The sequence below is a fragment of the Ipomoea triloba genome, chromosome 1 (assembly GCF_003576645.1).
Source record: "Ipomoea triloba cultivar NCNSP0323 chromosome 1, ASM357664v1".
Lineage (NCBI taxonomy): Eukaryota > Viridiplantae > Streptophyta > Magnoliopsida > Solanales > Convolvulaceae > Ipomoea > Ipomoea triloba.
The window spans coordinates 13,408,283-13,480,371 of record NC_044916.1 but is presented as its reverse complement, the minus strand read 5'-3'; the positions used below and the strand labels follow the sequence as shown (position 1 = coordinate 13,480,371).

The 72,089-nt window shown below is 36.1% G+C and overlaps 5 protein-coding genes across 5 annotated transcripts; 4 read left to right on the top strand and 1 right to left on the bottom strand.

Moving 5' to 3' along the window:
- Window positions 1-10,737: 10,737 nt before the first annotated feature.
- LOC115999945 (secoisolariciresinol dehydrogenase-like) lies at window positions 10,738-14,248 on the top strand. The gene is made up of 2 exons (XM_031239920.1): window positions 10,738-10,808; window positions 13,369-14,248. The coding sequence occupies exons 1-2, from the start codon at window positions 10,768-10,770 to the stop codon at window positions 14,165-14,167; spliced, it is 840 nt and encodes a 279-aa protein (XP_031095780.1). The 5' UTR covers window positions 10,738-10,767; the 3' UTR covers window positions 14,168-14,248.
- Window positions 14,249-17,701: 3,453 nt separating this feature from the next.
- Window positions 17,702-18,450, bottom strand: LOC116002153 (basic form of pathogenesis-related protein 1-like). Its single transcript, XM_031242211.1, has one exon. The coding sequence runs from the start codon at window positions 18,371-18,373 to the stop codon at window positions 17,876-17,878; it is 498 nt and encodes a 165-aa protein (XP_031098071.1). The 5' UTR covers window positions 18,374-18,450; the 3' UTR covers window positions 17,702-17,875.
- A 20,411-nt stretch (window positions 18,451-38,861) lies between these two features.
- LOC116019958 (40S ribosomal protein S17-4-like) lies at window positions 38,862-39,579 on the top strand. Its single transcript, XM_031260366.1, has one exon. It carries the CDS (start codon window positions 38,955-38,957, stop codon window positions 39,384-39,386), a length of 432 nt encoding a protein of 143 aa, XP_031116226.1. The 5' UTR covers window positions 38,862-38,954; the 3' UTR covers window positions 39,387-39,579.
- Window positions 39,580-52,833: 13,254 nt separating this feature from the next.
- On the top strand, window positions 52,834-54,702 carry LOC115996245. The gene has a single exon (XM_031235444.1). It carries the CDS (start codon window positions 52,834-52,836, stop codon window positions 54,700-54,702), a length of 1,869 nt encoding a protein of 622 aa, XP_031091304.1.
- A 1,778-nt stretch (window positions 54,703-56,480) lies between these two features.
- On the top strand, window positions 56,481-58,761 carry LOC115996154. Its single transcript, XM_031235324.1, has 6 exons — window positions 56,481-56,722; window positions 57,160-57,283; window positions 57,675-57,719; window positions 57,801-58,103; window positions 58,184-58,291; window positions 58,378-58,761. Exons 1-6 carry the CDS (start codon window positions 56,481-56,483, stop codon window positions 58,759-58,761), a joined length of 1,206 nt encoding a protein of 401 aa, XP_031091184.1.
- The last annotated feature ends 13,328 nt before the right edge of the window (window positions 58,762-72,089 follow it).

Below are 72,089 nucleotides of genomic sequence, written 5' to 3'. Positions count from 1 at the left end.
CTCGAGCATTGCCCAGCCTTGACGCGGCGAGAGAGGTATCCAATTTCCGGACTTCATGGGTGCAACATCAACAAATTCGCTCATGATCAAGCTACAACCTAAGATCTGGCATTTTCCAACCTAAGATCTATGACTCGCCGCTCATAATCAAGCTACAACCTAAGATCTATGACTCGCACTCTCGAGCATTGCCCAGCCTTGACGCGGCGAGAGAGGTATCCAATTTCCGGACTTCATGGGTGCAACATCAACAAATTCGCTCATGATCAAGCTACAACCTAAGATCTGGCATTTTCCAACCTAAGATCTATGACTCGCCGCTCATAATCAAGCTACAACCTAAGATCTATGACTCGCACTCTCGAGCATTGCCCAGCCTTGACGCGGCGAGAGAGGTATCCAATTTCCGGACTTCATGGGTGCAACATCAACAAATTCGCTCATGATCAAGCTACAACCTAAGATCTGGCATTTTCCAACCTAAGATCTATGACTCGCCGCTCATAATCAAGCTACAACCTAAGATCTATGACTCGCACTCTCGAGCATTGCCCAGCCTTGACGCGGCGAGAGAGGTATCCAATTTCCGGACTTCATGGGTGCAACATCAACAAATTCGCTCATGATCAAGCTACAACCTAAGATCTGGCATTTTCCAACCTAAGATCTATGACTCGCCGCTCATAATCAAGCTACAACCTAAGATCTATGACTCGCACTCTCGAGCATTGCCCAGCCTTGACGCGGCGAGAGAGGTATCCAATTTCCGGACTTCATGGGTGCAACATCAACAAATTCGCTCATGATCAAGCTACAACCTAAGATCTGGCATTTTCCAACCTAAGATCTATGACTCGCCGCTCATAATCAAGCTACAACCTAAGATCTATGACTCGCACTCTCGAGCATTGCCCAGCCTTGACGCGGCGAGAGAGGTATCCAATTTCCGGACTTCATGGGTGCAACATCAACAAATTCGCTCATGATCAAGCTACAACCTAAGATCTGGCATTTTCCAACCTAAGATCTATGACTCGCCGCTCATAATCAAGCTACAACCTAAGATCTATGACTCGCACTCTCGAGCATTGCCCAGCCTTGACGCGGCGAGAGAGGTATCCAATTTCCGGACTTCATGGGTGCAACATCAACAAATTCGCTCATGATCAAGCTACAACCTAAGCTCTGGCATTTTCCAACCTAAGATCTATGACTCGCCGCTCATAATCAAGCTACAACCTAAGATCTATGACTCGCACTCTCGAGCATTGCCCAGCCTTGACGCGGCGAGAGAGGTATCCAATTTCCGGACTTCATGGGTGCAACATCAACAAATTCGCTCATGATCAAGCTACAACCTCAGCTCTGGCATTTTCCAACCTAAGATCTATGACTCGCCGCTCATAATCAAGCTACAACCTAAGATCTATGACTCGCACTCTCGAGCATTGCCCAGCCTTGACGCGGCGAGAGAGGTATCCAATTTCCGGACTTCATGGGTGCAACATCAACAAATTCGCTCATGATCAAGCTACAACCTAAGATCTGGCATTTTCCAACCTAAGATCTATGACTCGCCGCTCATAATCAAGCTACAACCTAAGATCTATGACTCGCACTCTCGAGCATTGCCCAGCCTTGACGCGGCGAGAGAGGTATCCAATTTCCGGACGCCCAGCCTTGACGCGGCGAGAGAGGTATCCAATTTCCGGACTTCATGGGTGCAACATCAACAAATTCGCTCATGATCAAGCTACAACCTAAGATCTGGCATTTTCCAACCTAAGATCTATGACTCGCCGCTCATATCTGGCATTTTCCAACCTAAGATCTATGACTCGCCGCTCATAATCAAGCTACAACCTAAGATCTATGACTCGCACTCTCGAGCATTGCCCAGCCTTGACGCGGCGAGAGAGGTATCCAATTTCCGGACGCCCAGCCTTGACGCGGCGAGAGAGGTATCCAATTTCCGGACTTCATGGGTGCAACATCAACAAATTCGCTCATGATCAAGCTACAACCTAAGATCTATGACTCGCCCTCTCGATGATGTCTCGCCCAGCCTTGACGCGGCGAGAGAGGTATCCTATTTCCGAACAACATTCGTACCCGCAGGTGCCGGCGTACACGAGTAGTTTGGGATTTGATTTGCACCCCCCTACGCGCGAGAGAGCGCATCTGTGCTATACAAGTTAACAAGTCATAAAAAGACCCTTGTATATATAGTGGGTCAAATCTTCATTCCCAACCAATGTGGGACAAAAGGCTTACTTAAAGCTTTTTCCACACAAAATCCATCTCAAATGGGTCTACTTTGAGAATCAATTTCTCATTCACCCATTATCCATTTTGAGCGTATAATATATCTATCTCTTCGTCTCACTACGAAGAATTCGAATCCACTTTGACCCGACCCAAATCGGATGTGGACCCTACATATATTTATACCACAAAATGGCCACTTAAAATGCCATTTATTCCAACAATCCCCCACATGAATGAAAATTGTTTTCAGGGTATTTTAGAAAATGGAAACAACTGTGTTCATCTCTCACATAGGTGATTCTTTCTCGAGTTTCCCGCAACTCTGATTCCTGCATGAGTTTCGCGCAACTCATATGTCCTCGAGTTTTGCATACTTCTCTCTCACATAGGTGATTCTTTCTCGAGTTTCCCGCAACTCAACATATGTCCATTGACATTGCATACATTGACCCCCACAGTGACGCACTCATTCCATAATTTAGTTGTCCCATTGAACCTAGGTGCCAACTAGAGAGAGCATCTATGCTATACAAGTTAACAAGTCATAAAAAGACCCTTGTATATATAGTAGGTCAAATCTTTATTCCCAACCAATGTGGGACAAAAGTCTTACTTAAAGCTTTTTCCACACAAAATCCATTTCAAATGGGTCTACTTTGAGAATCAATTTCTCATTCACCCATTATCCATTTTGAGCGTATAATATATCTATCTCTTCATCTCACTACGAAGAATCTGAATCCACTTTGACCCGACACAAATCGGATGTGGACCCTACATATATTTATACCACAAAATGGCCACTTAAAATGCCATTTATGCCATTTATTCCAACACACAACAAATATCCGACATGGTTATGACTGGACCAAACAAAGATCACACAAGAAACAAATATAGATGTCATCAAAGAAAGACTAGCAAATAGAAGTAAACTTAGATCAAAAAACAAAGAAAACACAGAGCTAGCAATCACCACATATTCAAACACGGAAGAAATTTCAACAGCGGTAGATAACAAAATAATAGATGTTACCGACTTCCCTGATTTTAACGGTTTAAGTTCTGTGGCTTCCAAGACTCCAAGATTGTAGTTACTAGATCATCCATTAACTTTTTATTATGGGTAAGCATATCTAGAACCCTTTGTTCAACCATGTGTGTCATAGATAACATCGCTACTTTTGAAATAGTAACACATTTAATTAGATAATAACAAAATTTATTCAATTTTAGAGATACCTGTTATTCCAAATTTCGATACTTAATCAACAAATTTGCATATTTTCTAAGCTAATTTCTCTATCCTTCACTAGTTACCGAACACCATTTTGCCTCCCTTGAGACGCTTTAAATGAGGCATTACATACAAACTCGACTTTCTTGACCCATACTTTCTTTACAAATGGAGTAATTTGCTTATGAGTATATTTCTCTAGTCTTTGATCTTTGTAAAAATAGAAACATTCTGGCCTTGTATGTCCCCGTAACTTGCAATAATGACAAACAGATTATAAGTCTTACAATTAATTTTAGTTTTTCTTACTTTGAAATAATTTTGCTGAGTTGTGCTAGATTTTGGTACATTTGTGTCTGCAACAGTAGCTATGACAAAGATGGTGTTGCTGTGATTTTTGTCTCCAGTAAATCCCAAACCAAACTTTGTGGTACATTTCCTTCCAGAATCAAGTATTTGATCCAAAGTGGATGTATTGTCCATCATCTTTATTCGTCGGTTTAGCATTTCTAGCACATGTTTCACCTTGTCTTCACGATCTAATCTAGCTTTTATAAGAATGTCTCTATCATAGACTTGATTTTTGTACACTTTTTGAGCATTCTCTAAAAATTTAATTTGACTAGACAATGAACAATTAACTTTTAATAAAATCTCCCATTTTGAGTACAATTTCTTATACTCTTGTTCAGACGAGGGAGTTGGTAGCTCTTTGTCTTTGACTGATGTATACTCTACACCTTCTGATTTTGACTCAAAACCAGCCACAACTGTGAATGCAACAAAATTTCCTAAAATTTCTTCTGTGTCAGATTCAGAGGGGTCTGACTCAAGTTAGTAATCACTTCATGTTAATGCAGACATCGAGTTTTTCCTCCTTAAATACGTGGGACACTCGGCTTGAACAAGCCCGTATCCTTCATATTTGTCGCAGCGAATCCCTTTGCTATTAGACTTTTCTTTTGACTGAGAATATTGTGATGATGAGTCTCTGTTGTGATTTGAACAACCATTTTTTGTTGTGTTCTTTGATGAACTTGAGCTTGTTTCTTTTTGTTTTTGTGGTTTTCCTCCACGCGAGTTGTTCTTTTGTTTCACCTGCTTCAAAATTTTTAAAAATTGTTTGGTTAGTAAAACAACAGGATCGTCATTAGTCTCATCAATGTCTTGCTTAGAATTATTTTCTTCAGTAGCAAAGGCAATATTTTTATCCTTTTTGTTGTGATTTGACAACAACTCAATTTTGTAGGTATGTAAATTTCCCATCAGCTAAGCCACAAATTTATCTTCCCAACCAACATGTTCTTGAATGGTTGTTACTTTCATTCTGAATTGTTGAGGTAAGCACTTGAGAATTTTCTTTACCAGTTTAGGTTGAGGGAGTGGTTCACCAATGACTATGGCGCGACTTGCAAGTTCCTGAACTCATGAATGAAATCTACTAGGGATTCATCTTCCTTCATTCTAAGTTGCTCAAAATCATTCTGGACATGCTTCGATTTTGACCGTTTCACTGAACTTCTACCTTCAGAAGTGGTTTCAAATATTTTCCATGCCTCTTTTGCAGAGTCACACCCGACAATAAGTGTGAATTGATCCTCATGCATCAATGAGAAGATTGTATCTAGTGCTTTGTTTTTGTAGTTAGCCAATGTAATTTCAGCATTTGACCATTTAAACCCAGGGTTTGCCACAGGTGGATTACCTACAGTTGGATGCTCCCATCCATTCAATACAGACCTCCATACTCTTTCACCTTTGGCCTTGAGATGCACTTTAGTGCGAGCGTTCCAGTAGGCATAGTTTGCCCCTGTTAATTCTGGTGACTTGTGTTTATCCATCTTAAAACACTCAACAATAGGTAAGCACGAAAAAAACAAAATAAATAAAACCACTAAAAACACATGCATAAGATGAGTTCTTTAGTTCAAGAAACACGAAACATCTAGATGTCTAAACTAATAAATTAAGTCCCCCGGACTCTGATACCAATTGTTAAATAGTGAGTCTTGAATGCAAAGAAAATCCTAATCGGTTCCTACTTAGATTTTAATCAAATTAATTATCTGTGTTAAGCTCTATATATGTTAGACACAGAAAAAAGAAGAAAATACAGAATAAAATAAATGCAGAAAAATAAAGGAACCGGGATATGTTTACGCAGTTCGATGAACTTCTCCAACATCTGGAGGGCTACTCAACGTAATCAACTCCACTAGATGATCACCAAGATTACAAAAGGGATTGAACAAATTTATCCATACACACTATGGTCTAATCTTTCATATCAACTCGATATTCATCTTCTTCTTAAGTTGGTACGTTGTAAGCCATTCTCACTTCAAGGTTCAACGAATGCAGCCATTTCTTCAACAAGAATTTTTCATTCACTGGACAGCCTTTAAATACCTTTCAAAATAATAATGAGATAAACAATAATAGAATAAATTTTTTTGAATAATATTCGGACTTAAAGTACTGGAATTCCTTGTATTGCCAAGAACTTCACGCCATCTTTATATAGAGAAATATGTGGACCTTTCATATCTGTAAGATTTCCTCAAATCAAGGAGAAATACCTATCTTAAATTAATCTCCTGAAGACTTCATAATCTGTTAAAATTCAGGCCACATATAGTTGCTCCATTCATGCCATCTTGCAGTCTAAATTAAATTAAGCTTCTTAATTAATTAAACTAAGATAATTTTGACAAATAATTAGTAAAAAACATGTGTATCATTTGTACACTTACAAACAACAACAACAACAACAATAATAATAATAATCATAAGTATGGGCATTTTGGTTTTTATACTACTTATTCTCTTTCATTTCTCATGTATACCAAACACTAACGGGACGTTTGGTTGGAGGGAATTACAATTATACTCTCACTTAATTCCTATATAATTTCGAAGACAACTAAATTCCTTTGTTTGGTTGGAAGGAATTGCAATTCTACAAAATTGTAATTTTCTCATTTTCATGGAATTATAATCCCATGTCCCCCCATGGAATTAAGACAAAATTGCCCCTCCTTTTTTAACATAAAATTTGATATCTAGCATTCCCTTCTAGATTATAGCGTGTATTTACTTTTTGGGGATGTGAGCTTATGAAGCTTAACATTCGATGAAGTATTTGCATGAAAATTAATTACAGTATGTCTAGTTCAAGAGATATGGTAAATGAGTGGTATTTGAATTTAATATGTTACTCCCTTTGTCCCATTTTATCTGTCATACTTACTATTCATTTGTCAAACCAACTCTTTCTTCTTTGTTTATTTTCTTTAGTATTTTTTTACTCATTTTTAAATTTGATTTTTAGTGTTTAATACGGAGTAGTACTTTTAGTGTAGTTTCTAAATATATAAATTTTTTATACTAATACTAAACTTAATATTATGAAAAATCCAATTAAAAATAACTCCGTCAAGTCTCGTTAACCGAACCAAACACATAAAATGGGACGGGGGAGTATATTTTTTTGTGTTTGAATAAGCAAATGGATCCGAGAGATATTTGTTATTTAAGATTAATAATAATAACAATAATAATAGTAATAGTAATAGTAATAGTAATAGTAATAGTACTAATAACAACAACAACAAAAACAACAATGGACATTTTAGACTTTATACTATTTATTTCTTTTCAATTCCCATGTATACCAAACATTGGAATTGAAATTCACAATAATTTTATTCCTGAAAAACAAACACACTTGAAGTTAAAGTCTCACTTTATTCCACATTATTATTTTCACATGAAATTGCAATTTATTTCCCACCCAATTCTTTCTATCCAACCAAACACCCTGTAAAATTAAAATTCTCACTTTTTCTCACACTATTCATCTCACATGGAATTATAATTCTTTTTCCCTATTTTCTTCCTTGCAACTAAACACCCTGTTAGTTGTGTGTTTGCGATAAAATGCTGATAACGTTTTGATTTATAAAAATATCATCTATTCTTTGATTCATTGAAGAAAAATTTTGACTCACTAAACAGGGCTAGTACATAATAGTTCAGATGGCATTTGAAATAAACAAGGTTAAAGAATATATTGTCTCAGGGCGAAATATTTCGCTTTTTGTAGGCAAGGTTAGAATATATTATATCAACTGCGTGCCTTCCCCTAATCCGATCCCCTAGCATTGCAAGGTTAAAGAATATATCATATCAGTTGCCTTCCCCTAGCATGTTAAATATGATGATGCATATAGTACGTGGCATCACGGTTAAATTAATGACTGATTTTACGAACCCCTCAAATCAAGTGGTTGGAAACACGATTTGTGTCTACAAACCCCGATGTTAGTTCACCTAATGGATAAAAATAAGGGGATTTCCAACAATGATTAAGTATAAAATTTCAACTATTAAAAAGAATTAATTTTAAAAATGTAAAAACTTGTGTGAGACTGTCTCACCGTGAGACGGGTCGGATTAAGATGCAAATGTAATACTTATATGCTCAAATGTAATACTAACCATGAATAATTTTTTTTGTTACTTATAAGGGTAAATGTAATACTTTTAAGGAAAAAAATTCAATACTTTTACATTTCGATTTAAAAGTATTACATTTTACCTCAAAAGTGTTATATTTTCCCTTATAAGTAGGGGAAACTTGTCAACATCACATATTATGAAAAATATATTACTTTTTCTCTTATAAGTAACAAAAATTGTATTCTTGATTAGTATTATATTTGAGCATATAAGTATGACATTTGCATGTTACTTCGACCCGACCCGACCCGTCTCATGAATTAAGATCCGTGAGACGGTCTCACACAAATGTGTACATCGTTCCCACTATAGGGCTCAGCTAAAGGCCTTCACACAATGACCCGACCCATCTCATGAAATGAGTGAAATTTTAGATTGCATGCTTGGTATTGTGAAACAATATTTACCTATCCAAAATATGACCAACAGGGGTTTTTGCTTTGTTTGAATATTCATAGCAGTGTATGGCACATTTTTACCATTCCTTGTAGATATTGTGGAGAATTTCACGTCTCCTGGTAGATTGCATTTTAAAAAATTTTGACCATTAGGTTGTGTGTATAGCTTAGATACTTTTGGCATCTAAATGAGAAGGGCTTGACCAAGAAATTGCTCGTGGATGAGCAACCTAAAGTGTGGAAACTTTGATAGACGCCAAAAGTACCTAACTTTTTGGACTAATTAAGAAAGGTTATTGTCAAATAAATGCTTTAAAGGACTCAATCTATAGTATAATTAGTATTTTCACGTTAAGGTGCTAAGAAATGCAAAAGTGCTTTGCATAGTATGTTTTAAAGGATTTTAACAGGTTTGAGAGCTTGGATAACCAAGGAATGACATGCATGGCGAAAGAGGAACAAACCCGACCTTGGTGCACGCAAAGACCAAACCCGAGCTAGCAGAAGAAACGAAGACAAGGGAATTTCACCCGTCCACGCCTCATTCACGCGTGTAGCACGCGTGGATGAATTCCAGTAGCTCTCCACGCGTGCCTACACACGTGAAGGCTGCGTGAACACAGCATCAGAATCCTGCGCGAAGTTGAGTATAAAAGGATCATTTTCAGCTTGGAGGATAGACTTTCGCATAGTTTTTACTTCCAATTTTTAGATTAGGGTTAGAGAGAGAACTTGGAGGAGGAGGAAGGAGAGGATTTGGATTGCTATTGTTTACATCTCATTTTGGGTATACTCTTCCCTTGCTCTTGTTTATTGCTCTTCGAACCTCTTTATTGAATCTTTTCTTCCTTTGATTTCGTTTCCACTTTCTATCGCTTTTGTTATTGCATCTTGATCTTAAATAGCTATGATGATTATGAAGCGCATGAAGGGCTAGATTTTAAGATAAGGGCTAGGATGGATGGAGTTTTGTATTCATGATTTGAAATGCTTATATGAGATTGGATTTCCTTTGATTTGCTGAAATTGTGTGTATGTTTATGTGTGTTCTTGTTGGATCGAGGGCCCCTATCCCTTCAAGAGTCTAGGATCACCCATTTGGCGAGATATCGCAAATGGGTGAGAGCCCACTGCTCACATCTCCCGCCCTTAATTTGGAAAGATGAGGTCCGGAGGGAACTCATAGGCAAGGTGTTTGATAAAATTTCCCAACCGACTGAGGATTGGGAACTTGAGTGTGACACCACTCAGGAATGTGTTCCGAGTTCCTTTAGTCAAGTAAATAGGTAAAACCAAGCCTCTGTTGTACGAAATGAAGCAAACTCCAATAGATCCTAGCCCCATCCGTCCTTTCTTCTCAGTGATTACTTAATTTACCCAACATTGCACTCATGACACCATTTCACTTTCCACTCTGTTCTTTTTCCCCTTTGCGTTACCTAAACAATGATAGATAGGAAGCTTGTACTCTCCAATTTGTCATCCTCGTGAGACCGACACTCGGGGAGTTTAGACTCTTCGTTTTATCACATTCCATTGCACACCTCACCCTAAAAACTAACACCTTCACTTATGAAGCTTAACATTTGATGAAGTATTTGCATGAAAATTAATTACAATATGTCAAGTTCAAGAGATAGGGTGGATGAGTGGTATTTGAATTTAATATGTTATTACTCCGTATACTTTTTGGTGTTTGAATATGCAAATGGATCCAAGAGATAATTGTTATTTAATAATAATAATAATAATAATAATAATAATAATAATAATAATGCCACTGAGCACAAGATACTTGGCCAAGTTGACTAATTTAATAGTGCAAACTAATATAGTATTTAAATCATAACCTAAAACTATATTTTTTAAAATCACAACTGATTTATCTCATTGCAATCCGTAGATATTGGCTGCCGCGTTACTCTCATCACTCAACAAGATTACAGGGTGTTAATAAAATCTGATTAATTTATTGATACAAAATATAAAAGAGACTGTCATAAGTCGTAACATACATATACGTAGTAGTATGGATGTTGGTTGTTTGAATTGGTTTATCTACCAATGACCACCCTAACACTTTCACACTGTCCAGGCACTCAATTGTCAAATCACGAAATTTCTTTCACGTGTAACAGAAACGATGAAAAACAGTAATTGAAGTTCAAAATTGGCAGGCTGCTTTTATTGACTTCAAGTAAATATATACAATCTTTGAGATAAAAGTCATGTTAACAAGTTGCAATACACTTACCTTCTCTCCTCAATTATTATAAATGAGGGCACAGATAGCATTTCAATTACCAACAAAGCCGAGTAAGCCACAAAGGAGTTTTGGAGTTCATGGCTACCCGTGCTTCTTTCGTTGCACCACTCGCCAAGAGGTAATTAAACACATATTTAATTATATTATTAGAATTTAAGTTCCATGGATGTGATGTACGATTATTGGTGTGGATGTGATGTTTTTACATTAAAGATTATAGGATAACACTTGTGTGAGGCCGTCTCACAGATCTTTGTTTGTGAGACAAGTCGGGTCGGGTCAAAGCACCATGCAAATATCATACTTATATGTGCAAATGTCATACTTATATGTTCAAATATAACACTAATCAAGAATACAAATTTTTGTTACTTATAAGAGAAAAAGTAATACATTCTTCATAATAAGTAATGTTGACAAGTACCCTTTACTTATAAAGGCAAATATAATACTTTTGAGGAAAAATGTAATACTTTTAAATCGAAATGTAAAAGTATTGTATTTTCCCTTAAAAGTATTAAATTTACCCTTATAAGTAACAAAAATTTTATTCCTGATTAGTATTACATTTGAGCATATAAGTATGACATTTGTGCATATAAGTGTTACATTTGCATCTTGACTCGACCCGGCCGTCTCATGGTGAGACTGTCTCACACAAGTTTTTGCCAAGATTATATTCTCATTTAATCATGCCCCTATAATATTGAATGCTATGCTATATATATATACATAGAGAGAGAAAGAGAGAGAGGAGGAAGGAGCAATGCTTAGGTAAAAACACATCCCCTCTAAAAAGTATGGACAAATTACACCATTAATCTTGATAAATTAAATGCTATGATCTTATTATTATTTAATTTTTAAGTTTTCAATAATTATAAAATTGACCATACTAAAACTCTCAATCATTAATGAATCATGATGGACAATTGGAATTAGTAGTTTAGTATTCACTTTTTATATTTTGATCTGACTATATATATATATATATATATATATATATATATATATATATATATATATATTATTTTTAGAGTTAATACTTCCAATGGTCCTCCGAGTATTAACGATTTACCAGCGGTGGTCCCTCAGCTTTTAAATAACCTCCAATGGTCCTCCAAGTTTTAAAAAATAACCACCCATGGTCCTAATTTTTGAAATAGCCCGGGTGTAATGGACCACGAGACGTCCTAAAAGGACCACGGATGACTATATTTTAAAATTTAGAGGATCATTGAAGGTCATTTAAAAGTCGAGAAACTATAATTGGCAAATCACTAATACTCGGAGGATCATTGGAGGTATTAACTTTTAATTTTAAACGATATTGAGACCCCAAAATTGTATGCCTATATATAGTAATTGTTTTTAATGGGCTCTAAAATTTTGAGGACTTGAGCAGTGACCAGCTGGACATATCCTGAAATTTTCCATTTACCACAGAGTAAAACTGTGGCCATGTTTGATCCATTGTTATACCATGGATCGAGATTTATGTTACATTATTGACCTTGAATTAGTTTAAAAATTACTTATAAACAAATTGAGAACGAATAACATATTAATTACAACGCATAACATGTTAACTATAGACAAATAATATGTTAATTATACTGCAGTCTACAGACACATAATATGTTATATGCAAACACAAATATTTTAACAACGTATTATATATGCTTAATTTGCATATTATGTGTTTGAAGTTATTATGCTATGTGAGTATGTGTCATGTTAACTTCAATATATTTAGACGTCCATAAATTGTTAATTGTATGTACAAAATATGTCAACTGCAGAAACAAATATTATGTTGGACCAAACTCTACAATACAAGGTAGACCCTGATCCATTGTATAATTTGGACAAATTATTGGTCCACACATCTATGTGGACCACGGTCCAAAACGATATCACAGAATTTTATGAGTTATAATAATATACATTCGTTTTTTTAATTGAAACAGTCATTTTATATCATCTCAAACTCAAGTCAAATAGATTGGCACAAAAGTGACCCTAGCACAAATCGGCCACAACGCCTTACACTTCATTGGCATCAAAGCCTAACAAGCCAAGCCTACTACAATGCACACTTTACCTTCAAGATCAAACAAACTTACCAAATCATTCCATACCGCCGTTCCTTTTACACTTCTAATGGGTCCCTCCCCTTGCACAGTCCAATCACATGCATGATCCAAACAATTAATAGAACATTGCCCCATACTAGGTGTGGGACCGATGCCCCTTACCAAACCCATATTGTCCCTTCAGTGTCCTCACCCATAGGAAGCCCCCCAACTCCCCCGTGCAGAGCCTCACATTTTTGACCGAGGGGGAGCCACCCGGATGACTCTCTAAGCAATGAGACGCACCCTTAAATTGCGTACATTATGATTTAAAATAATGTATTTTATATGCGTGTTAGAATAATGGACATTATGAGTTAAAATAATGAAATTTCTGTGATAAGATAATTTATTTTATGTTTTAGAATAATTTACATTATTAGTTATAAAAATGTACAGTATAGCTGGTTATCTAAAAAAAAAAAAATTACACAAAATGAGGTTGTCATTTTTGGACCGTGATCTACACATGCAGTTGTGTGGCCCTGTATACACTAACTATTGATAATTTGCCAATGTTTGACGATCGGATATAATTTGCAGGCTAGGAGGCAAAGTAGCCGTGATAACTGGTGGTGCGAGCGGAATCGGTGAAAGCACGGCGAGGTTATTCCTTAAGCATGGCGCAAAAGTGATCATCGCCGACATCCAGGACAATTTAGGCCAATCAATCTGCGACGAAATCGGCGACACAGACGCCTTGAGCTACGTCCACTGCGACGTCACGCTCGAAAAGGACGTGGAAAACGCGGTCAACGCCGCAGTCTCCAAGCACGGCAAGCTGGACATAATGTTCAGCAACGCCGGCGTCGGGGGAAAGCAAGACCAACGCATCCAAGACTCCGACTACGACAACTTCCGCCGCGTGTTCGACGTCAACGTCTACGGCGCGTTGGCGTGCGCGAAGCACGCCGCCGGAGTGATGGCCCCGGCGAAGAGGGGGAGCGTGATATTCACGGCCAGCGCCGCCACGGTGACGAGCGGAGAAATGCCGTACGCGTACTTGGCGTCGAAGCACGCGGTGGTGGGGATGGCGAAGAACTTGGGGGTGGAGATGGGGAAGTATGGGGTCAGAGTGAATTGCATTTCTCCGTTCATGGTGGCGACGCCGTTGCTTATGGGTGGGCTTGGGATGGAGGATAAGGGAAAGGTTGAAGACTTGGCGTGTGAATTAGCCAACTTGAAAGGGGTGGTGATGGAGGCTACGGACGTGGCGGAGGCGGCGGTGTTTCTCGGCAGTGATGAGTCAAAGTATATAAGTGGGATTAATGTTGTGATTGATGGTGGATATAGCACAACTAATGTTGCTCCTAGAGAAACCTTTAAGAAAGTATTTTCTTGAGGAATTTTTTTTTTCTTCCCAATTTTTGTTTTGTAACCAACTTTTTGTTTAGTTCAAGAACATCTTGATCAATTATATAATGGGAAGATAATGTTATTATCTCTTTCTAAATTTAGTTTTATAAACTTCAAACTCTTTCAACCAAATATTAAAACTCTTTATATTCCTGGGATGCCAATATATGAGTGCCTTCGTCACAAGTTAAAAAAATTTACTTAGCAATAAATATTATATTTATCATACCTATTACATTTTTTTCTCATAAATATTATATATTTTTTCCATAAGTAATTCATCAACTAACCCCTAAATAGTTATTTTATTTTTTTCCTTTTCTTTTTTAATTTTCCAACCAATCATAATTAGGGAGCATGAAAATCAAATTAAACTTATTAGGATATGAGTTATTTTTCATTAATTAGTGTAATGTTAAACACATCTCCTAAATTTCCCTTTCTAATATTCACCTCTTGATGTGACAATATTGGATTTTGGATGATTTTTATGTGAGACTGTTTCATGGATGTTTATTTATAATACGGGATAGGTATTGATTAAAATGCAATACTTATGATGGAAATTAAAAAAATGTAATACTAATATTGTATAAATTGATTTTTACTTATGAGAAAATTGAAAGTGTAATACTTGTGGCCCTAGCAATAGAACCAATATCAATCAATTGAGAAATTATATCATGGACTAGCTAGGGTGCATGTTGCATACTTGCATCATGAATTCGGGTTGATAAAAACTAAATAGTGCAAACTCAAGTATACACCATGAATCATATTTCACGTGAATTGTAATGTGTTTAATAGCATTGATGAGATTTAACCATGATATAGGTATGGTAGGGAAAATTTATAATATTAATTTTATAGAATGTCATTTTGAAATGACAGTGTTATTTATATTTTAGATCATTGTTAAGTTGTTGTATTGCATGTTGATACCGATTTGTAACTATATATACAAATTTGATTATGATAGTGCACCTACCCATTTAAGTATAAAAGAGCGATGAGTAAAGAGTGTTGTATCCTCATGAACGATTACTAGTATTAATTGTGACTTTTTCAAGTTGTAAAAATATGATGAGGAATCTAAGTATGTAATTAAAATAAAAGAAAAGAATAATAAACACCAAGATAAAAAGAGAAAATCAATTCAAAAGCAAAATCAAGGAAATTAACCAATTAATAAAGGGTACTTGAATGTATAAATCCGCGATCTCATTGACCACAATAAAAAGATGTTCAAAACAATTGCTTACGCTTGAGACCGTGACTCCTAGTTTATGCTAATATCTTTCTAAATAGTATTAACTTCTAATCTCTAGGTTGATTAATAAAAAATCTCTTCTAAAGTAAGAGCGTTAAAGATTGGTTAGATTGCATTAAAAATTTTAAGAGTTCTACTAAAGAATTTGATTCGAACACAGAGATTGTTGTCATCCTATCTCTAGGGATCCAATCAACTCCTTTCAATCATGTGGAATTAACACAATCTCTAGGGATCCAATCAACTCCTTTCAATCATGTGGAATTAACACATACAAAGGATATATTTATTACAGAATATATGCATCAAGCATGAATTTAGTAATTAAGTAGTTGGCAATTATTAATCTAAGAATAATGAAAAACAAGATTGGATCAACATATAAGCATTTGTACAAAGTCGAGAAAACAATTAAGTACTGATAGGTGACAGCTTAGAGAGCGGAGTCCAACACCCTACCATCGTAACATGACGTTAACTGATACGCAAGTATAAAGAAATAAAATTGCGCTTTCGCTACGATCTGTAGTTTTTGGCATAGAGGGAAACTTTTGATCCTGACAAGAACAAAGTCTCATCTTAGGACTCATCATAATTTCAAGTACTACCTACAAGCTTAGCCTCTAAACATTGAGGCAAAAACTAAAATGATCAAATAATTAAAATGTCACTCTAGAGATGTAAAGATGTCTCCAAAAACATGGTTGAAGTCGCCAAAAATATTTTGGATCATCTCTTTGAATTCTTGGGTTGAAATGTCCCCAAAAATTGTTATAATGATGTTTATGTAAAGGTTTGTGACCATTGACAAGCCCCTAACACGACTGTTATCGAAATCTTCCTATTTTCACCTCCCAAGTGTTTCAAGGAGACGTTGCCAGGCAACACAATCGACCGTAACACAACCGTTTCCTAGGTGTGTCAATTTCTTCCCGAGTTTTTCTTTATATTTAATTATAGTCCATGCATCTCAAAACCTTGAATATAAAAGTTGAAGAGGATTTCTAATTTCTATAAATTGAATAACTTCAAATGGTCTTCGTAGAAAGAGAATTTTCTAAGATATTATCAATATGTTCCAAGGTTGTGTCCTTGGGCATGTGAAAATCTTTATTGCTTTTTCACCCTGAGATGTAATCAATCTCTAAAAACTATGAACAATGAAGTTGCAAAGGATTGTCTAACCTTTCCATGGATACTTAAATCACTTCAATTTGAGTTCATATGACAGAGATGTGGTCAAAATACTCTTAGTATTTCATTTTTCAAAGGTAAAATATTAATTCATTGATTCAAAATAGAGAACATAAAAAAAAGCAGGAAATTAAAATTAATGGAAAACTATTCTGTACATTCTGACAAAGAACAAGCTTCCTTATCTATCAAATGGACCACTTTGTTCGCATAAGGTTTGACAAAATGAAAGCTAATCTTAACAACCAAAATTTAGTTTTTCCTTAATGTTGTCTATCATGTGGCCAAATGAAGAAACCACAGAAGGAGCAGATAGAACATTGAAGACCATGAGGGCATCCATTTCTTTCTGAAGCCTATCAGCATTTAAATTCTTTAGCTAGCTCAACATACACCTCTCTTACACCCATTGCTTCAACTTCTTTTGATTGAAATAAGCCATTCCAAGGAACTCCCTTAGTAGCGACAAAAGTACCTTGATTTCCGATAACAAATTAAAGTTAAATCCTATTCTGTCGTTTCTTGGTTAGCATCGATGTTAATCTTGAGAAATCCCTCAGAAGGTTTAGTCCACCTAGCATGCTGAATATTCATGGCATTTGTCATTTGGTTCTTAGCATGTTTGGCGCTCCTCCAGTTATGAAGAAAAGAGAGAGCACTATTGACAATATTACTGTAAGAGATTGAAATATTATTCTAGAGTTTGTTGTTTCTAGCCCCACAAATACTCCAACAAATCATTACCAAGAAACACTTATTTTCAGCTTCCAAATATTTGAAATTCTGAGAGACCCACTCAGTGAACACATGGCTTGAACATAAATAATTCCTCCAAATGAACTCAAGAATTACCATATATAATCTCTTTTCTTAGACATTACCATATATAATCTCTTTTCAAATTGCTAGGCAAAAGTTAACCTTAATGCCATAAATTATGTAGTTAATTATTGAGTGCAGAATATTAAAGAGCGTTCTTGGATTGAACTCACAATGGTGTGATGCCGAATAGTACAGTACCACGAACCCAGGAAAAAGAATTAAGTATAGCTAGCGTGAGGAAAAGAAAAAGTTCAAAATTGAATTGAATCAACATCCATACATGAAACAATATTTGTTTCATGCTAATACATTAGTGATAATATTGTAATTTTTAAATATTTATATTTTTTTGTATAATGCACTGCCTGCATTTCACAAGATCATACTAATCAAGAAAGAAAAATGTCTTTAATATGGACGTTCGCCCACATAGTTGCCTGGAGGGTAATAGTTGCAGGTGACAAACATCCAACCAGTTTTGCATGTAGCCCTAGCACAGCCAATACTCGAGGTGTCACGCCAAACCACCTGTGTATAATGGTGGCACTCTCCGCCGATGCAAGAATTCGACGCCTGGTCATAGTATTTCTTCTCATCCATCCACAACTTCACGGAATCCGCCGGAGACAATTCGGCAGAAGCCATTGCGATGTTTTCTCCGTATGGCCCTTGTGAGTGCTGCGCCACACAATCAGCAGACCTCTTGGTGGCATAGGATTCAGCGAAGTCTGCTAAGGTGGTGTTCCACTTAACCGGTGGAGCACCAACCGTTTCTCGGGCCACGTTATGTGCAGCAATAAACCCTTTAATGCAATCAGATTCACAGGCAGCCTGTCCAAAAGATGGTTGGGTAATGGCGGCTAAGGCAATTATGGCAATGAAGACCTGCAGAAAAGAAAACTCCATTTCCTTTTTATTGTGATTTGCAGATCAGATGCAATAAAAAGGAAAAGTAAGAGGAAATGGAAAAATGTAGTCTTTCTGCAAAGATGCAATATAATAATGGCCATTGGTATTGGGTTATAGGGTATTTATAGGAATGTATGTATCCTAAAAGAATGGATATCTTTTAATAATTTCTATGGCTTATAAATACAAGAATAATGGTGACCTCACAGATATTGATCAATGCATTTAATAAGTAAACACAAATATTTGTGGGTAGAGTATCTACAGGAAGAAAGTTAGGTAGGTAGGTTGAAAAAAATTGGTTCTCATATTTGTAAGGTTCCCATTGTCTTGCCAGAGAATTCTGTACGTGCTTAATTAAATCCATTCCTGTTGAATTTCCTTGCTCAGTGGATGTTCTTCTGCTGCTGGTGGGTATATATAGTTCTGAACAGATACTTATAGTTTTCAATTGCCTTGCACTTATCAAGCTAAGATAACCAAATCCAACATTCTCCTTGCCAATTGGCCATTCACCAAAGGCTTGGAATCAGTTATATATACTGAGATAATCAATTGAACACATAACATGCATGCCCAATTCAACATAATCTCTACTAATGTTGTGAAGAAGTCTGTGACCTGAATTTATGTACGCAGTCACTAGAATAATAGATGATCGAGATGTTTATAAATTAATTTGATCCAAAGACAGGGAATTAAACATAAATAGCCAATAATATCATAAAAAAATGAATACATACATACATATATATATATATATATATATATAAAAGAGTCATTTCCATTTTTGGTCCTATTGTTATTGGGGCATTGCCAATTTTGGTCCACTTCATTAATTTTTGCCACATTAGGACCAGTCTTATTTAGTTCTTGCCACTTTTAGTCTACCGTTAAAATTTTTGTCAAGTAACCGTCCAAAATAAGAACATTTTGGTATTTTCATGCTTTGATAATCTCCTTCACCCTTTGTAGTTGTCAATTATATAATGGGAAGATAAATGTCATTATCTCATTCTAAATTTATTTTTATAAACTTCAAACTCTTTTAACCAAATACTCCGTATTAAAACTTTATATTCCTAGGATGCCCATATATGAGTGCCTTCTTCACAAGATAAAAATATTTACTTAGCAATAAAAAAATATTCAATGCAAAAACTCATATGTGATCGTTCCACGAATCTTGATATGTGAGATAGGTTAGGTTTATCATACCTATTCCATTTTTCCTCATAAATATTATATTTTTTTTCCATAAGTAACTCTTCAACTAACCCCTAAATATTACATTTTAATTTATTTTATTTTTTCCTTTTCTTTTTTAACTTTCCAACCAATCAAAATTAGGGAGCATGAAAATCAAATTAAACGTAACCTATTAGGATATGAATTATTTTTCATTAATTAGTGTAATGTTAAACACATCTCCTAAATTTCCCTTTCTAGTATTCACCTCTTGATGTGACAATATTAGATTTTGGATGATTTTCATGTGAGATTGTTTCATGGATGTTTATTTATGAGACGGGTTAGGTATTAATTAAAATGCAATACTTATGATGAAAATTTAAAAAGTGTAATACTAATATTGCATAAATTGATTGCTACTTATGAAAGAATTAAAAGTGTAATACTTGTGGCCCTATAGAACCAATATCAATCAATTGAGAAATTATATCATGGACTAGGGTGCATGTTGCATCATGAATTCGGGTTGATAAAAAATAAATAGTGCAAACTCAAGTATACACCATGAATCATATTTCACTTGAACTGTAATGTGTTTAATAGCATTGATGAGATTTAACCACGATATAGTGAAATTGTATCGTGGATCTTGAATGTACAAGATGGCCTAAGGTTCCTACTACTTTTTATCAAGATGATTTATCTGAATTAATTAACAAATTATAAAACGATAAATAGAGTAAACGGACAATAAAACAAAGTAAACAAAACCAGACACCGGGAATTGTTTACGCAGTTCGGAGCTACACTCTTACGTCTGCGGGGCACTTCACGTCAACCCAATCCAATAGATGATCACAAGGGGTTACAAGGAGTCACAAAACAACCATAGAACATCTAATGGTTACAAAAACACTCCTATCTACGCCTTCATCATCTACTAGCTGACCAAGTGCATGCCACAAACATCCTTTAGCAAACCAGCAACATCAAACACTTCACCACTCTGTTTTAATACTCAATATAACAATAATAAAGTAGTATAGAACTCTCAAATTAATCTGGACCAAAATATATAGCGTGTAGAAAATTGGTAATGAATTCCATGAGTTTGAACTCTATTTATAGCCGAACCATTAAACATTATATCTTGAATTTTTGTAGCTGAGATCTCCTCAAAATAAGCTGCAACAAGAAGAGTAAATTTGAACAAAAATAGTGAATCATGAAGACCAAATTCAGTTTGAATAAAACTGCCCACTGGACTGCTCACTGGCGCTGATACAGTCTGCGTGGAGGGAACCCTGTCTTTGATCCAGAACTGATCCAGCGAACTGAAAAAAAAAAAACTAATAAAATAACCTATGTTTTTGACTAATAATTAGGACAATTAAACGTGGTCCAAATGTATGTGCATCATTTGTACACATACATATAGATATGAAAGGGAAAAATTATAATATTAATTTCATAGAATGTCATTTTGAAATGACAGTGTTATTTATATTTTAGATCATTGTTATGGTATTGCATGTTGATACCTATTTGTAATTATACAAATATGATTATGCTAGTGCACCTATCATTTTAAGTATAAAAGAGCGATGAGTAATGAGTGTTGTATCCCATGAACGATTACGAGTACTAATTGTGACTTTTTCAAGTCGTAAAAATATGATGAGCAATCAAGTATGTAATGAAAATATATAAAAGAAAAGAATAATAAACACCAAGATAAAAAGAGAAAATTAATTCAAAATAAAAATCAAGGAAATCAACCAATTAATAAAGGGTAGTTGAATGTATGAATCCCTTTAGGACTTCATTGACCACAATAAAAAAAAATGCCCAAAACAATTGCTTATATTTGAGACCGCTTGCACTCCTAGTTTATGCTAATATCTTTTTCAATAGTATTACCAACTAATCTCTAGGTTGATTATTCAAAAATCTCTTCTAAATTAAGAGCGTTAAAGATTGCATTAAAGATTTTGAGAGTTCTACTGAACAATTTGGTTCTAACACAGATGATTGTTGTCATTCTATCTCTAGGGATGCAATCAACTCCTTTCAATCATGTGGAATCAACAAATACAAAGGATATATTTATTACAGAATATATGCATGAATTTAGTAATTAAGTTAGCAATTATATATTAATCTACGAATAATGAAAAACAAGATTGGTTCAACATATAAACATTTGTGCAAAGGCCAGAGAACAATTGAGAACTGATGGGTGGCAGCTTAGAGAGTCGAGTCCAACACCCTACAATCGAAACATGACGCTGACTGATACGCAAGTATAAAGAAGTAAAATTGCGCCTTCGCTACGAGCTGTAGTTTTTTGCGTAGTGGGAAACTTTTGATCTGACAAGAACAAAGTCTTATCTTAGGGCTCATCATAATTTCAAGTACTACAAGTTTAGCCTCTAAATATTGAGGCAAAAACTAAAATGATCAAATAGTTAAAATGCCATTCTTGAGATGTAAAGATGTCTCCAAAAACGTGGTTGAAATCCCCAAAAATATTTTGGATCATCTCTTTGAATTCTTGGGTTGAAATGTCCCCAAAAATTGTTATAATGATGTTAATGTAAAGGTTTGTGGCCATTGACAAGCCCCTAACACGACTGTATCAGGTGTATCAAAATCTTCCTATTTTCACCTCCCAAGAGTTTCAAGGAGGCGTTGCTAGGCGACACAACCGACCCTAACACAACTGTTTCCTATGTGTGTCAATTTCTTCCCGAGTTTTTCTTTATATTTAATTTTAGTCCAATTATCTCAAAACTTTGAACATAAAAGTTGAAAGGATTTGTATAAATTTCCATGATGACTTGAATAATCTCAAATGGACTTCGTATGAAAGAGATTTTTCTAAGATATTATCAATATATTCCAAGGTTGTGTCATTGGGCATGTCAAAATCTTTCTTCCTTTTTCACCCTGAGATGTAACCAATCTCTAAAAACTATGAACAATAAAGTTGCAAAGGATTGTCTAATCTTTCCATGCATACTTGAACCACTTCAATTTGAATTCATATGAGAAAGATGTGGTCAAAATACTCTTAGTATTTCATTTTTCAAAGGTAAAAGATTAATTCATTGATTCAAAATAGAGAACATCAAACAAAGCAGGAAAATTAATGGAAAACCATTCTGTACATTTTGACAAATTAAAGAACAAGCTTCCCTATCTATCAAATGGACGACTTTGTTCGCATAAGGTTTGACAAAATGAAAGCTAATCTTAACAAAAAAAATTTACTTTTTCCTAAATGTCGTCTATCATGTGGCCAAATGAAGAAACCATAGAAGGAGCAGATAGAACATTGAAGACCTCTCTCTGTGAAGCCTATCAATATTTAAATTCTTTAGCTAGCTCAACACCTCTCTTGCACCCATTGCTTCAACTTCTTTTGGTTGAAATGAGCCATTCCAAGGAACTCCCTTAGTAGCTACAAAATTACCTTGATTTCGGATAACAAAGTTAAATCCTATTCTGTCGTTTTCTTGGTTAGCATCGATGTTAATCTTGAGAAATCCCTCAGAAGGTTTAGTCCACCTAGCATGCTGAATATTCATGGCATTTGTCATTTGGTTCTTAGCATGTTTGGCGCTCCTCCAGTTATGAAGAAAAGAGAGAGCCCTATTGACAATATTACTCTAATTGATTGAAATATTATTCTAGAGTTTGTTGTTTCTAGCCCCACAAATACTCCAACAAATCATTACCAAGAAACACTTATTTTCGGCTTCCAAATATTTGAAATTCTGAGAGACCCACTCAGTGAACACATTGGCTTTAACATAAATAATTCCTCCAAATGAACTCAAGAAACTTCTCGCGATAGCGCACTCGACGAACAAATGTAAATTAGATTTAGGATTACAATTACAGAGGTGACAAGTAGTGGAGTAGTTTATATGCATAGTAATCAATAGATCAACAGTTGGGAAACAATTTGAATAGGCTTGCCAAAAGAAACTCTTCGACATTTGGGGGTATGTTGAACTTCCACATAATTGTCTAGTCCAGAATATCAAAGTTTGGGAAACTCTCGGTCATTATTGTATAACAGTTTTTTTATCGAGTGTGTACCAATTTCCTCTCTAATCCAATATAGAGAATCTCTGGTTCTAATCCCAAGCAAAATAATTGTTCTATCACATTAATCTGTTAGTCAAGTAACGCGTCTAAGCATGCTTTCCTTTATATATAAATTATAGCTTTCATGTCTTTAGAAGGAACGACAAATTGATCTTATATAGAGCCCTTGGATATAGTGATTGAAGCGGTATAGTGGGGTGTGGTTGTGATTTTGTGTAGAGTATCCTCACACCGGATATCGTTATCGAAGGACCGACGATAGAAGTTGAGTAGTTTGTTTCTCAAGCACAAGGTACTAACCTACAGGCCATGATACGGGGATCATTTGATATGTTGACTATGTAATTTATGAAGATCAGAGCATTATGGAGAGATATGAGTCCAAATTATTTTGATTTGAAAATTTGAATGCCTAGAAATTTCATAGTATGAAAGGATAACCCCACATACTAGATTGACTGAAATAAAGGTTTAGTAGATTATTAATATCTGACAAATATTTATTTATTGATATATCTATTGATTAATTATATCTTGAAGACATTCGTCTATAAGACAAAATACTCAGTGGTGCACCAAAGTAATTATAATACATGCAAAATGACCAGATTTGATTTTTTTTTTTGAAATGGCTATAATATAATTCATTTTGTAATTGCAATGAATATGAGAGCAATTTATGAAATATGTTATCGACAAAATAATTGACTTTTATAATTGCTCAATCTAGATCTAGCTAGAGTTAGGCACAAGGAGTGCCCTGATTATTTGATATATAAAAGGACCAATAAAGAGCTAAGAAAAAATAATAAATAAGATTCCAAATGTTAGATTTTTTTTAATTTGTTCGTTTAATTTTCTAATAATGTTTGTATCAAATCTTAATATTAATCAATTCAACAAATGTGATAAAGTGTCATAAATACTCTTTTATTTTGATTAATTGTGCTTAGGTGACCTGACAAGGAATCTTTGATGTTATATATGAGATAAACAAGACACATTTTAACCATATCACCGGAGCATGAAGCTAGGATTGGAAGACCAACTTTGAAATTTTGAATGTGACCACAATTGTGTATAACAAATCTTTGCTAGCAAGGTTTAGTGTTTCTTCTATAAAGAGACATTTAGAGCGGTGGCCGTTCCCACAAGCCAAATGTTATATATTTTTATTGCATACTAATCACACAATCTCACTTTTCCTATGCCTTAATAAATCAAACTCTATGTCCATTCCTTCTATTCTTCGCCATTTCTTAACATTGCAATAGCCAACCATAATCATCTTATATCAAATTGCCCTTCTTTTCTTAGACATTACCATAATCTCTTCTCAAATTGCTAGGCAAAAGTTAACCTTAATGCCATAAATTATGTAGTTAATTATTGAGTGCAGAATATTAAAGAGAGTTCTTGGATTGAACTCACAATGGTGTGATGCCGAATATTACAGTATACCACGAACCCAGGAAAAAAAATTAAGTATAGCTAGCGAGAAGGAAAAGAAAAAGTTCAAAATTGAATTGAATCAACATCCATGCATGAAACAATATTTGTTTCATGCTAATACATTAGTGATAATATTGTAATTTTTAAATATTTATATTTTTTTTGTATAATGCACTGCCTGCATTTCACAAGATCATACTAATCAAGAAAGAAAATTGTCTTTAATATGGACGCTCGCCCACATAGTTGCCTGGAGGATAATAGTTGCAGGTGACAAACATCCAACCAGTTTTGCACGTAGCCCTAGCACAGCCAATACTCGTGGTGTCACGCCAAACCACCTGCGTATAATGGTGGCACTCTCCGCCGGTGCAAGAATTCGACGCCTGGTCATAGTATTTCTTCTCATCCATCCACAACTTCACGGAATCCGCCGGAGACAATTCGGCAGAAGCCATTGCGATGTTTTCCCCATATGGCCCTTGTGAGTGCTGCGCCGCACAGTCAGCAGACCTTTTGGTGGCATAGGATTCAGCGAAGTCTGCTAAGGTGGTGTTCTTGGTGGCATAGGATTCAGCGAAGTCTGCTAAGGTGGTGTTCCACTTAACCGGTGATTCAGCGAAGTCTGCTAAGGTGGTGTTCCACTTAACCGGTGGAGCGCCAACCGTTTCTCGGGCCGCGTTATGTGCAGCAATAAACCCTTTAATGCAATCAGATTCACAGGCGGCCTGTCCAAAAGATGGCTGGGTAATGGCGGCTAAGGCAATTATGGCAATGAAGACCTACAGAAAAGAAAACTCCATTTCCTTTTTATTATGATTTGCAGATCAGATGCAATAAAAAGGAAAAGTAAGAGGAAATGGAAAAATGTAGTCTTTCTGCAGAGATGCAATATAATAATGGACATTGGTATTGGGTTATAGGGTATTTATAGGAATGTATGTATCCTAAAAGAATGGATATCTTTTAATAATTTCTATGGCTTACAAATACAAGAATAATGGTCACCTCACAAATATTGATCAATGCATTTAATAAGGAAACACAAATATTTGTGGGTAGAGTATCTATAGGAAGAAAGTTAGGTAGGTAGGTTGAAAAAAATTGGTTCTGATATTTGTAAGGTTCCCATTGTCTTGCCAGACAATTCGGTACGTGCTTAAATTTAATACATTCCTGTTGAATTTCCTTGCTTAGTGGATGTTCTTCTGCTGCTAGTGGGTATAGTTCTGAACAGATACTTATAGTTTTCAATTGCCTTGCACTTACCAAGATAACCAAATCCAACATTCTCCATGCCAATTGGCCATTCACCAAAGGCTTGGAATCAGTTATATACTGAGATAATCAATTAAACACATAACATGCCCAATTGGCCAATTCAACATGCTTATTTGATAATTATGCTTTGAATAATAGATTTATGTAGTCACTAGAATAATAGATCGAGATGTTTATAAATTAATTTGATCCAAAGACAGGGTAAATATAGCATTCAAAGTTGAGCAACAAAGATTACAAATAAGGTAACTTTAATATCATTTCTCAAAGTTTTTTAACAAAGCTAGGTTACATTAAATATTTAATGCTACCTCATACACTGCACCCAGCACATGCTCTGTTGAATAATCTTACCTTAAATTTAGAATATTACTTAATGGAATTAATTCAATTTTTTGTCCTATATTTTATAGGTGACAATCCATTTTTAGTCTTTTTTGGGAAAAGGTACAAATAAGCCATCGAACTATTTGGGAATTAGCAATTAAGCCATCGAACTCAAATAAGCTTCAAATAAGCCACTGAACTCAGAAAAACAAAGCAATTAAGCCACTAAATCGGAAAAAAAAATAACAATCAACATTTTTTACGGTTCATTTGCCTATTCCGGCCACCGGCGACGACTTTTCCTGCTACCGTCGCCGCCGGAAGTTTTCGCCGGTCACCGGAAAAGTCGTCGCCGGTGGCCGGAATAGACAAATGGCCTGTTAAAAATGTTAATTGTTATTTTTTTCTTGATTTAGTGGCTTAATTGCTTAGTTTTCCTGAGTTCAGTGGCTTATTTGGAGCTTATTCGAGTTCGATGACTTAATTGCTAAGTTTTCCTAAGTTCAGTGGCTTATTTGGAGCTTATTCGAGTTTGATGGCTTAATTGCTGTTAAACAAAACACAGTGTAAACAAAAAGAAGAATGGAAGAAGGTGTGTCTTTCATTACTTAACCAGAGACGGTTATATACATATTAACATCCTAAAAAGAAGGAAACTCAAAGGTAATATATAACAAGGAAATATTACCAGCTAAATACAAAAGGAATATTACCTAAATAAAAGATATTTACTAAACATATGTGCATGGAAATATTGTTCACAATATTCTCTAATACCCCCCCTCAAGTTGGTGCATGCAAATTTTGTATGCCCAGCTTGCCCACCAAGAATTTAAACTGCTTCTGCCCCAACGCCTTGGTGAATATGTCAGCAAGTTGCAACGTTGTTGAAACGTAGGTGGGAGAAATAGTATTCTTCATAATCTCGTCTCTTACAAAGTGACAATCGACCTCTATATGTTTCGTACGCTCATGAAACACAGGATTATTTGCCATATGTAACGCTGCTTGACTGTCACAATAAAGCTTCATGGGTTGAGAGTGTGAAACATCCAAACTCGACAAAATCCCTCGCAACCATTTTATCTCACAAACTGTCATAGCCATGGACCTGTACTCAGCTTCAGCAGAAGATCGAGAGACTATTTGTTGCTTTTTGGTCTTCCACGAAATCGGAGATGTACCCAAGAACACTACCCATCCTGTAAGAGATCAACGTGTGATGGGGCAGCTTGCCCAATCTGCATCACACCAGCCATACAACCGTAAGTCATTATCTGCCCGCAAGAGAACACCTTGTCCTGGACTACCTTTCAAGTAGCTCACAACTCTCAAAGCTGCATCCCAGTGTTCATTTCGTGGTTGCTGCATAAATTGTGATAAAACATGAACAGAATATGCAATCTCAGGGCGAGTGAAACATTGATAAATTAGCCGACCAACCAAACGACGATAAGGTTCTGGATCCTCCAGCAACCTTCCATTCGCTAATGAGTAAGGTTCTGGATCCTCCAGCAACCTTCCATTCGCTAATGAGAGTTTCTGATTTTGTTCCATAGGAAAGTTGACAGGTTTCGAGAGTTTCTGATTTTGTTCCATAGGAAAGTTGACAGGTTTCGTTCCTAAGAGTCCCACCTCATCAAGAATATCCAAAGCATATTTCCGTTGACATAGATAAATCCATTTCGAACTTCTTGCAACTTCCACGCCTAAGAAATATTTTAGATATCCCAAATCCTTCATGTGAAAACATGCACTCAAGTAGGATTTGAACACTTGTATGGCATTGCAATTATTTCCAGAGATTATTAAATCATCAACATAGACTAGTACATTGAGTCGAGTAGTACCCCGTTTTAAGGTAAACAACGAGTAGTCATATAATGATTGAATGAACCCATACCTTCGCAATGCTGTTGATAGTTTTGCAAACCAACACCGAGGCGCTTGTTTAAGCCCATAGAGAGACTTCCTGACAACCCCTGACTTGTCAGTTTTAAACCCTGAGGGCATTTTCATATACACCTCTTCCTCCAGATCTCCATGAAGGAATGCATTATGCACATCCATTTGATGTAGTTCCCACCCCTTTGCAGCTGCTACCGCTAAAAACATTCTCACTGTGACCATCTTGGCTACGGGTGCAAATGTTTCTGTAAAATCAACACCTTCTACTTGATGATTCCCAAGGATCACTAGTCGGGCTTTATATCGCTCCACTGTGCCATCTGAATTATATTTTATTTTGTAAACCCACTTACACCCAAGAGCTTTCTTCCCCGGAGGCAAGGCAGATAATTCCCATGTCCCATTGTTGGATAAAGCATCAATTTCTTTTCGCATGGCTTCTCTCCAACGTTTGTCTTTCATCGCAACGGTAAAAGACTCTGGTTCATGGCCTGCAACAAGAGCTGCAAGAAACTCCCGATGTTGCAAGGAAAATTTATCACAGTTTACACTATGAGCTATTGGATAAGGCGTACCTGAGGGATGCGTTGCAACGGGTGAATCGGGAGATGGGCTCAATTTATAAGCAACATTAGTAACAAAATCACGCAATTTCACTGAGCGATATCGAGTTCGGTGCCCACGTCCTAATTGTTCCCCAAACTCTGTGTCATCTGCAACATCATTTGCCCCCCCCCCCCCCTTACTTCTAAATTCTCATTCTCAACTTCTTCATGCACTATTTCTGCTTGCTGTAAATCTTGGTTTGTGTGTGGCTCACATTCATTTTCAGACTCACAGTTATTTTCATATTCATCCACGCTTAACTCTTCATGCATGGCAGTGTTCTCTCCATTATTTCCTTCAAGAGAGCTAAGACCAAAAGGGAATTCTCCTTCACAGAAATTTACATCGCGTGATATAAAATATTCCTTTGTTTCTATATCATACACTTTCCACCCTTTCTTTCCGTACGGATACCCCACAAAAATACATTTTCTACTTCGGCTAGCAAACTTATCTCCCTTCGATTTTTGGTTATGAGCATAGCACAAAGAACCAAACACCCGCAAGTGATCATAGTGTGGAGGTTCTCCGTACAAAGCTTCATAAGGAGTCTTTCCGTTCAAAAGTGGAGTTGGCGTTCTATTTATCAAGTAACAAGCAGTTAGCACACATTCTCCCCAAAAATCAATGGGCAAACTTGCTTGAAATCGTAAAGCACGAGCAACATTCAGGATGTGCCGGTGCTTCCTTTCAACTCTTCCATTTTGCTGAGGTGTTCCTGTGCAAGAGCTTTGAAAAATAATTCCATGTTCCAAAAAATATTGTTTCAAACAAACAACCTCAGTTCCATTGTCACTTCGTACTATCTTAATCTGTTTATTAAATTGCCTTTCTACCATAGAAAAAAAATTGAGTAACACACAAGACACTTCCTTTTTATCCACGAGCAAGAATATCCAAACAGCACGAGAATAATCATCAACTATCGTTAAAAAATAAGAGGCACCACAAGAAGATTTAGCTTTGTAAGGCCCCCACAAATCACAATGTATAAGATCAAACATACTGGTTGCTTTATTATTACTCAAAGGAAATTGGTCTCTTGTTTGCTTAGCTCGTTGACATACATCGCATACCTTGTGCAACAAATTATTTCCATCACTAATATCAACTACGGGTACTAACTTTGTAACCTTTAGGGAAGGATGCCCCAAACGTTTATGCCATAACTCCAATGAGCCTCCACTATCAACTTTTGATACCCTTATGCTAGGTATTTTCCGGAAATAATAGAGCCCATTTCTCCGTTCACCCGCTCCAATCAGCATCCTCGAAGTGCGGTCTTGTATCACACACAAATCCTTAGTAAATTGAGCAATACAATTAGAGTCATCAATCAATTGTGACACAGAAATTAAATTGCAGTTCAACTCAGGTACTACGTCCGTCTGGCAACCCCACCCTTTTCAATCTTTCATCAAGATTCACCAGACCCTTCTTAGTTGCAACGGTACTACGTCCGTCTGGCAACCCCACAGGACACCCTGTCATATTGCTCACATTGTGCAAAATATTCACATTGCCCGTCATGTGATTGGATGCCCCTGTATCAATGATCCACGTATCATCTTTACCTGTCATTGTCTCATTCAATCCACCTTTACATGCGTTCAAAGCTGCCAAAAGAGTCTGCCATTGTTCATTGTTCAGTCCGGTAATCCTGTTATTTTTCTCCACCACCTCGGGATTGACTTCCTGATCATTACTTGCAGAGGTGTGCATAGCATTAGCCCGAACACCGCCTCCTTTCCCACGCCCAGCATATGCTCGTTGTGTTGCTTTGCCTCGTCCCCCACTTTTTCCTTCTCCTCTTGGCCTATCACCCCACCAATCAGGGTACCCAATTACCTGAAAACAAGTCGAAGCTTCATGCCCTGTCCTTTTACAGATAGAGCAGGTTATAGTCCTCTCTATCATATCTCCTTTTCCTTTAAATTTATTTCCCGTCTGCACATGCAACCCAATCGGTTCTCCTCGTTCTTCACTCACCCGTGCCATAGATTTAACTTTCTCATCGCGTATCACAATTCCATATGCTTTGTTTAGACTAGGGAGTGTGGTTCCGCCGCTAGGATATTTGAACGCACAGTACCGTACGTGATTTCATCCAACCCCATTAAAAATTGATGTAATTTCTCCTCCTCCCTGCGCTTATCAAGTCTTGTTGAGATGTTGCATTTGCATCCTCCACACTCACATATAGGCATCTGTTCATAGCTAGCCAAGTCATCCCACAACCCCTTCAACTTTCCAAAGTACCCGGCTATGGTCAATCCATGTTGTTTGCATTCACTCAGCTCAGTCTTTATTTGATGTATTCGCGGTCCATTCGGGACGGAGAATCGTTCTTTGATGTCATTCCATAGGTCTTTCGCATCTTCCATATGCGATATTGTAGACCTCAGTTCCAGTTCGACCGTGTTCTGAATCCATGATACAAGCATGGACTGCACAGTCCACCAATCCTCATACTCGATGGATTCTGGTTTCGGTTCTAAAATCGTTCCCTCCACGAAACCCCATTTGCGGCGAGCTCGTAGGGAGGTTTTCATGGCCCGTGCCCATTCATCATAATTTTCGTCACCTCACAGTCGAACTTGTGTGATAACATTCCCTGGGATGTCATTCGAGTTCAACTCATAAGGAGAGACAACCCTTTTCAATGGCTCTGTTTTCTTTATGTCACCCTCTCCATTCTCTGTGTTTGAACCTAGCTCTGATGCCATGATAAACAAAACACAGTGTAAACAGAAAGAAGAATGGAAGAAGGTGTGTCTTTCATTACTTAACATCCTAAAAAGAAGGAAACTCAAAGGTAATATATAACAAGGAAATATTACCAGCTAAATACAAAAGGAATATTACCTAAATAAAAGATATTTACTAAACATATGTGCATGGAAATACTCTTCACAATATTCTCTAATAATTGCTAATTCCCAAATAGTTCAATGGCTTATTTGTACCTTTTCCCATTTTTTTTATTAGAACATCCACTTTTGGTCTTAGTATTATTGTCACATGATCATTTTTGGTCCTTTATCAACAAATCAGTTTAAATATTGTTAAATACAAAGACATTTCGGTCTTCAATTATGAATGTTTTCAAAAAAATAAACATAAAAAATATAGTGGTTCAACATACTTTGTGTAAAAAAGATTAAAATGTCTTTGGGTTTAACGATATTTCAACGATTTTGTTGCTGGAGGACTAAAATTGGTTCTGCCACGATAATACTATGACCAAATGAGGATTTTCTAATAAAAAAAATGACTAAAAGTGAATTGTCACCTATAAATCTAAGACCAAAAATGAAATTAACTCTTACTTAAGGTAGGTAGCCCGCTAAACGGTAATTTATTGCGTTTTTTATTCAAGTTATATTTGTCAGAGTCTAATATTATCTTTGCTTAGTTGATTACTTTGCATATGTTTACAATTTGAATATAATAATCATTTCAAGAGCATACATATATCCTTGATTTGGTTTTCCAATATGTATGTACATATTTTGCACATTCTGACACTATTGTACACAAGAACATATTCGGGGTAATTTTTTACATGATTTTTGAAGAAATTTGACACATGCATATATTATTCTATATATATATATATATATATATATATATATATATATATATATATATATATATATATATATATATATTCTAAAATCGAAAATTATTTTGAAATATACACATATTTTTGACGTATATATATTTTGGTATTTATATATACACATAGAGACAGATCCTATATTATTCACAGATCAAAATTCCATAACTAGTATCTTTCCAATTCAAGTATTATTAGCAAAAAGGATGATTGGTTTTCTTAAATCTTTATGAAAATTACCCAAATGAAAAAGACGGAGAATTTCAAACAAACAATTGAACAAACAAAAGACAACAAACCAAAACATGCTTGATGTTAGATTTTTTTTTTCTTCTCTCTGTTTTTGGATCTCTATCTCCCACATCTCGACTACGTACGTCGGTGTTATGATGTGGAAACGCCGGTGGTCGGCTCCGTCCCGTGGTGTCGATGCTGGTGGTGGTTGGCGTTGTGATGGAGAGACGGCAACGACGAGTAGGCGACGAGCCCAGTTGGCTCGGCGGCACTTAGGGGGAGCAACAATAGTCTAAAGAACAAAGATACAAATTGACTCATTTCATAAGAAAGGTTATGAACACTATTGTTCATAACAGTTGTAAGGTCGCATTATTACCATTAAATATAGTAGTTACACTTGTACATTATATATATGATGTAATCCTTTGTATTGGATTATGTTGATGAAATGGAATCATGAATCTCCTTCCTTCCCTATCTTATGTGTATTATTCTACGTTTGCTTTTACCATTATTTAGGAGCTAAAGGCTAACGAGCATAACTATTTACAACAAAATATATGAATATTCAATTGTTGAGCCAAATATGGATTAACACATTCTCATTATTTTTTGGGCTTCAATTATCAAGTCCAATACATATAATTTGAGCCCACCACCTTCACTTATATCTTCCAAGACCAAATTAAAACGACGTCGTATTTGCGTGAGCAAATTTTTTATATATATATAAATTATGATATGTCATGTATTGTTACAATCTATTTGTATTGTGTGCAATAAGGAGCATATGGTAAACATACCCTTTCTAACGGAAAAATATCAACCAAGTTTGGTAGTATATATTCATGATATTCTAATATGAGAAGTTTCATAAGGTAATACTTCGTAAATGATTTATGAACTTTTATATTGAATGTGTTTTAACTCGGTTAGTTTGTATGTGAGTTTTCCAAACCCCATCCCCTAAATCCTCTATTCTAAAATTCTAATTCATAAAATCCCTAGACTGTTAATTACAATTTGCAATTGGTGAAGTGGAGAAGCAACACATCAATTTTCTAATAGGAGCATCATAAATCATTTCGTAATCTCATTCTCTTAATAAATAGGGATTTCATGCTTATGCACATAGCTTATCTCATAATTTCCTATCAACTAGGAACATCATACTTGATCACATAATTCACTTCATAATTCCATCTCAAATAGGAATAACATGCTCATTCGCATAGCTCATTTTACAACTTCATTTCAAATGAGTATATCAAGCTTAATCGCATAGCTTAATCATAATATCATTTCACATGGGAATATCATGCTTAATCATATTATCAATTCACATGGGAATATCATGTTTAATCTCATAACTAAATCATAATATCATGCTTGATCAACAATTTATCTCAACTTAGGCAACCAGTCAAATCAAGCACCCGGACCTCCACGGTTAAATCGGAACCACAAACGCGTAGTGACCAGACCTAATAGGCAAGGGGATACGCCCCAAAACCAGCTAAACCCAACATACACTGTAAGATTGGCAGCAGAGCGTACAAGCCCGTCGTCAGGACCTTGCGGGGCAGTGGTTGATGAGTGGCAGGGCTCCCAGCCCCACCACTCGAGACCTGCCACTACGTAGAGAGGGGGCAGAATCCCATCTCTCGTCATTTTCCTCCATCTGCAACTCCTAAAAAATCCATTCTCAGACATTAGCATATTCTCAACACCTCAACAGTGGCATTACCACATTTAAACATCAACATACACATCAAACAAAACACAAAACGTCAATAAAGCTCATCACAAAGCACCCCCACAGTATATTCACATTTCACACATCATCCATAAAAAATAATAGGTTTTAGGTGTCCATGGGTTATACCTCAAGCTCTCTAGATCACTAGCTTGAATCCTTCCTCCTTCCTTACTCTTGGCCGCTAACTTCTCCTCCTAACCATGCATATTAATGGTTCATTCGCAGACAACAATCATACACAAAGAAAATGAGTATTATTCATGGAAGAAAGATTAATAGAAGAAGAAGAAGATAAAATGCTAAGGAAGATGAAGGAAGAAATTATCAAAGAACTATTACTAAAGCTTGGGAGACTTGTTGGTTTTCTCCTGCAGATTGAAGAGGCAAATGGAGGGATTAGAGAGCCGAGGAATGAATAGTGTCATATATATATGCATACAACACTTCCCTTGTACTTGAATACAATCCTAGCTCTACAACCAGTTCTGTTTGAAACTTTTATCCTCTTTGGGATGGAAGAACATTCTCCTGCATCTGCATTTGATTTAGAATTAGAATGTTGAGCACCTGTGTTCTTAAATCCTTCTCTACTGCACATGATATTCTTTGTGACTATCGTCCCATCCCATGATTTTACTCCAGTATTGTGTCATTCCAGGAGATATTGACAAAGTATAAGTATCGTTGTTGTTACTAGGACTCATACTGAGGTTGTAACAGCGATTGAATTCAAGGTGTGTAGGTTAAGTGTTTCAGGTGCGTGATTTTTATCCTTAGGGTGCGCGTCTTTAAGCCCTTAGGTGTGCCAAAATAACAATCATAGAATTTTAGATGTAAATCACTAAAATCTTATACTGAAACCTTAAGGTGCATGTATGTACTGCTTAATGTGCATATTATTCCTAATTGAAACCCTAAGGTGCGTGTTCTTGAATTTAATATCCTATTTGAATTCGCGATTGAACGATGAAGATAATATACTTGATAGCCAATAATTGAGATTTGAAATCAACTGAGATTAAGCAAGAATGGAGATTAAGAATCCATGGAGAGTTTGGAAATTAGAGATGCGTGTCGAAGGAGATTAGAACAAAAAGACAAAAAAAATACCCTTACTTAGCTGTTCTAGTTAAATTCGAGTTGTCTTTGCTGTCCGTTAGATCTACGTTGATCTAAAGCTTAGATTTAACCCGATTTTTTACAGGAACTATGCTTTGCATGGGAACCCCTAAACCCTCCATATATATGTATATGTAATCCATATTTTGAATATAAGTCTTCACATAATTGCTTAAACAAAGCGAGTCCATTCTAAATGCATTTACACATCGAATAGGATGTCCATTTAACACTTCTCTCATCCATTCCTGTCATCTAAAAAGTGAAGTCATACAAGGTTCTTTATAAATATATTTATAGTAATATGTTTTGGTTAAAGCAATTGTGGCATACGATGTTATAATTGCACAAAGTGCATGCTTTCTCTTTTTCCTTTTCCGTTCCAACTCCATGATGTACCTAATAAATATAAAATAATGAAAACCAAACATATTGAAATAATGTTCAAACATAAGAACATATATTTTAAAATATATAAAGTGAAACAAAATGTTTATAGTTCATAAAATTAATTCATACAAAAATTAATGTTCAAACACACAAATGTCAAATTGAAATTACAACCAAACATATTGAAATAAAATGAGCATTCACTTGCTTGTATCATGCATATACTTCAACCAAGCTTTTCTAGAGAAGTCATCATCAATATTGAAAAAAATTTCCCTATTCAAATCATCTTTAAGAAAGCTGAGAGAAAAACACCACAAATCTCCACCTTTTTCCATAATACCATCAGTAACCATGCGGTTAATAACATTTATTGCTGCAGCAAGACTAACAGTTGTAGTGCTTTGAGTATTCACAGTACTATCCCCTATTAAAACGTCCAATGCCCGATTTGAATTTGAAATCAAACTATCCAATTGACTAGAAAGTTGAGTTGCTCCTCCCGATTGTCTCCTCTTACGCTTCATTTGAGTGGGTTTAAGACCAATATTTTGAGTTTCTGCACATTTTCTAACATTATTACTTTGAGATTGTCTAGGTACTTGAGTACCACTAACATCCTGGTTACCAACACAATGGTTCACCTCACTCATGAAATTATTCCAAAATGAAGACTCATCTACCTCCAAATCATGCAATTGGGAAGAATGTTGGTTATCCTGAGAATATACAAGAATAGAAAAGGGTTTTAATTGGGAAGGGTAAATGATGTCATTTCTTTAAAATAATAAGGTTAAAGATGGAAAAAAAGTTAGGAAGCTACTAGCTTATTTTGAAACGCTACCTTAGGTAGCGTTAAAAAATAAGCTCTTATTTTAAGATACTAGCTTATTTTAAGAATATTACCAAACATAACTTATAGCTTATTAGTAGCTTAAAATAAGCTATAAGCTCTTAAATAAGCTCTGCCAAACGGAGTGATAATCTATTAAATTAGAATTAAGCTCGAAAAGCATGAGCATGAGTTGAGCCGAGTATTGATCCAAAAAATTTGCATTCAGAAGAGCTCAAACTAAACTCAAACTTTATTTTTCTAAATTAAATCAATTTTCAAATTTTAACTATTCACATCCAGCCAAACACCTTATGCTCAAATGACATGTAGTGACTCTCCATATGAGAGGTTATGAAATCGAGTCTTAGTGGAAGCGATATTGACTCTTTGTGCTTCAACATGTTGAAAAGTATTGATGAACAGTATATAGATACTACAATGTAATAGGTCAGTTGTATTAAAAAAAAAAAACTATTCAGATTCAATTCTACTCAATTACCCGACTAACATATAACACCATTAACTATTGGCTCTTCCAATCATTTTTTTTAAATAAATAAACTAAAAAGTAGTATAACAACAAAATGAAGGGGCAAATTATTGTGTAGACCGTGGTCTTCATAGCTGTGTGTGAGCCATGATACAAGGTACATTTTTAATATATTTTTTTTTTGAATACTACTAACTCTATTACAATGCAGTAAGAGTTAGTATTGTCTCCACTGAGGCTCGAACCCACCACCTCCCGTATAAAGGGAAGGGTTTGATGCCACTGGACTACAATTTTTTGATAAAATATAAAATAATGTATTTTCAGTACTCAAATAATATATATACTTTTAAATAATGTATTTACATCTACGAATAATATGGGGAATCGCAATTCCCCCCAAACTACATCCAACCAAACAGACCATTAGTATATTAAAAATAGGGGTGTAAACAAATCAAATAATTTTGATTCGATTCGTGATTCGAATTCGAATATTTCGAATACGAATCCGAATTCGAATACACATTTTGATTCGAATGTTATTCAAATCCAAATACAAATCAGGATAGATTCGATTCGAATAGTATTTGAATATATATATAAAGAAACTAAACTAGTAAAGGCATAAACCCTAAGCTAAAATAAAAGTGAGAGCAGCGGCTTCGGTGCTTCACCCTTCAGTCTTCCCAATTCGGCAGCCGCAGTTCCCAACTTCGCCTCTTCCACCAACTACGTCGCCCTCTTCACGACCGGGGCAATTTTGTTATATTTTATCTTAATTTATTGAAAAATTTAGAAAAAAAATTAAGATAGTCATTTCGAATTCGAATATTCGAGTCGAATCGAATATATTCGAATAAATTGGTCGAATCGAAATTTAGGATTCGAACACTAAATGAATTCGAATTCGAATACTCATCAAAATAATCTAATTCGAATAGAATACTGAAGTATTTGACTTGATTGGATTCGTTTACACCCCTAATTAAAAATGTACTTTTTATTGATGATCCATGATCCACACAGTTGCATAGACTAATTATCCATTTAATAATGATTGAAAATTTGAAATGAAGCCTTGTGGGCCAGCATCATTTTTACAGCAGAACAGCCCAATCCAATATTCAGAACGCACATATATGCTGCTCTCTTCTAATCTCTGGATCGTCCTTAACCCTAGCCTAGCCACCACCTCTGCTCCAGCGAAAAGCCGCAGCCCTCCTCCTCGCCGCCGGAGAAGCAGCCATGGGTCGCGTACGCACGAAGACAGTGAAGAAATCCTCCCGCCAAGTCATCGAGCGCTACTACTCGCGCATGACCCTCGACTTCCACACCAACAAGAAGGTCCTGGAAGAGGTTGCCATCATCGCCTCCAAGCGCCTGCGCAACAAGATCGCTGGCTTCTCCACCCATCTAATGAAGCGGATCCAGAAGGGACCCGTTAGGGGCATCTCGCTCAAGCTCCAGGAGGAGGAGAGAGAGCGCCGCATGGACTTTGTCCCCGACGAGTCTGCAATCAAGGTTGATCACATTGAGGTTGACCGGGAGACCATTGATCTGCTCGCTTCCATGGGCATGAGTGACCTTCCTGGAGTTGTCCTCAAGGAGGAGCAGCAGCCAGTCATGATCGCCTCCGCCGGAAATTACGGCGGCTTTCGTGGCGGAAGACGGTACTGAAAAATGAATTGGAATACTGATTAGTATAATGTAGACTTGATGCTACTTTCATGATTAGTTTCGAGTATTCTTGCGCGATTTTGGATACTTTTTTCTACGGATTTTGTCAATTACTTGCTGAGTTTTGGTTTATAGTCCTGGATTTGCTATTTCTCCTATCTATGCATTTTATTCATTTCAAGTTGGGTAATAATTTATCTGTTCCTAATCTTTAATGTCTGTTTTCCACTTTTCTGAGAATACTGAATTCTATCTTATGCTTTGAAATGTGAGTAGACAGATAATATACATTTGTGGTTAAAGCCATGGCTTTTGTCTTCAGTTGTTTGTGTTTGGTCTTCATTACAGCCAAAATGTGTACTTGTTTTAGGCAATGGTTTTGTGAACTTACTAAATTAGTTTAGCTAGACTACTTCCCTTTGATTCTTTGTGTCACTATAATGCCATTGCATATAATGGGTGTCTTGTGTTGCATTTAGGGGTGTTTGGTTCGATGTAAGTTTCGAAGTAAGTTTAGGAATCTCACATAACATAGAGTTCCCTTGGATATTAACTAAAGACAATGTTTGGGAATTCCCTTTGTAAAAGTCAGAATAACAATATTTTATGTAATATAACATTCCGAAGAATCTCAAATAACTGGAAAATGTGATATAACTAACAGTGGTTCTTAGGCTGAATTTATCCTTGAAGTTGTTATACATGTAAATTGTTATTATCCTTGGAATTGTGATACTTGTAAATTGTTATTATCCTTGCACCCTTTTGTCCTTTTTTATTACTACGAATTTGTTTTTTATTATATTATAATGTGTCATTGTTGTGAAAGTGGCAATAGTCTGGATAGCAGATGATAGCTGTGCTAGCCTTTTGTAGTTGTTTAAGTTCTTCAAGCTTTTGCTCTGATAATAGCTTTGAGTATCTTCAAAAAGGATTGCAGTTTGATGCTAACATTGCTTAATTCATACAATCTTATGGGTCTCCCGTCTCCATTATCCAGTACTGAAAGATTGATGTATGGGCTTTGTTCCTTTTGTTGCCTTTGTAGCTAGTGGCTAGGTTTAGCACTATAAAACCTCAATCACAAAAGGAAAATGCGTTTGCACCAAATATGTTGCCACAAGTCTTTGCAAAAATTGGCATATTTAAGCCAAATGTTACATCTCTCCATGAATTCATGGTTCAAGATTTGGTAAATAGCATGGATGGGGTTATTGGGGATTGGGCTTGTTATTTAACTAATTTTAATTAGAGTGGAGGGAGGCCTCGTCCCAAGAGTGGGGTGTAAGGTGGGATGCAAGGGATTGCAAGGCAATGCTCAAGAGAGACGGGTGCAAGGTGGGATGCAAAGCAGTGCAAGGCAGGACGGCACGGGGTGGTGCCAAGTGTCGGGTGTCGCCGGAGGGCGCGACCGCTACCGGTGACCTCACCCAGCCAAGGCTCCGGCGGCACCCGACGCTTGGCGACCTCACCCGTGGCCAAGGTGCCCTCGGAGTGTGGTGGCGTGCCTGGTTGCCCAGGTCGCCATTCTTGGGCCGGTCTCTTGGGCTTTGTATATATTTTATTTGGACTCACGCCTCAGTAATAATATTGTCATTTTCTTATCTTGTTATATATTTTGTACCCGATTTATGGTGTACTTGGTTCCGATAAAACTACCGTACCAAGCATTGTCCAGTTATTTGGTGCAAATAACTTTATCCATTACAAAAGGATGAATAAGTCTTCTGGAAATTGTGCTAAATTGTCTAATGATTTGGTGCAAATAACTTTATCCATTACAAAAGGGTGAATTAGTCTTCTGGGAAACTGTGCTATATTGTCTATATATTACTCGTTCCATTTTACCTGACATGTTTACTATTTATTGGTCAAATCAACTCTTTCTTTATTGCTTATTTCTTTTAATAATTTTAATTATTTTTAAATTTGATTTTTTGTGTTTAATAGTACTTTTAATGTAGTTTCTAAATATATAAATTTTATATACTAATACTAAACTTAATATTATGAAAAATTAAATTAAAAATAATTTCAACTAAGCCTCGTTAACTGAACCAGACAAACATGGGACGGAGTTAGTACATTTTAACCTATGTAGCATGAAACGAGAAAATGGGAAACAACATTTTAACCTATGTAGCATGAAACGAGAAAATGGGAAACAAAAAATTAACCTATGTAGCATGAAACGAGAAAATGGGAAACAAAAAACTTGGAAATGTCATATGCGGGCTATATATATATAGGGACGGAGTATATATATAGGAATGGCTCTCGTGTGGTGATCAAGTTTAAAAAAAAAAAAAAAATTCTAAACTGATGCACCTAACATTTTAACCTATGTAGCATGAAACGAGAAAATGGGAAACAACATTTTAACCTATGTAGCATGAAACGAGAAAATGGGAAACAAAAAATTAACCTATGTAGCATGAAACGAGAAAATGGGAAACAAAAAACTTGGAAATGTCATATGCGGGCTATATATATATAGGGACGGAGTATATATATAGGAATGGCTCTCGTGTGGTGATCAAGTTTAAAAAAAAAAAAAAAATTCTAAACTGATGCACCTAACATTTTAACCTATGTAGCATGAAACGAGAAAATGGGAAACAACATTTTAACCTATGTAGCATGAAACGAGAAAATGGGAAACAAAAAATTAACCTATGTAGCATGAAACGAGAAAATGGGAAACAAAAAACTTGGAAATGTCATATGCGGGCTATATATATATAGGGACGGAGTATATATATAGGGAATGGCTCTCGTGTGGTGATCAAGTTTAAAAAAAAAATATATATATATAGGGAATGGCTCTCGTGTGGTGATCAAGTTTAAAGAAAAAAAAAATTCTAAACTGATGCACCTTAAGCTTTTAAAAAATATATATATATATAGGGAATGGCTCTCGTGTGGTGATCAAGTTTAAAGAAAAAAAAAAAATTCTAAACTGATGCACCTTAAGCTTCTAATCTACGAATCTTAAGTTGGATTAACATAAAGAATATTGGTTGTGTTTTGCACTTATTGTGTTTAAGAATATTGTGGTTGTGTTTTGCACTTATTGTGTTTAAGAATATTGGTTGTGTTTTGCACTTTAAGCAAAAGCAAAATATCACGCACCTTAAACATAACCCACGCACACAATTCACACACCAAGTGCTGGATTCGAACCCTCACCATATTTTAACAAAAACACGCACCATCCAACTTTGCTAAGTACTCAATTGGTTACTTATATATATGTTTTTATATATTTATATCTAAATATGTACTGTACATATATATATATATAAGCGCTATATGGGGATGGGTGAGTGGGGGCCGCTGCCCCCACTGCTGGATCCCCTAGTGATACTGACTACACGCGGCTTCCGTCGATGTCTAGGGAATTCGACTACTCTACGACTAAACTCATTTGTTCTGACGAATCACATATGACAGTTGATATTAGCATATCAGAGTTGGGATCAGAGCATATCAGAGCTACGATCAGAGCATATAAGACCAAACTCGTCGTGAGACTCTGGAGATGAAGTTTTACGCGAACTAAGTGCATTGCTTATGCTCTTCTGTACCCCCTTCATGCTAAAGTTAGTATCTTTCAGAGAACAAACCCTAAATCCTAACACGTAACCCCTAACCCAAACCCTAAAGCCGCCCCCACTGGAACATTTTTCTGGATCCGCCACTGTTCAGCACGCAACCTATATTCAGCAAATGCCTTTTGGGTATCTTTCAATTCCTTCCTACAAACCTTAAAAATATTGCAAATCCTGACAAGTTCATTTCCAAGATGATTAATCTGCTGACCTCTATTTTCAATTTCTTCATTTTTAGTCTTGATAGTGATCTCAATCATGTTATCAAGCTTTAGCACATCATTTATACCTTCTTTTATCTCCTGAACATCCTAGCCCATTTCCATCTCCTGGACATCTTGGCCCAATGTCAGCTCAACATTTTGCTCTTTGATCAGACTCCCTTCTTCTTGACCCTCAGCCACACCTCCAACTTTCGCATCACTCTCACCAGCACCGTCTTCAACTTCCTTGACTTCTTCCACATTGGCAGGCTCCTCAGTAAATAGCCTGCTGCTTTCATGTTGTACCTTCTCAGTCTCACAAACCCTCTTCATGTTGTCCCTTGCTAGGCTCCTTACGCAACACAAGACCATCATGCCCAGCATCATCGTAAATTGGTTCCTCATTGAGCGGAGCACGCGACCTATATTCAGTGACTACCTTGTTGGTTTCTTTCAATGCCTTCCTATAACCCTAAAAAAAAGTGCAAATGTTGAAAAGTTCGCATTCAAGTCGATAAATCTGCTGATCTCTTTTTTGAATTGCTTCATTTTTAGCCTTCTTAATGCTCTCATTCATGTCATTACGCCTTTTAACCTCAGCAAGCAGCAATTCATTAATGTTATCAAGCCTTCGCACATCATCAAGCTGCAATATAGTATTCTCTTGTTCATTAACAATAGGGTTGGTTTAGGGTTAGGGTTTAGGTTAAGGTTTAAGGTTATGGTTTAGGGATAGAGGTTAAGGTATGGTGTTTAGGATTTAACATTTAGGGCTTGATTTAGGGTTTGCGATTAGGATTATGGTAGGTTTTAGGGTTTAGGGTTAGGGGTTACGAGTTAGGATTTAGGCTTTGGGATTTGGGTTTGTTCTATGAAAGATACTAACTTTAGCATGAAGGTGGTAGAAGAGCATAAGCAATGCACTTAGTTCGCGTAAAACTTCATCTCCAGAGTCTCACGACGAGTTTGGTCTTATATGCTCTGATCCTAGCTTTGATATGCTCTGATCCCAACTCTGATATGCTCTAATCTACTGTCATATGTGATTCGTCAAGAACAAATGAGTTTAGTCGTAGAGTAGTCGAATTCCCTACTCTGATATGCTCTAATCTACTGTCATATGTGATTCGTCAAGAACAAATGAGTTTAGTCGTAGAGTAGTCGAATTCCCTAGACATCGACGGAAGCCGCGTGTAGTCTGTATCACTAGCGGATCCAGCATGGGGGCGGGGCAGTTGCCCCCACTCACCCCACCCCCATATAGCCTTATATATATATATATATATATAGAGTTAATTCCAGCAATGGTCCTCCGACTATGTTGATTTTCCAAAATTAGTCATTGACTTTTAATTTGGACAATTTAAGTCCCTTGACTTTCAAATTCTTTCCAATGTCGGTCCTTTAGTCAAATTTTGATTTAGTTGAGGTAAAATGAAGCGGTAAAATTGTCCGTTCACCTGTATAGTGTATTATTACTCGTATTTCTTCTGTGCTATACGCTATATATATGAATATAATCTCAGTCGAAGAGACTTTGACTGAGATTAATGGTTCCGATTTAGACTTCGACTGAGATTATATTCATATATACAACGTATAGGACATAAGAAATACGAGTAATAATACATTAAACATGTGAACGGATAATTTTACCCCTTCATTTGACCTCAACTTGACCAAAATTTGACGAAAGGACCAACATTGGAAAGAATTGGAAAGTCAAGGGACCTAAATTGTCCAAATTAAAAGTCGGGGACTAATTTTGGAAAATCAACATAGTCAGAGGACCATTGGTGGAATTAACTCTATATATATATATATATATATGTATGTATGTATAGTACATATTTAGATATAAATATATAAAAACATATATACAAGTAATCAATTGAGTACTTAGCAGAGTTGGATGGTGCCGAATCCAGCAGCACGTTTTTCATTCCTTGTTGTTTGTAGCTTTTTCAAATATATATATATAAAGCTTTTATAAATTAATAATGAGATGTGTAATTTATAATATGTTTTTTATTTGAATTAGTTTATCAACTTAATTGTGTTTCATATATTGTTATTAATATTTGTATAAAGTTTTGATGTGTTTTAATTTTTGTCTATATCCAACAATATTTATGACTATATTCCTTTTTAAGTGTTTCAATTTTTTAATACCGTTATATTACAATGCAATATATGTTCATTACTACTTTCTCAACTTATTGAAGCACAAAGAATCAATATCGTTGAGGCTCAAACCCACAACCTTCTATATAAGGGAGCAACTTGGTGTTATCTCTTTTATGTTTTCGCCCCCACTGAGACATTTTTCTGGATCCGCCACTGATTATACGTATATAACATTTTTTGTAATTAATAAGCATATAACGTTATAACGTCGGTTCATACGGTTCCCTGTAGGAACTGACGTTATATGCTAAAAATTTATTTTCTTAAATTAAAAATATAACAAAATTCTTTTAAAAAAAATTAACATATAACGTCGTTATATGTAAAATTTTGTATTTAATTTTTAAATCCTGAGTATATAATAACGGTTTTTACTAGAACCGACGTTAAATTCTCAATTTAAAAAAAAAAAAGTTAAGCATATAACGTCGTTTATTGAAATAACTTACGTAAAAATAATATATATTATTTTTTATTTATTTTATTGACATTTAACATCGATTTTGAAATAACCGACGTTATATGTTATTTCTGTAGTAGTGATTACAGAAGAATTCCGATAAAAAAATCAAGCCAAAAGAATAAGTACCCTTCAAGTACTGTACAATCCATTTAACGGTATATATGGGCTCACAACACTTACAGCATAAGTCAGATTAGGTCTAGTGTATATACCATAGCATACATAAGACTTTCAACAACACTTGACTAAGGAACCCTTTTCATATAAGCCGCATCGGCATAATTCAGAAGACAACTTAAAATGTGCCCCAAATGGAGTATACACAAGTTTACAATTCGACATATTAAATCGATCAAACACCTTATCAACATACTTTTTCTAGGAGGGTCACACTTCTGTGAGACTGTCTCACGGATCCTTATTTGTGAGACGAGTAGGGTCGAAGCAACATGCAAATGTCATACTTATATGTTCAAATATAATACTAATCAAGAATACAATTTTTGTTACTTATAAGAGAAAAAGTAATACATTTTTCATAATAAGTAATGTCGACAAGTGTCCCTCACTTATAAGGGAAAATATAATACTTTTGAGGAAAAATGTAACACTTTTAAATCGAAATGTAAAAGTATTGTATTTTCCCTTAAAAGTATTACATTTACCCTTATAAGTAACAAAAATTTTATTCTTGATTAGTATTACATTTGAGCATATAATTATGACATTTGTGCATATAAGTATATTACATTTACATCTTGAACTGACCCGATCCGATACATCTCACGGTGAGACGGTCTCACACAAGTTTTTGCCTTTCTAGGATATATAAAGTTTTCCAGCTTGGTCATTCCTGTGTATCTCCATGCCAAGAATCTTCTTTGTTGCACCAAGGTCTTTCATCTCAAACTCATTGCTTAGTTGAGACTTCAACTTATTAACAAGAGATATGTCAGGAGAAGCAATGAACATATCATCAACATAAAGTAATAGATAAATAAAATACCCATTAGAAAATTCTTTAAAATAAACACAGCTGTATAATTTGCCAGGTTACACTCCATTAAATCATTAATGCATAAATTAGTTGATGAAAGTATGTAGCATAACTAGCAGAGTTGCAAAATTGCAAAATTGCAAAATTGAAATAATATGTGATTGGAATATATATATGGCTCCATGACAAAGGGAAGACAGCCAATTGCCCAAATAGCCCAACGCATACCCAGTTACAACATGCAAAGCTCAACTCGAGTAGGGACCAGGGAGGTACTCCCAACTGCTAAGTGCCACCTAGAGCTGCACCAGGAGGTACTCCCAACTGCTAAGTGCCACCTAGAGCTGCACCACTAATTGACATGGAGGACTAAGTGCCACCTAGAGCTGCACCACTAATTGACATGGAGGAGAATTTAAATTTGGAAATTGTATTAGTGTTTATAAGTCAAATTATTGTAGTGGAGGTACTCCCAACTGCTAAGTGCCACCTAGAGCTGCACCACTAATTGACATGGAGGAGAATTTAAATTTGGAAATTGTATTAGTGTTTATAAGTCAAATTATTGTAGTGGAGGTACTCCCAACTGCTAAGTGCCACCTAGAGCTGCACCACTAATTGACATGGAGGAGAATTTAAATTTGGAAATTGTATTAGTGTTTATAAGTCAAATTATTGTAGTGGAGGTACTCCCAACTGCTAAGTGCCACCTAGAGCTGCACCACTAATTGACATGGAGGAGAATTTAAATTTGGAAATTGTATTAGTGTTTATAAGTCAAATTATTGTAGTGGAGGTACTCCCAACTGCTAAGTGCCACCTAGAGCTGCACCACTAATTGACATGGAGGAGAATTTAAATTTGGAAATTGTATTAGTGTTTATAAGTCAAATTATTGTAGTGGAGGTACTCCCAACTGCTAAGTGCCACCTAGAGCTGCACCACTAATTGACATGGAGGAGAATTTAAATTTGGAAATTGTATTAGTGTTTATAAGTCAAATTATTGTAGTGGAGGTACTCCCAACTGCTAAGTGCCACCTAGAGCTGCACCACTAATTGACATGGAGGAGAATTTAAATTTGGAAATTGTATTAGTGTTTATAAGTCAAATTATTGTAGTGGAGGTACTCCCAACTGCTAAGTGCCACCTAGAGCTGCACCACTAATTGACATGGAGGAGAATTTAAATTTGGAAATTGTATTAGTGTTTATAAGTCAAATTATTGTAGTGGAGGTACTCCCAACTGCTAAGTGCCACCTAGAGCTGCACCACTAATTGACATGGAGGAGAATTTAAATTTGGAAATTGTATTAGTGTTTATAAGTCAAATTATTGTAGTGGAGGTACTCCCAACTGCTAAGTGCCACCTAGAGCTGCACCACTAATTGACATGGAGGAGAATTTAAATTTGGAAATTGTATTAGTGTTTATAAGTCAAATTATTGTAGTGGAGTGACATGTAGTGAATTTTTCAAATCGGAAGTCATGAGATCGAGTCTCAACGGATGCGATATTGACTCTTTATGCTTCAATAGGTTGAGAAAGTGCGAAAATAATACACTTAGCTTACAACATATTTGGTTCATAAAATAGGTTAGAAATGGAATGGACATATTCCATTATTTGTTTTTGATAAAGACAACTTTTTCTTGGGAATAATATTTCCGAATGATATATATATATATATATATATATATATATGTCCATAATCAGGTGAAAACCGTGCTCTAAATGAGAACTTGTGGACAAATCCAAACCATAGATCTAGTAGATCTAACGGTTGAAAATAAACAAAACTTTATACATAGTAAAATTTATGAAAATGGATTTACTCATTTTAAAAATTTGTAATAGTTTTTAAATTGGCCCACTCATTTCTTACTTGACTTCCTATCTATTAGACCTTGCAGAGTAATGGTTTGGATTTGTTCACAAGTTCTCACCTGGAGAGTGGTTTTCATATGATTAGGATTTTGTGTGTGTATATATTCATTAATAATAATAATAATAATAATAATAATAATAATAATAATAATAATAATATTATTATTATTATTATTATTATTATTATTACTATTACTATTACTATTACTATTACTATTACTATTATTAGCGAGAAGGGTCAAATAAGCTCCTAAACATTACCTAAAAAGTCAATTAGGCTCCTAAACATTTGAAAAATGCAATTAGACCCTTTAGCATGTTAAATTGGGATAAAGAAGCCAAAAAACCTATAAATGACTTGCTATTGCAAGTCATTTACTGTTCAGGGGAAAATCCGCGACCGACACTATCACTGATCGCCATACTCCGGCGAAAGGTGGCCAAATTTGGTCGCCTTTCACCAGAGGTGGGCGACCAGAACGACCAGAGTTCTGGTCGCCTTCAATGGAGCCACTTTGCCGTGGTTCCGCCGGAGAACGCAACCGACGACTGCTAGGCTGTCGCCGGTCGCTGGACTTTCACTTGAGATGGGAATGACCTGTAATAGCAGGTTAATTACCAGTTTTTGGACTTCTTTGTCCAAATTTAACATGTTAAAGGGCCTAATTATACTTTTTAAATGTTTATGGCCTAATTCACTTTTCAGGTAATGTTTAGGAGTTTATTTGGCCCTTTTCCCTTTTTTTATTATTATTATTATTATTATTATTATTATTATTTAGCATACATACGCACGTGTATCTTTGTTTACGTCTGAATTGTCTTTAATTAACTCTTTAATATAAATATGTATCTTTTAATAGTAATAATAATAATAATTATTCTATCTCTCTCTCTACACACACACACACATATATTTTGGTTCATATGTGACCTAGAGCTCCCATGCGATCGTGTGGCTGCATTTTTGTCATCGGATTCGATTAATCTAACGGTGGCAGTATTATCTTAGTGTTTAGGAAATTGCAATTCACGTATGTTAAGTGGAGGGTGTTATGGTAATTTTAGTATCTATATTGCGTTGTGGTGCGTTTTAGTACATGGTGTTGTGCATTCTAATACATGTTGTGGTGTGTTTTATTACGTATGTTGGTACATTTAACTGTGTTGTGAAATGTTGTGTTTTAATCCGTTCTCTGGTGCATTTAAATCGTAGAATGGTGTGTATATTAACACATGTTTTTAATAAGTTTAATAGTGCATGTTTATAATCTGGGATGAAGATTTTCAATAAATGGAATTTTGCATTTTAACTCACGTTGTGGTGCATTTTAATACGTAGAATGGTGCATATTTTAGCACGTGTTTTCTTATATGTGTAATAGTGCATGTTTATAATCTGGCATGAGACACGGTGTGGTGCATTTTAATACGTAAAATGATGTGTTTTATTACGTAAGTTGATGCATTTTAAATGATAGGGGCATTTGGTTATAATGTAGAATGTTGTTTTTAATATGTCCTCGGGTGCATTTTAGTATGTCGAATGATGTGTATTTTAAGTTTTTAACACATATATATTGAGTGTTTATTTGCTGAGTTGTTGTAATCTAATGGCTGCAAAATAGTCGCACGGTCGCACCTAAGGAGGAGACCACATTTGAACTCTACTATATATATATATATATATATATATATATATATATATATATATAGAGAGAGAGAGGTAAGGGATCTTGTGAAATTAGTCCCTTAGGTTAGAAATATGATGAAATATAGACCATTGGATTTAATTTTGATGCATGATCTCAACCCTTGGATTTAAATTTTGCGCATTAAATGATCTATAGTAAGATTAACGTTCTTAGGCAAAATCGTTCGTAGCCTTTCCACTAACCTTTCCCTCTTCTCTGTTTCCTCTTGAGCAAGCTAATCTCCTGCGAAGAAGACGAAGTGAAGTCGACGAAGGCAATGAATTCAACGAGCAAATTTTAGGCGAAGACAACGAAGACGACGATACAGCAAAGCTTTGACAGTGTCTATCACTTCTACGTTTCGTCTTGAACAAGCTACTTTCCGACGAAGAAAACGAAGTGAAGTCGATGAATTCTACGACTGAATAACGTGCACTGTTAGTTGAGAAAATATGCACTACTAGGTGCAAAAAGTTGCACTATATGGTTGAAAATTTTGCACTACAAGTATTTATGAAAAAATAGTGTGATTTGTGCATTTTTATTTGATTGACCATAAGAATGCGCACTGGTAGGCATAAATTTTTGCTCTGTATAGCACAAAAACATGCACTACAGAGCATAAAACCAACCTAAAAGATGGATGATAGCCTGAACTCTACGACTAAACAATGTGCACTGTTAGTTAAGAAAATGTGCATTATTAGGCACAAAAAGTTGCACTATACGGTTAAAAATCATGCACTGCAAGTATTTGTGAAAAAATAGTGTAGTTTGTGCATTTTTATTAACCATAAGAATGTGCACTGGTAGGCACAAACTTTTGCTTTGTATAGCACAAAAACATGCACTACAGAACATAAAACTAACCTAAAAGATGGATGATAGCCTGAACTCTACGATTGAACAACGTGCATTGTTAGTTGAGAAAATGTGCACTACTAGGCACAAATATTTGCACTATACGATTGAAAATTATGCACTACAAGTATTTATGAAAAAATAGTGTGTTTTGTGCAATTTTATTTGATTAACCATAAGAATGTGCACTGGTAGGAATGAACTTTTGCTCTGTAGGACACAAAAACATGCACTACAGAGCATAAAACTATCATGTTAGATGGTTAATAGCATGAACTCTAAAACAGAAAACATGCACTGTTAGGTATAAAAATGTGCACTACTAGGCACAAAAATATGCACTACTAGTCACAAAAATGTGCACTACACAAGTGAAAATTATGCACTACAAGTAACTATGAAAAATAATTTGAAGTAATTACAATTGTACCCTTAATTTTGCGCGTGTTTTAAAAATCAGTAGGCAATATCGTGCGCTGGATTGAATTAGACCTATGGCTATAATTACATCTTATTTCTCACCTAAGGAACATAATGTACAGGAGCCCCTTCTGCGCTCTCTCTCTCTCTCTCTATATATATATATATATACATACCCATCATAACCATCCATATGAATGTAATAAATGGTTGAGATTAAATGTGATTATTCACCACGATCAGGTCAGATTTTAAGACGAAGGACAAATTAGTCCACTGCTGGAAATTTCGCTATTTCCGTCCAACAGTTCCGTCCAACAATAATATTGGTCGGTAATTTAAAAAAAATCACAACTTTCCATCGTAAATAGGATTGGACGGAAATTCCGTCCAACAGTCACTCGTTGGACGGAAGTGCCGACCAACACTAAATGTTGGACGGAATTTCTGTCTAACGCGTGAGTGTTGGACGGAAAACCAAATTGACTGGTAGGTGAAACGGAAATTGGTAGGTATTATTAATTACCGTCCAACAACATTGTTGGACGGAAATTTGAATATTTAACCACCTACTGCGTATTTCAGCTCATTTTCTTCAACTTCCTTCTCTTTTTACTCTCTTCTCTACTGTAAAATTTGTTCCTTTGTTCAAATTAGTATGGGTAACAACATATAAAGTGATTTTTGACAAAGTATATTTCAAATCCAGGTATGAGTTAAAAATAATAGCTTTTAATTTGTGTTTGTATTTATTTGTACTGTGTATATGGACATACTACATATATATATATATATATATATATATATATATATATATATATATATATATATACATATATATATTTATTTATTTATTTATTTATTTATTCACACGCATGTATGATATATATGTATCTACTGTAATGATTTGTTTATTTATTTATGTATTTACTCACACGTATTATCATATTATAGGTGTGCATATTATAAATTAATATATTAATATATAATGTACATGACGTAATGTATATTAGGTGTCCATATTTATATATATATATATATACATATATATATATATATATATATATATATATATATATAATTTTTGTGATTTTGAGATATTTGTATTTTTATACTAGGTATATATGGATAGTATACCAGAATATCGAAAATGGATGTATAATCGATTGTTGCCCGGAAAGAGAGGATACACTGATGAGTTTTTAGCTGGTGTTGAGGAATTTGTTAATTATGCATGCACACTTCCAGTATACGAGTCGACAAATACAATTAGATGTCCATGTAGTAAATGCAAGAATAGAGTACACCTATCTGCTGATGAAGTCCGTGTTCACTTGTATAGGAAAGGATTTGAACCATGTTATTGGGTATGGACGTGTCACGGTGAACCTGTCCCCACAGTAAATGAACAATTTCTAGAGACACGTAATGAAAACAATCAATATGAAACGTTGGTGTTTGATGTAGGTGGTTCATCATTTATTCCATTTAATGTGCAATATAACCAAGAAGAAGATCCACATACAAGTGCACAAAACTTTTATGATTTATTAAGCACTGCTAGGCAACCTTTATCCCCTACTTGTGCTGAGGAAACAGAGTTGTCATATGCGCTGAAGATGATGAATATAAAGGCAACATTTAACATTCCGCAGCTAGCAATGGATCAAATATTTGAGTACAATAAGCATATAATGGGTCCAGATAATCGTGTACCATCTAGGTATTACGATTCAGGGAAATTGATTTCAAAGCTTGGTCTTGCTCATGAGAAGATTGATTGTTGTGTTAATAGCTGCATGTTATACTATAAGTCTAATATCAATGACAGGCAGTGCAAGTTTTGTGGTGAGCCTCGTTTTAAACCAAGTCCACCTACTAGTACTCGTGGGAAAGAAGTGCCCAATAAAATGATGTATTATTTGCCTCTCATTCCTAGATTGCAGCGATTGTATGCCTCACCTAGTTCTGCTGAGCATATGCGGTGGCATTATGAAAATCGCCGCCAACCAGGTGTTATGTGTCATCCTTCTGATGGTGAGGCATGGAAACACTTTGATAGCCAATATCCTGACTTTGCAGCAGATCCTCGGAATGTCAGACTAGGTTTGTGTGCTGATGGCTTTTCTCCATTTGGTTTAAATGCTAAATCATATTCTTGTTGGCCAGTTATGGTTGTTCCATATAATCTTCCACCTTCAATGTGTATGACTCCCCCATATACATTTTTAACTTGTATTATTCCTGGGCAGCACAACCCAAAGGCCAACATTGATGTGTATCTACAGCCTTTAATTGATGAGCTTCAATTGTTATGGGAGACAGGAGTGTTAACTTATGATGTCTCGTTAAAGCAAAACTTTATGATGCGAGCTATGTTGATGTGGACCATTAATGACTTTCCTGCTTATGGTATGTTATCTGGATGGCAAACCGCAGGAAAACTAGCATGTCCTTATTGCAATCATTGTACTAAATCTTTTTATTTAAAGAATGGGCGTAAGACATGTTGGTTTGATTGTCATCGACAATTTCTTCCAATGGATCACCCCTTTAGAAAAAATCGTGATTCTTTCATCAAACAAAGGGTAGAGAAGTCAAGACCCCCGAGGATTTGGACAGGTGAAGAATTGTTGGCTACTGTGCTGATGTTTCCAAAGATTACTGATGGCCCAATCGGTCGACTTGAAGGGTTTGGATGTTCACATAATTGGAAGAAAAGAAGTATCTTTTGGGATTTACCATATTGGAAAGATAACATCCTTCGTCATAACCTGGACGTAATGCATATAGAGAAGAATGTGTTTGATAACATCTTCTACACAGTTATGGATGTTAAAGGAACAAGGAAAAACAAAGACTCACCTGCTGCTCGCTTGGATATAAAGGATTTATGTTCCAGGCCACGGTTAGAATTGGTGGAACATAATGGGCGATATCTTATGCCAAAGGCGCTACAGTTTGAGCCGAGATCATCAAATTGCTGTTTATGAATGGTTAAAAATTCTAAAATTACCTGATGGATTTTCTTCAAACATAAGCAACTGTGTTGATTCAACGTGTTCAAAATTATGTGGGATGAAAAGTCATGATTGCCATATTTTTATGCAGTGTCTTTTGCCAATTGCCTTTTTCTTTTTACCAAAATATCACTGGAAGGCTTTAGTTGAGTTAAGCACTTTTTTTCGAAACCTATGCTCAACAAATCTCAACGTCGACACGTTGAATGAAATGAAAACTTCTATTGTCCTTATACTTTGCAAGTTAGAGCGTATTTTTCCACCGGCGATGTTTGATTGCATGGAGCACTTGCCTATACATTTGGCGGATGAAGCACGTTTAGGTGGACCGGTCCAATATCGCTGGATGTATCCATTTGAAAGGTTCATTAACCATCTCAAATCTAAAATGAAGAATAAGAGATATGTTGAAGGGTCAATATGTGATGCATACTTGATTGAAGAAACAACACATTTCGCTTCATTTTACTTTGAAGATCATGTACAGAGTAAGAGGACACATATCGGTCGAAATTTGAATGATGGTGGAATTGAGACCCAAATCTACCTACAACTTTATCAATTTTCAATCGACCAGGTCGTCCAATGGGCGCAAAAAGTCAAAGATATTTGGACTCCAAAGAGCGATTCACATCTCATCAATATATATTACTTAACTGTGAAGATGTTCAACCAATTTCACTCTGTTAGAGCCACAAAGTTTTATAAGCTTAAAATGTCAAATGTTATGTAGATTGCCTGCTATGCATGTTACTATAGAGATGGTTTTGAATTCTCCCTTTCCTTCCTTGCACACCTTAATATGTTCACTTCATCCTTACTAGCTGGAATAAGAATTATGTCGTCTGACACAACACCTGGGCAAAGGTAATGCAGCAGCACAGTAACCATCACTAGCTGCTTTACCCTCATTGTTTCTATCTTTTTTCTATCCATTTTTTTAGATTGAAATTTTTGGTTGTTGTGTGAACATCTTTGGAAGTTAATTGTGTATATAGTTTAGGGGAATGAATGTGAGACACCAAATACAGTAAAGTAAACAAGAAAAGTGTGTGATTTTGCTTTGATTTAGGCATGCAACTAATGGCTGACTTAAACAATGCAGTTACTGGTGAATGGTCTACAATAAAATAAGTGGATGGCATTGCACAAATAAACATCAAAATTTGATGGTCCATCTAATTATTACTTAGACCCAATTTTATGAGATATTTCTAATTCTTATAATATTTTTTTTGGGTTCAAATTCTGCATTTCTCTCATCTCTTGACGGTACATTAGCTAACTGGTAGAACTAAGCTCTTATTTAGTCCTCTATTACTATCTAATTGTGTTGGGGAGTATTGGAATGCAGTATATCTATTGCCATCACTATATAGTGGACTGGGCATTTGGATTCATAACTCTCATTTGCTTCTCCAATATAGATACAAGCATAAAACATGTCCCCTTTAATCATGTTCCTAGCACATACTCGTTGGTTCAAAACTTGCCAACTGTTTCTTTGACTTTATAATTGCTTGAGATTGCAATTTTAAAATAAATTTTTAATATTCGTGGCTATGAGTTTTGATGTTTAATTGTTAAATTGAATTATTTTATTATGTTTGTGAGATATGTGTTTTGAACTTCATTTGATTATCTCACATTGTGGTGCTATATAGATGTCTCACCGTAAAAAAAGTAGAGGAGGTAGAGGTAAAACATGCACAAGTACTCAGTCACAGCTTGGCATGTCACAACTGCCATCAATGCGTGCACTAATTAATGGCCCGGAAGAAGGAAATGCACACATAAGGACAACACAAAGTAATGAAGTCAGTAGGCATTTGGAGGATACTGATTCTGAGCGTACTGCCTCAGCTTCAAGGGAGAGTGAGCATACTACTGAAGCAGCGACCGAGCATACTTCTCAACCGGTTTCTGAGCCATCAACTCCACTGACGATTCCAAATGACCGCAGGACTTTGATTCACCCAATCAGTGAAAAAGCGTAAGTACTATTCATTTTCACTTTTTTTTTTATCAAAACTACATGTGATAGACAAATAAACAAGAATACCAAAACTGCATTTACATTGTATGTTTGGAATTTTAAAACACTAAAACATTGCAGTTCTGGTACTGTAGCACCAATAGGCCAACTACTCTTTAAGTTGATGAAATAAGCAACTGATTATAAAAGGATTCAGAGGGGAGTGGGGTTACAGGAAGCATCAAGTATCTTGACCATCAGGTCCTTCTCATCAATCCACAATGAACTTTTTCGACGCAAAAGCTCATTTCCCTATGTCTTCTTTTCTTTAATTTTAGTTTCTCTCATCCTCCAGTATTCAAAGATGGCTCTCTCTTCAGCCTTGGCCTTCTTCTCATTCATTTTCACATATATTTTATAAATGCCATAAAACTTAACATTGTATTATAATTCAGATTTGAGCCTCATTCAGCACATCGTAGGATCATTGAATGCATACAAAAGGCATACCCGCAGGCTATAAAATCATTTAAGGCCGCTCCTCAATATTTGAAGGACGTGTGGTTTAATGAGTTTAAGGTAAACATTTATGTCTCAAGTAGTAGACTATAAACGTGATGAAATTAAGTCAAACATGTTTTAAATTCTCTTTATTTTGAATTTTTGCATAACAAATGCTTAATTAGATTGTGATAGAAATTCTCAACTCTCCCTTTTCATCCTTACTCTAACAGAAATGCATATAGAATGCTTTATTTTGCTACATATAGAATGCTCATTTTAAATTGCTGCCTTTTATTTAGCATATAGAGTGCTTTATTTTGCTGCATCTAGAATGCTTTAACAGAATGCTTATTTTAAATTGCTGCCATTTACCCTTTGCTTTATTTTGGTGCATATAGAATGCTTTAACAGAATGCTTATTTTAAATTGCTACCTTTTACCCTTTGCTTTATTTTGCTGCATATAGAATGCTTTAACAGAATGCTTAAACAGAATGCTTCAACTGTGCATGGTTTATTGACTTTCAACCTTTGCTTTGGCATTAAAAAAAAAGGTTATTGTGTTTGCTAACTTACTGTTTTGATGAGTATAGAAAGATTATAAATGGGATCCACTAGAGGAGAATACCATACGCCGCATCTTTGAGAAAAAAGGTGCAAAGCTCCTTACAGACCATCTGCGAGAGGTCCGAGTGCGCTTGGCTGATGAAAACAAAACCAAACCACATTGGATTGCTGATGATGTGCTAGATGACTTAGTTCGCATTTGGGAGAGTGAGGATTTCAAAAAGCTCTCGAAGAAAAACAAGAGTAACAGAAATTCAAATTCTGGAGGACTAGGTGCATCGATTCATAGTTGTGGTTATATTCCTATGACTGAACATCGCCGAAGACTTGTAAGTTTGAAAAAAATTATTAAAATAGTTTATCTTATATTATAACATTATACTAAATACGTTTTATTATTCTTGAATAGAAAGAAAAGCTTGGAAAAGATCCAAGTCTTGCCGACTTGTATCAACACACTCATAAAAGGAAAAATGGAGATGGAGCATATGTTTGTGCAAAAGCTCAAAAAGTTGTGGTAATAAATCTTTCTAATATTACTTCTATTAAAAGTGCCACATGGAATTATTTTAGGAGATGAAAGTTTTGTGTTTTATTTTGTAGGATACCATGAATGAACTACGACAGACTCAGACTGAAGCATCAGATGCAGAGTTGTGGTTGGAGGCCACCGGTGGTGTAAAGAGGGGAGGCTACGTATATGGCTTTGGTTCGGATACGCAGCACTATTTTTCTGAAGCTTCAAAGAAATCAAAATCTCAGGCTGGAGCATCATCTTCAAATGCAGCTTTGATGGCAGAAATTCAAGAAATGAGGGAAGAGAACAAAATGTTTCGGGAAGAAAACAAGTTTATCCGCGAAGAACTATCAAAGATGGGTGTTATATTTGCACAATTCAATGCAAACCCCGAGTTCTTAAGCTCTTTCAACGTGAATAACTCCGGCTCGCTTAACAGTGAAACACAAGCTCCTTCTAATGAAGATTAAATACTTCATGTTTTATGACTTTTTTTTGGTGTGTAGGGCAATAGTACACTGCTTAAATGCACACAATACTATATTTTTGTTGTAAATAATTTTAATATTTAAATATTTTCGTTTTGAATTTCGATATTGTGTACATTACTTTGTTTATGATATAGAATGTGTTGATTACAGGTAAAATAAAATTATAGCAAGATCAAAATAATAAAAATAATTTATATAAATAAAAAATTTCCTTCCAATCGTTGGTCACAATTTCCGTCCAACAGGTTGGTTGGAATTTCCGTCCAACGGGTCAAAAGTGGACGGAACTTCCCTTTCTTAAATTCATTGGGTTACCACTAGGACTTTCCGTCCAACAGATTAAAGTTGGACGGAATTTCCCATTCTTAAAATGGTGGGTGATCATTTGGAATTTCCGTCCAACATGTCAAAATTGGACGGAAATTCCCATTCTACAAATGGTGGTTTACCGTTCGGAAATTCCTACCAACTTTGTCCCGTTAGTCGGAATTTCCGTCCAACATATGATGTTGGACGGAATTACCGATGTTCATTTTTCCGGATCATCGTTTTGGTCGGAATGTTGGTCGGAAACCTTATTACCGACCAATAACCCCCATTGTCCGTCCAATTTTCGTTGGACGGAAATAGCGGGATTTCCAGCAGTGGTCCATTACTAATTTACTATGCACTGTAATTAGGGAAAGGAAATAATTAACATACATGGACGTGCATAGCAGTAGTAAATATGGTAGTAAATCAAATGCAATGGTATTAACTATTAACATCATAATAAAATAGAGACCATGGAAGCGCAAGTCCAAAGCACTGCAATGGATGAAGATGGAGGGATGGAGTTCGAACAAAACACAAAGCCGACAATGAACTATTGTGTGCATATTTACTGAATATTGTGTGCCTGTGACGTATGAGTTGTGTGCCTAGCGTGAATAATAATAGAATTAGTTAATGAAACGTTTAAAAAATATATATATTTTTAAAAAAGGTTAGATTGATTACGAAACCGAGTGTACTGGTAATTGTAGGATACGTAAATATAAATTATTGATAGTGGTAAAAAGTTGAAAACATGAATATGAATATTAGATAGTTGCATGACTATGCAAAACGTGAATAACGGTGGATGACGATGATACTATTAGGTTGGGCTACAACGTGTGCGGAGTAATGTTTAACTACATGCATTTTTTATTTTTTTTTGCAAGAACTTTAATTTTTGCATAAATTGTACTTATATTCCATATGCACAGGGAAATATACAATGTGTGCCAATTATTAGTGATATAATGTGTGCCTAAAAAATTAAATCATGTGCCCAGACGGACAAAAATGAAAATCTGAGGCAACCGGTGTCATTATTGTGATGAACAACCAGCCCGTCACGACAGCCGTAACTACCCCTGAACCCAAATACAAAGAAAAAATAGAAGAACAAAGGGAAGGAATAGCAAGTGACTTGGCAAAAAAAATTTAGTGCTATATTAAAATGATATGTTCTATTTAAATCCCAACTACAATTTCATTTATGAAATGACTTATATTCTTATTGTGGACTGCCACAACATGCTGCTAAAATATAAAAAAAAATTAATCTTAAAAATATAGGAGAATATGTCTTATGTAAAGGAACACAATATTTGGTAGCGAGAAAAAAAAAAAACCGGTCAAGCACACAACTATAACACCCAACCAGGAATCAGATCCAATATTTATTAAGGCATATTAACAATGGTAATAACCCAAATAATGTTAAAAAGTCAGATTCATTTTAATGAAACTTAGAGTACATTACCTATGTAAATTAAAAATGCACTTAACACACGACATCGGGCACACAAGCAAAATGTATGAGCACATAACTATAACAAATCGTATTAATAATGTCAATAAGTTGAACTAATAACGGTAGATTTATGCATTTAATTGTATTCTTGATTTGGACTGCCACAATGAGTTGATTAATAATACAACAGTTTAAGTTTTAAATAATTAGAGAACTTAGACTTATGTGAAAGGCACACAACATATGGCATTGGGCACACAAACAAACCATATGAGCATACAACTGTAACAAAACGTACGAGAATATGATCCAATATTTCCTAAAACATATTAACGGTCTCTGAATAAAACTGTTATGCTAAGAATAAAGTAGTTGGAAAAGGAACAAAAGTGTGGTATTTCGTATTTGCATAATTGTGAACGGAAAAAAAAAATCAAAAATGGTATTTCATATTTGTAAATTGTTAAAATTATGAACAGGCGTTTAAAAAATATATGTGGTATTTTGAATAACTAATTTTAATTGTTTCCCGAATTTCAATTACATTTAGACATGAATAAATAAAAGCATTTCAATGCTCTTTAAACTATTATAATGATTTACGAACAAAGTTTAGATATTAAACATAAAGCAAAAACTTGGCATACGGGCGTGAGTAAAAAGGCACACGCCATTCCTAAGACGGCACACAAGGCAGAGTGCATGGGCACACAAGATCATGCAAACGGTGGTGTGTGCCATAGTCATTTATAATCTGTGCCACACAAGCCAATGTCGTATGCACGAAATTAAAACTGGTAGCGTTATCATATTAATCAAATGCCGAGAACTATGCATTGCGTTTGAAAGTGTCAAAATTTCAGGCCCACGAAGGCAATACACATTCACTGTTAATGACTGTAGGCACACAACTGCTGAATAAAGATTAAAGGACATACAGCTTTACCTAAAAACGCACACACAAAATATGATAACACAACAATGATCACAAAAATAAGCTAACATTGATTAAAACTTAGGCAACTATCATGATAAACAACAGTGAAGCCAAAACAGTACATAAAACTAACAATCTAAATCAATCCTTGATGGTAGACAAAAGAGATGAAAAGAAGCGTAACGCACGTGCCACGTTGCTTGTACAGTGCAGCTGGACCTTCAACAAAATCTTCATCATCATCATTGGGCAGTTGGAAGAGCACACCACCGAAGGTGTTTTTTGCTGCCACGCCAACAAACACAAACAACATCAAAGAGAGAAAACAATGGTGCACAATATGATAGGGCACATAACATATTCAAGCGTGGCACACAATATATTGAAGCATGGCACACAATAAACAAATACATGTCTGACCACATTAGAGGTACTAATTGGACTAAATTCGAATTTCCAAGCATTGCATTAGGCAAAGCACTAGCACCAGTAACATTAGTTAATGAATTAAAACCATGCCTAAGTGTTGAGGTGGCATTATTTGCAGCACTTAGCAAATTCGTGTCATTAGCAGTATGAACACTTGGCAAAATCTTATCATTATTAGCATTATCAATAGTAGGAAATGTATTGCCAGCATTAGCATTATTTAAACTAACATTAGAAACACTAACTGAACTACATTCAAATAACCAAACATTGCATTAGGCAAAGTGCTAACAACAGTAGCATTATTTAAAGAACTAAACCTGAAATTCATATTATTGCCATTTTGAGTGCTAATATTAGCATTACCTTGACCAGCAAAATTATAGGGCTGAGTTCCCAAAGATGGTAGCGTGTCACCACCTCCAAATACGTGACTCAAAGGTAGTGAGGATGTCGCAGCAACTCGCGACTATTGCTGTCCACCAACAAAATTTGATTGCTCATGAGGCAGTCCTGCCACCGAGGTAACGCCACCTTCACCGGCAGCCCCAGTTTGCACTACCAAGACTGTCTGAGCGGGAAGGGGAGAGTCATGGCGACTTTGGGTTGAGATGAAGACAAACAGATGGAGGACGTCCGCTGGTGTATCTCCAACGCGATTTAGAGGGGTCATTACCGATTGCAAATGCTCATCCGCCATCGCAACCGAAGTGTTGGAAGATGCCACCGGAAAAGACGATGTAGCAATTCCAGTAGCATCACCCTGTCGTTGAATTTGGTCGCGGTTGGCCTGGGAAGGATCTTGAGGAAGCTGCCATAGTCAGGAAAGAAGACACCGCCCCGGTCGCTTCCAGAAGCCACCCTAGCAGACCTCTCTAGACGAAGTCGAGACCCACTGCCCTCTGCCATCGCTGTGCCGGTGAACCTTCACTCTCAACCGCCGATAAACCTCTCACAGACCGTCGAAGAGACTGTCGTATTTAGCCAATGAACTTGCTCTCCAAAAACAAGAAGAAACTGAATCGTCGAATATTTGCCTTGTTTAGGGAATCCGAAAAATCTGCTGACGGCAATTAAAACCCCTAAGCAAAGACAAAACTACCCTCAAACCCTTATACACACACGAAAATTGCCTAAATAAATAAAACAACTAATTAAAAAACACCTAAATCTACCCATTAATTTTATCAGATCAATGGCTAATATGAGTCCTAGGAATCCTCCATAATCTACTAGTCCTCACCTGAATACAATTCTATATATATATATATATATATATATATAGAGAGAGAGAGAGAGGGGTTCAAATGAGAACGGTGCGCCTATAAGAGAACTCAGGACGCATGACATTCGTCCACGTGTCTAGATCTAATGGATGAGAAACACAAATTTTTGTAAAGAAACGTGATGGAATTTTCGTAAATAATTGAGCATCTAAGTGCAAGTAAAATGTATTACAAGTGCAACTAATAGATTAATATAGTGCACTTAAGTGCAAATAAAATGTATTACATGTGCAAGTAAAATGTACACTGAGCATTGTTAGGAATAAAATTGTAATAGTTTTGATGAGCCAATTTGTAATTTTAGAAATCCCCTATTTTATTTTTAGAGTGTAGAGATTAGAAATCCCCTATTTTATTTTTAGAGTGTAGAGATTAGACCCGGAAGACAAGTCATCATGACATTGGATTTGCTCGAATTATTGTTTTATAGAATACATTTTGTCATGAGTCTTGTAAGTCATCTGCTTCCATTATACACATGAGTGTATATGATTTAATGGACAAGGTGAAATTATCATTGCTAGAAGACTTGAGTTCAAATCCTATAAAGAACATTTTAAGCCTTGAAGATCAAAGAATGGAGCAAGTCGTGGCACGATCCAACTCCTAGAAGAAGTCAAATTTTTGGGTCAATGGAGGAAGCTGTGGAGCTCTCAAGGGAGGAAGAAGTTCAAGATCCACTATCTCTATACCATGCACTACACACTGCAAAGAAGGATCAAATACATTATCTTGCTGAATATAATTGAATGAGTTGAAACAGAGTAATGGTTAAGAACTTGAGCATATATCTATTGGTCTAGTGTTTGAATCCTACTTGGTACATTTTAATCCTAAAGAAGAAGCTTGGGAGTAAGTCATACGGCATTTTAATCCTAAAGAAGAAGCTTGGGAGTAAGTCATACGGCCAAAGCTTTTGGAGCAAGAGATGGAGCTAGGCAAGGTCAACATGGAGCAACTTTGGCTAAGGATGGAGCTAGGCAAGGTCAACATGGAGCAACTTTGGCTAAGCTTATGCGCGTGATCCATACTACACTTCTACACGCGTGAAAGGCTTAACCATTTTAATCCTAAAGAAGAAGCTTGGGAGTAAGTCATACGGCCAAAGCTTTTGGAGCAAGAGATGGAGCTAGGCAAGGTCAACATGGAGCAACTTTGGCTAAGCTTATGCGCGTGATCCATACTACACTTCTACACGCGTGAAAGGCTTAACCATTTTAATCCTAAAGAAGAAGCTTGGGAGTAAGTCATACGGCCAAAGCTTTTGGAGCAAGAGATGGAGCTAGGCAAGGTCAACATGGAGCAACTTTGGCTAAGCTTATGCGCGTGATCCATACTACACTTCTACACGCGTGAAAGGCTTAACCATTTTTGCATGGTTCATATTTATTCCAGTACGTGATGCCATGAACCAGAAGAAATCTGAAGGTGGTGATTTTCTGAAGATTATTGTTCATACTCAAGCAAGAGCCACCCGAAAAATATTTTGAAAGATCAACTTGCCCAAGATCAAATCAAGAATGCAACAAAGTCAAAAATATCAAGCTCTGAAGGATACAAAGTCTGCAATATCAAGCTGAGAAGGCAACAAAGTCAAAAATTGGAGGCTACAAGTTTCAAGGATCAATCAAGCCGTAAATAGAAGACTTTGGTGAGCAATTTGCAGAGGTAATTTTTCTAAAATTACCAGCAGCATTAAATGAGCAGATCAAAATAGAGATCTTATCAAATCAATTTGGCAAGTTATCAGATCAACGGTATGGTCATTAAATGAGGAGGTATGGCCATCAACATCAGATTGGAATAACCAATCAGATCAAGTGAACGTTCAAAATTTGAATGTTCTAACGGGCAAATAATTCTTTGAATTATACAAAGCCCAAGAAGACTTGAAGACATGTACAAGAGGCACTAACAGAATACAGAGGTGACGGTTGAGATCTCAGACGAAGAATACACAACACTACGAACTAAAACATGAAAAACTATAAGTGGTGCTACTGAGCGGTGAATGCGATAAAAATACAAAGTGCTAAGATATTGAGCTATACACGAGAGGAATTCAAGTCTTAGAAAAGAAATCTTTATTTCTTTCAACAATTGTATCTCTACTGAGAGTAGAAAGGAGTGTAGCTGGGTGCGTAACTGATGGATGTGTATTGTGGTGAGATGAATGTGAAGTGGTATGGAAGGTGGTAAAACGAAGAGTCAAGACTCCCCGAGTGTCGTGTCTCTCAAGGATGGCGAATGGGAATCGAATTAGTGTTGTAACACCCCGTAAATTCGTTCAAGCCTTGAGACCGGTAATCGTTTACGCCGGATGATTTATTTGATTTAATTGGGCTAGTCTTTCCAATTCATATATATATGAATATATTTCTTGAACCCGGAATTAATTATTTATTCAAAAGCCCAATTCTTGATTTAATTCTTGTAAGAGATTTATTCTAATTTGGATCCTTACAATTCTTATAAGTAAGAGTATTTTTTATAATGGCCCAATTCCTTATACTAGTATATATATATTGTCTCTAAGACATTTAATTCCTAATATTATGGGCTTTCTCCTTATTCTATGTATTTACTTAAGAGATGAATCATTTGGCCCAATAATTATTCTTGTACATAGAATTGTTATATATAAAGAGTTAAGTCCATTCCTTATTAAATCTTCCACCCTAATATATACATATATGTATGTATGTATTATGATATATATATATTCAAGACTTAGCATTTTCTAGAGATTCCACTCTCTCTCTTCCCCTACTCATTCTTCACGCCACTTTCATTCATCTTCCCCTTCAAATATTGGTCTTCATTTCATCTTCAATATTCAAGTCAAGATTGTTCTTTTAGGATTGTTAAGGCTTGGGTAAGTGTCTATCTCTAGGAGTATACCTTGCATCATGTTATTTTCATAATCTTTATACAAGTTCTTATGTTGTTCTTTTGGGGATCCTTTGGGAAAAAGATGATCAAGATGGAGGTGGTGCCTTGTGAGGTGTTTTGTGGTTTTCTTGGGTGAAGTGTGCTTCAAGAGGTAACCATCATGTCCACTAAAACCTATTTTTACACTCTTGATCTCTGAATATTATTTGGTGTATTGGAATCCTGAAATTTCTTGGATATTAGCCTTGTTGTTGGTCTATGAACCTTTCTTTTGATGGATTATGAACTTGTGTTCTTGATCCTTTGCATATTGATGTTTATGAACATTTGTTGGTATGGATTCCATGTTTATTTGGCTTCTGAGATATATAATCTGGACAATCTAATCCTAGTTTTGTATTTTGGAATGAGTATTGTGTATTCTGTTCCGAGTCTGGAATCTGTGTTGGGGTTGCACTTGCGGTGCATTTAGGCGGTATAATGTGTCCCGCTTAGGTGGTCCGCAAGTGTACTAGTGGAAGGGTTTGGCGGAACACGGTGTTCCGTTGGTGTGTTCCGTTAGAACTAGAGGAAGGGTTGGTGTTCCGTTGGTGTGTTCCGTTAGAACTAGAGGAAGGGTTCGGCGGAAGTTGGTGTGTTCCGTTAGAACTAGAGGAAGGGTTCGGCGGAAGAGGCAGCTTTCCGTTAGAACTAGAGGAAGGGTTCGGCGGAAGAGGCAGCTCCGCGTTAGAACTAGAGGAAGGGTTCGGCGGAAGAGGCAGCTCCGTGAGGGCGTTCCGTTAGTGTTGGGGCGGAAGAGGCAGCTCCGTGAGGGCGTTCCGTTAGTGTTGGTGGAAGGGTCTGGCGGAACATGGTGTTCCGTTTGTGAGCTCCGCAAGGTCATTTCCAATTCTGGTTCCAGTAACCTGTTCTGTGATCTGTTGTCTGATTGTTTCCCTTTTATTCTGAACCTTGTTGGAGTATCTTGTTGGGTATTTTACCATGTTTTTGGAGTATTTATTCATCTCTCTTGGTCCACATTTTGAATCTCTTGTGTAGTTGAATCCTTGATTATACTACCTGGGAGTTGGTTTGTGTTCATAATCTGAGATGAACACTTTGAGTGGTTGTTCTTGGGCTGAGGTTAAGGTTGGATGTGGATGGTGGATCTTTGAGTACCTTTGTGTATATTTGGGCACCATTTGCCTCTGTGTATATTTGGGCATGATTTGCCTCTGTGTATTTGGGCACCCTTTGCCTTTGTGTATATGGGCACTATTTGCCATTTGTGTATATCGGCACTATTTGCCACTTTGGTAGTTGAGGAATATTTGCCTCTATGTATTTGGGCACGACTTGCCTCTGTGTATATTTGGGCACCATTTGCCTCTGTGTATATTTGGGCACCATTTGCCTCTGTATATTTGGGCACCATTTGCCTTTATGATTCAGGCATTATTTGCCTCTGCGAACTGAGCTTGGTTTTGATGATTGGTATGAGGATTGGTATGTTGGTTGGAGGGTAAGGGTTAGTACTTATCCTTAGGTTGAGGTCTGTTTGGTCTCTTATTTGATTCTTGAGTTATATCATATCTCGTTGGTTGTTGATTATTCTTGGATGTATCCTTGTTTGGTTGTTTCTCATGAGTATTCCATTGTATTCATGATTCGGTTGGATATTGGTATTGTTGAGAAGTCTTGGTTTATCCTTTATTCAGCTTGTTGTTGTTGAGTATCCGATTTTAAATACTGAACAGTTCGTTGGTGTGTATATTCTATATGAGTGTGTAAACCTATTTACAAACCTATTATATATCTATATTTCCTTGCGGGTGTGAGTGGTGGTTGCTTAGCAGTCTTTTGCTAATGGTTTCTTGTATGTTTTCCAAGAATGCAATAAGTCTAAGCGAGAGCGCGCTAGAGCTTACCTATATGAGGCAGCTTAGACATTGTTATGTTGTTTTAGACTTTATGTTCGGGCCTGTGTGCCAATGATGAGACTATATGTACTCTTGTTTAGATTTCAGATGTTTTAGACATGTTTGAGAATTTGTTATCTATGCAGTTCAGTTCTTTTGGTTAGCCTGTGCATCTAGGCCGTGCTTTTCTTACCTAGATGTGGCATGATACCCCTTTAGGGTTTAATCGCTTCCGCTATGTATGTTGATAGTTGAGGTAGGCAGCTTTTGCATTAAAGTTTAGCTATCTCGGCTTGTGAAAAGTTGGGGTGTCACAGTTGGTATCAGAGCCTGTGTTGAGGTCTACGTAGAGATCCTAGGGTTGAACTTTTGAGACTCTAGGACTTGATCAGTAGAAATAGGGTTGAACTTTTGAGACTCTAGGACTTGATCAGTAGAAATTAAGATGTTTGAGAATCCTAGGAGGACTTGATCAGTAGAAATTAAGATGTTTGAGAATCCTAGGATGTGTGAATTCTAGGAATCGCGGTGAGGACACGCCTTGTTTGTTTAAGTTATATATGTGCTTTGTTAACGTTGTTGTAGTTGCCCTTGTTAACCTTGTTGTTTGCAGCTTGCGGGCGCGTCTTCCGGGTAAGTTCTTAATCGCTTTTAGATAAGTTGCTTCGTTTTAGAATTGCCTAGAAGCCTGCCTTAGATTATGAATAAGTAGTTAGTTGATACGAAACGATGGATAGCACCGTATGCGTCTAAGCAATCAGAAGGTTGGCAGCTCGTTGAAGAAGGCTAATCTATGCAAAGCTTGGAGTCATCGACAGCAATCTACGTTCCTCGGGAATGGCGTCTTCGCGCGTGTAGCATCGTCTGCAAGATCTTCGTTAACCTCAAGACTTGAAGAATAAATCCCGTGCAGCTGAAGTTCAATACAAGACGAAGAAAGTGATAGGAGTTCGAAGACTAAACACTCGAAGACCCTCGACCTTGAGGGAACGGCAAGGGCGGACGTTGATGCGCCAACAAGGAGTCATGTCTCGCCAAGTAAAAGCTTCTAGATCGATGGTGAAGAATATCATGCAAGCTAAGCGTGATAATGATGAAGCCTTAAGAAGTAGAATGTGAGGTTGTGATTCGCAGACCTTAAGGTAGTTCTACCTACCTCTAAAGCGACCATGAAGGAACAAGCTAGAAGTTGCAACCTTAAAGGCAAAGAGGACTAAGACAAGTGGAGAGGAACTCGAATTCTTCAGACCCCCGAAGACGAGAAGAAACGCCATTATCAAGTTGACTGACCCCATGAGGTGCGAATGGACTAAGAAGTGAATTGCAAAATAAGGACCTCGTGTAATCTATTCGGTGCACCCTGGGAGTAACTCCTTGTGTAAGGGCTTAAGGAAGGAACCTCGGTGGTAGGAAAGAAATAAGGAATAGCTAAGCAAGCTAGTAGAAGACCGAACCGTCCAAAGATCAAGACCAATCGAAGTGAACCTAAAGGCTAGCTCAATCCAAGAGGTTGATTCTAAGAGAAGTTTAGCTTATATACCCTGCATTTGGGAGGTACCATCGATCGCGCTAAACGCAAAGATTAAACTCGAGTAAATAAAGGACTCCCCGTAAGATCTTGTACGGTCAGAAGAGCAAGAATTCTTGACGCTAAGAAGGTGCACGCGTTGCGTTGGTGCTAAGGTTACGATGTTTTAAAGTAAAAGGAAGTAAGCTTGGTCCCTAAGGTCAATGTTTTAAAGTAAAAGGAAGTAAGCTTGGTCCCTAAGGTCATCGTGACCATTCGACAGCAAAAATCAAGAGTTCGTTAAAGAAGGATATTTGTGATTCGGCAAAAATCAAGAGTTCGTTAAAGAAGGATATTTGTGATTCGGCGTCTTCGAAGAGTTCGTTAAAGAAGGATATTTGTGATTCGGCGTCTTCGACCTCTCTGGGAGTGATAAGGATGTACGCGCTGTAGCTTATAAAGTAGAGCTATCGGAATTCTAGATTCGCGTTTCGTAAGGAGCAAGGTTAAAACACGTCGATCGGTCAAGGTGTCGTGATCAAATCATCAAGCCGTGGAAATCGTTTAGAGTTGAGAGACTTCCTATCCTTCTTAAAGCCGAATCCTTCTTTGTTCCTTGAAATACCAATTATCCTTTTGTTGAGAAATCCCTTCTATCTATTCTACTCATTATTCCTATCTCCTCTTGGAAACTAAATTCTCCTTTGTTTCTTGAAACTCTAAATGCCTTCTTGTTGAAACACCCCTTCTACTTATTCTAAATCTCTTTCTCATCTTCGCTTAAAATTGAATTTCTCTTTTCCTTCGAGGAAGTGCATACCCTATCGTTAAAGAATCCTTTCTATCTTTCTAGATCTCATTGCTATCGTCCCTTGAAACCGAATTTCTCTCATTCCCTGGGAAATTGTATATCCTTTCGTTGAGACATCCTTTCAGTTTATTTTAAATCTCATTCTTATCTCCTTTCAAGATTGAATTTCTTTCTTTCCTTTGGAGAATTGCATACCCTATCGTTGAAAACTCATTTCTGTATTTTCAGACTTCATTCCTAAATTCCTCTTGGAACGTAATGCCTTTCTCTTCTTTGGAAATCTGAATGCCCTATTGTTGCAAAACTCTTTTCGTGCTTTCAATCTCGTTCCTACATTTTCTCAAAGCCAAGTTCTTTTCATTTTCTTCTTTTGTTGAAAGAACTTGATATTTCTTTGGTTGGAAAATTCTTTCTATCATTTCAAACGTTGTTCTTGTTCGCCTCTTGAAATGATTCTGTGCAAGGTGACAACCTTCTTTCCTAAGTTGTGACTTTGATAACTCTTGATTCTATTCTTAACTGGCGTTGTCCTTGAATCTTGAACCTTAACCCTTTCACTCTCTTTTTCCTTATTGGGTAAAATTTTCAAAATAAGCATACGTTCTATAAATGTTTTTCCTCTATCTGCTACCGTACTAGTTTTAACTTTCTGTCCCGAAAACAAATCTGCCTTATGGAGTGGTTTTGAGCTGGATCTTTCAAGAAAATGGAGTTCGCCTAAGCTGTCAGAAGGTCAAAGCAAAGAGGCATAGCAGCCCGTTTGGTTGGGAAGATTTTGTAAATCGAGTAACCCTAAGGCCGTAGCGTCTACAAGTGTCATCGGAAAAGTTGAAGCTGATTCAAGAAAGAATGAAAGACGCCCATGACCGATAGAAGACATATGCCAACCAAGTTAGACCAGATGCGTGATGCGTTCACATTTTGCTGCTGAAGATATATGTGCATGATGCGCTTCGTGATATCCAGCTTGAAATCGTAACCTTTGAAGATGCTCTATCCTATGAAGAGAAGCCGGTGAGAATTTCAGTCACCCAGTCAAGAGATGCGCACTGAAAAGCAGTGAAGTCCATGAAGGTAGTATGATCCAGCCACGTAGCCAAAGGAGCGACCTAGGATATAGAGGATATGATGAGGAAGCGGTTCCAACGTTGTGTGGTCAAGGTAGGCAAGTTTAAGCTTTAGGTAGAATTCTTTTTAGGTTGTGTATTCTCTCGCTTGGGTTGGGTAAGCTAGAAGTTTAAGAGTTAGTAGAAGTATAGTATGTTCTTAAGTTAAGTTGGTTGAGCAATCCTTTTTTTCTTTAACCTTCGATCAATTTCTTTATCTCCTTGAACCGTTCCGTTTCAAGTTCCCGTGAGCTATGAGCTTCGGGGACGAAGCTCCTTTTAAGGGGGGTAGAGTGTAACACCCCGTACATTCGTTCAAGCCTTGAGACCGGTAATCGTTTCCGCCGGATGATTTATTTGATTTAATTGGGCTAGTCTTTCCAATTCATATATATATATATATATATATATATATATATATATATATATATATATNGTGATCAAATCATCAAGCCGTGGAAATCGTTTAGAGTTGAGAGACTTCCTATCCTTCTTAAAGCCGAATCCTTCTTTGTTCCTTGAAATACCAATTATCCTTTTGTTGAGAAATCCCTTCTATCTATTCTACTCATTATTCCTATCTCCTCTTGGAAACTAAATTCTCCTTTGTTTCTTGAAACTCTAAATGCCTTCTTGTTGAAACACCCCTTCTACTTAT

Excerpts from the sequence above, each read along its gene's own strand:
- LOC115996245 (XM_031235444.1), top strand. The coding sequence starts at position 52,834 with ATGGATAGTATACCAGAATATCGAAAATGGATGTATAATCGATTGTTG.
- LOC116002153 (XM_031242211.1), bottom strand. The coding sequence starts at position 18,373 with ATGGAGTTTTCTTTTCTGCAGGTCTTCATTGCCATAATTGCCTTAGCC.
- LOC115996154 (XM_031235324.1), top strand. The coding sequence starts at position 56,481 with ATGCGTGCACTAATTAATGGCCCGGAAGAAGGAAATGCACACATAAGG. Across the intron at positions 56,723-57,159 it reads CACCCAATCAGTGAAAAAGC|ATTTGAGCCTCATTCAGCAC; the intron begins GTAAGTACTATT and ends ATTATAATTCAG. Across the intron at positions 58,292-58,377 it reads CAAAAGCTCAAAAAGTTGTG|GATACCATGAATGAACTACG; the intron begins GTAATAAATCTT and ends TTTATTTTGTAG.
- LOC115999945 (XM_031239920.1), top strand. The coding sequence starts at position 10,768 with ATGGCTACCCGTGCTTCTTTCGTTGCACCACTCGCCAAGAG. Across the intron at positions 10,809-13,368 it reads GTTGCACCACTCGCCAAGAG|GCTAGGAGGCAAAGTAGCCG; the intron begins GTAATTAAACAC and ends TATAATTTGCAG.
- LOC116019958 (XM_031260366.1), top strand. The coding sequence starts at position 38,955 with ATGGGTCGCGTACGCACGAAGACAGTGAAGAAATCCTCCCGCCAAGTC.